At 42.7% G+C, this 72089-nt stretch overlaps 1 protein-coding gene across 1 annotated transcript; it reads right to left on the reverse strand.

Annotated features, from left to right (window-relative positions):
* Positions 1–8922: 8922 nt before the first annotated feature.
* LOC142492290 (uncharacterized) lies at positions 8923–36789 on the reverse strand. Its single transcript, XM_075594961.1, has 3 exons — positions 36661–36789; positions 35590–36297; positions 8923–9002 (listed from the first exon to the last, which is right to left on the reverse strand). Exons 1-3 carry the CDS (start codon positions 36755–36757, stop codon positions 8923–8925), a joined length of 885 nt encoding a protein of 294 aa, XP_075451076.1. The 5' UTR covers positions 36758–36789.
* Positions 36790–72089: the final 35300 nt, after the last annotated feature.

Raw genomic sequence — 72089 nt, forward strand, 5'->3', positions numbered from 1 at the left:
CTTTATTGCAATTCCATGCGAAGCTTTGTATGCTAAAATTTATTTGTATACCAGTGAGTTAATTTTCTACCTATCTAATTGGATAGGCTATAATCATTGGTTAGTCAATCATTACATATGAGGCATGACATGATTTGGTAATATTTTATTGGGACATAACATCAGGAATCATCTTTGTCCAAGATGTATCTCATTCATTCATTTGTTTATTTTCACTTATTCATCATTACTCTTCTTTTTTCATTTGTATATAGTATATATATTTATTCTGTTTTCCCTTATTCTGTTTTTTCTCATTCTGCTTCTCTTCTGTTCTGTCTTGTTTCTTTACTATCTGCAAAACAAAATCAAGTGTTTATTTACATCAGCTGTTTTGCATGACGGGGAGTATGTTAAATACCCAGGACCTCCCCTTACCCAGTACTCCTTGAGAAAGCGCCATAGTGGGCGTGAAACGCGTGGGAGTGTTTGTCACTGTCTATTTTTTGTTTTTATGTAGCCCAATAAATTAGTTTTTAACCCCTTTTGCTGGTGAGTTCTTACCTTATTTTCTCTGGAGCGGATGGACCACGAATCCTTTACCTTCTCAGGGGAGGCAAAGGGTAGGGAGAGAGGGAGTCAGGGATGCATGAAAGAACCCATTCCCTGCTTTTCCTCACCTTGCACCGGGCCGCACTCCTCCTCTTCCTCCGCATACCGGCCGCCCTCCTCCTCCACCTCGGGCTCCTCAGCAGTGTCCGTGACCCCCGGCGAGGCAGAGATGCTCCAGTGGGGAGGTGCTGTGCCCCACCGTTGAACATGCCCTTCACGGGAGAGGCGGAGGGAGCCGGAGGAGCGCTCTTGGGGATGGGGAGCTGGGGGAGCAGCCTGTGTGAAGTGAGAGCCGCAGAGAGAGTGCTCTGTGTGTGTGGGGGGGGGGGGATTTGGAGTGGGAGCAGTGTGTGGGAGTTAGAGAACCGGGGGAGGGTGAGAGCCGGGGAAGGGTGAGAGCCGGGGAAGGGCGCGGCCTGTGGGAGGTGAGAGCCAGGGAAGGGAGCGGCCTGTGGGAGGTGAGAGCCGGGGAAGGGAGTGGCTTGTGGGGGGTGAGAACTGGGGAAGTGTGAGTATCCACCCCTTTGATTGACATACCTCATGTTGCAAAGCCCGCCCTTGAATATGGCTACATATTCAAAGCTGAATACACAAACAGGCTTTTTGAAGGAATTAACCTTTCCACTGCCTGTTCTGACAGGACTGACAGAGGAAAAGCCCAGAACAATAAGTAACTGCCAGGAGGCTATGTTACATTCTCCCTCTGGTAAAACACCAACCGTCCCGGCTTGGGACTACAGCTGGTATAACCTTACCTCACTGTGCAACCCTTGTAATTTCAACATAAGCTGAAATGCATCCCTGTACATTTCAGCTAACAGGACCGACATAACACTGCATATCACAGATACATGATACAACATGACACACAGTGAATGAACAGAACATTTACTACCTCTGTAGTAAGAGAAACATATTAATAATAATGAGCTGGGTCAGGCTTCCTGACCATTCTGCCCTGACTGCCAGGCACTTTTATTGAGTAACATCTCTAATGCCCAAAAGAAGGAATATATTCTACCCTGTCCATGTAGATGCTACGCTCCACTTTCCATTCCCTTAGCATCCTCTGTATTGCAGCTTGTTCTGCAGCCTTGCACTGACCCTCCTCCCCTTGTGGTAATACCCTTAACATAGGTGTGACATGCATAACAGGTATATTACCACCACTACTCATGGGGGCATCAGGCATTACAGTTGACACAGGCATAGTGATCACCGAGTTAACACTAGGGCTGACAGCATCATGGAGAACTGGAACAGGGCAGGGTGGACCGGGCACATTATAGTCACTTGAGCGGGACTCTAAGGAGACCTCCCGAAGCAGAGTCATAACAGTGTCCAAAGTCCCGGTAAAGCTCTGTAGGCCAGAGCTTCTGGCAGCACTCAATGCAGCTGCAACTGTGACTGCAGCATCATGGGAGCTCCGTTCTTCTTTTATCCCCCGGCAGGGCAGGGAAAAATAGTCCACAGACTCAGTACTCACCGGGGAGGTAGCAGCAGATGTCACACCAATCTGGCCGGACGGTTTTGCAGCCTTCCATTGTCCCGGTGATGGAGCAGCAACAAATACACTGTGGCTGGCATCCAGAGTAGTGCCGGCACTCCCGAACGAGATTCTCCCAGCAGCCCCAGCGCGTCGTAGTGGCGTTCCGCCTATCTCACATACGCGACAGCCCTTGCACGGGCCTCGCGCATCTCTTTGTGGCAGAGGGCAAGTGATGTCACCTCGCGGACATCAGGATTGGTGCCAGCCTTAGGAACAGGCACCGGTAGAACAAGCGGCAATTCGGGAGCGTTGGAGCCCCCAACCGGTACTGCATGGGTTGTAGCACCCGAGCTGGCAGCGTGGATCTGTCGGAAGGCACCATCAACGGTCACTGGAGCCTGCAGCTCCGCAGCATACTCGGGTACAGGAGAGGTAATGGCAGGAACCTCAGTGATGTCATCAGCCTCTGACTCGCAGATGTCTCCATCCTGGAGCAGCTTACCATAGTGCAGTAGGAGGCACCTTGCAGTGTGAAGGTGGTGCATCTCCGCGGGCTCAGATGGTTGGCTACTCGGTAAGTGACACACTGAACACAGTTCTGGGGCGGGGTGATATCGCCAGGGTTTGGGAAAGCACTCACCCAAACTCTTCTGTAGATGCTGACAGACTTCTCAGCACACTGGCCCAAAGTTCATACTAGGCCACATTCTCTCATAGTGGAGCAAGTAAGGCAGCAGTTCAGAGGCACAACTGCTGTCTCTGTAGTACACGTGCGTCTGGCTCCTCACTTCCTGTGGGTTCCTTCATTCACACTCTGCTCCTCCCCCTGGTAGATAGGATAGTCCAATCCAGAACAAGCAAAGGGGGAGGGGTTCAATAGTTCCCGCAATTTTCTTGCAAGCTGTAGGTCAGCAAAAGCTTGCAAGTGAAGATAGCTTTTGCAAACGAGCACATGGCTTCCCTGGTAAGACGGGAAGCGCCATTTTGAGCACATTCAGAGTCCATGTGGCCCCCAGTTATCTGGAGCCGCCATTTTGAGAGTAGGAGAGCACATGGCGTTCCTGTTAGGAGCAGGAACCGCCATCTTGAGGTAGTAACACAGTCCAGCACAAGTGTGTCTCCTTCTTCCAATAAGAAGTCACACAAATCACAATTCTCTCTGTGTTCAGCCATGGCCCCCGTAGCGCCGTACAGAGCCACACCAAACACAATTCTGTTCTGTCCCTGTTCTCGGAGACTCATGCGCTCCTGGTGTTGCCTCAGGGAACGTCTTGCAACAGGGACTTCCGCAATAACTCTTATTGCAGGCTGCACAGGAACTGAGAGAGCCGTGGTCATCATGGTCACGTTCCCTCTCCGCCTCGTCGTTGTGGGGGCAGAAGGGTACCCACGCTTCCCTGGTGTTGCCTCAGGGAGTTGCCCCAACTGGATTGCCAATAAGGGGCCTTCCAGCTCCCTGGTGCAGCCTCAGGAACCGGTTCCCCTTTGCTTCATAGATGGGTGCACAGGAACCTCCTTTCCGCAGAGCCCCTGTCCCCTTGGAGTGCAAGTGGTTTCCCATACCTCCTCTGGTCAACGGTCCATAGCCACACGCCACCAGGGGGTAGCCCAACCTTGCAAATGGTCTTCTTGGATAGGGTAACCCCCTCCCTGGGGAAGCTTCAAGGAGAGGTTCCCTCACTGAAAGTCATTTTGCTGCTCTGTACTGCATTCAAGAGTCCCAACACTGCTGCATGGTCCACTGTCAATGAAAACATGTCCCGTTGGTAAAACCTGTCCTGTCCTGGGATGCAGTCCTCCTCTCAGCAGCGCCTCCAACTGTAACCCCCTTCCCCCCCCCCCCACGTGAGATTGGGGGGTACCCTCCTTCTCAGGTTACGCTCAGGGTCTTGGTGCTGTGACCTGCTGGCTAACAGGAGGGCTGAGGCTCCACGGTGTTGGGCGAAGGGCCCAAGACAGGGACAGGGGTTGAGACAGGTTACCTGGATTGGATCTTCTCTGGGTGGTAGCAGTGCCTCCAGCCAGTAGGGATCCTCTGGGTCTGCAGAGGAGGGACCCCCACTGACACATCTCATTCACCAAAGACAGGGAGTCCACACAGCAGCATCTCTTTTCTGTTGGTCTTTATTCAGCAGAGCAGCATACAGCATGATACATATCATTGTCTCTCTCTGCATGCCTAGGCCCTGCTCAGCATTCTCTGTCATCCAGGTCTTAGCAGCATAATTCCCCCCCCCCCCCCAATCCTTACCCAGGTGGGGGTAGGAGGGAGAGAAACTCAATAACTTATTTTCTAACAGATCTCACTAACTGATAACTTAATTTAGGTGTGTGCCAATTTGGACATCTCAGGGGAGTGTCTCTAACTTTGAATCATTACAAGACAAAGCTGGATACAGATTGTCCCACACACAGCAGGAGGTGTTCCAACCAATATCCACCCCTCTGATTGACATACCTCATGTTGCAAAGCCCACCCTTGAATATGGCTACATATTCAAAGCTGAATACACAAACAGGCTTTTTGAAGGAATTAACCTTTCCACTGCCTATTCTAACAGGACTGACAGAGGAAAAGCCCAGAACAAGAAGTAACTGCCAGAAGGCCATGTTACATTAGTTAATACTGTTCTTATCCAAACGTGTGTATTTACTGAGTATGTTGGTTCCAGTGAGGGAATACTCCCACCACGCTGGGATCCCTTATCGGTGGAGGCACTGCACCGTGCATAAGGGTATCCCTGGCTCCCAGTGGTGGAGGCTCGGGCCTACTGTTAGCCACACAGGTAAAGCAGCATGTGTAGTTTCAGTACCCAAGGGGTACAAAGGCTATATCTATATTGGCCTCCTCAAATTTGTTGGCAGTGCTCTGCCCCATTTCTATTTTTGTGTATCCATTTCATGGGCAGAATCAGTACGCTGTTGGAAACCTGCATCATGGACCTCATAGAGAAAACCATGGACCTTACTGAGTGAGTTATTTCAATATATATGCTGCATGTCAGCTTTGAATGGGTTACAGTGTGTTCTATAAATATGTGCTAGCTAGCACAAGGTAGTTCCTTAACCTTTGCTATGGGATGCTGATTTACTACTTAACACTCGCTGAAGTTGCTGCATGGGATGCTTTAATTGATTACAAGGATACAATTAACCTCTGAAGCACCGGTTCCTATCGACTTCTATTTTTTAATCAATGTAATTAACTAATTGGAGTAAACAACGTTTGTTTGTGCTATGCGTATAATACAATGGTTACCAGAAAGATGTGTTTCAGTTCTCACTAATCTAACTTACCTATGATAGGTACATTTTATGAAACTAATTACTTTTTTTTTTTTTTCATTTTAAAATTATATTGCTAACATTAGTCTTATTGCTAATGTTTCTTCTGTTCCCTTTTATTCTAGTTTCATGGCAATAAACAAAACGTGTGCGGTGTGTCACCCTTGCCATTTACATAGAATCATGCATTTTCTTGTGTACTTTATTTATTAAAATGGTGTGTTCTTTGGATTTCTATGTATATTAATCTTGTCAGTGCCAAAGACACAAGGAAAATTGCTTTGAAATGGCAAGTCCATTCCTAAAGGGCAGGGGGGGCAAAGGGCAGAGAGGGGAGGGGGCAAAGGGCAGGGAGGGGAGGGGGTGCAAAGGGCAGGGAGGGGAGGGGGGGCAAAGGGCAGGGGGGGAGGCAAAGGGCAGGGAGGGGAGGCAAAGGGTAGGGAGAGAGGGAGTCAGGGATGCATGAAAGAACCCATTCCCTGCTTTTCCTCACCTTGCACCCGGCCGCACTCCTCCTCTTCCTCCGCATACCGGCCGCCCTCCTCCTCCACCTCGGGCTCCTCAGCAGTGTCCGTGACCCCCGGCGAGGCAGAGATGCTCCAGTGGGGAGGTGCTGTGCCCCACCGTTGAACATGCCCTTCACGGGAGAGGCGGAGGGAGCCGGAGGAGCGCTCTTGGGGATGGGGAGCTGGGGGAGCAGCCTGTGTGAAGTGAGAGCCGCAGAGAGAGTGCTCTGTGTGTGTGGGGGGGGGGGATTTGGAGTGGGAGCAGTGTGTGGGAGTTAGAGAACCGGGGGAGGGTGAGAGCCGGGGAAGGGCGCGGCCTGTGGGAGGTGAGAGCCAGGGAAGGGAGCGGCCTGTGGGAGGTGAGAGCCGGGGAAGGGAGTGGCTTGTGGGGGGTGAGAACTGGGGAAGTGTGAGTATCCACCCCTTTGATTGACATACCTCATGTTGCAAAGCCCGCCCTTGAATATGGCTACATATTCAAAGCTGAATACACAAACAGGCTTTTTGAAGGAATTAACCTTTCCACTGCCTGTTCTGACAGGACTGACAGAGGAAAAGCCCAGAACAATAAGTAACTGCCAGGAGGCTATGTTACATTCTCCCTCTGGTAAAACACCAACCGTCCCGGCTTGGGACTACAGCTGGTATAACCTTACCTCACTGTGCAACCCTTGTAATTTCAACATAAGCTGAAATGCATCCCTGTACATTTCAGCTAACAGGACCGACATAACACTGCATATCACAGATACATGATACAACATGACACACAGTGAATGAACAGAACATTTACTACCTCTGTAGTAAGAGAAACATATTAATAATAATGAGCTGGGTCAGGCTTCCTGACCATTCTGCCCTGACTGCCAGGCACTTTTATTGAGTAACATCTCTAATGCCCAAAAGAAGGAATATATTCTACCCTGTCCATGTAGATGCTACGCTCCACTTTCCATTCCCTTAGCATCCTCTGTATTGCAGCTTGTTCTGCAGCCTTGCACTGACCCTCCTCCCCTTGTGGTAATACCCTTAACATAGGTGTGACATGCATAACAGGTATATTACCACCACTACTCATGGGGGCATCAGGCATTACAGTTGACACAGGCATAGTGATCACCGAGTTAACACTAGGGCTGACAGCATCATGGAGAACTGGAACAGGGCAGGGTGGACCGGGCACATTATAGTCACTTGAGCGGGACTCTAAGGAGACCTCCCGAAGCAGAGTCATAACAGTGTCCAAAGTCCCGGTAAAGCTCTGTAGGCCAGAGCTTCTGGCAGCACTCAATGCAGCTGCAACTGTGACTGCAGCATCATGGGAGCTCCGTTCTTCTTTTATCCCCCGGCAGGGCAGGGAAAAATAGTCCACAGACTCAGTACTCACCGGGGAGGTAGCAGCAGATGTCACACCAATCCGGCCGGACGGTTTTGCAGCCTTCCATTGTCCCGGTGATGGAGCAGCAACAAATACACTGTGGCTGGCATCCCGAGTAGTGCCGGCACTCCCGAACGAGATTCTCCCAGCAGCCCCAGCGCGTCGTAGTGGCGTTCCGCCTATCTCACATACGCGACAGCCCTTGCACGGGCCTCGCGCATCTCTTTGTGGCAGAGGGCAAGTGATGTCACCTCGCGGACATCAGGATTGGTGCCAGCCTTAGGAACAGGCACCGGTAGAACAAGCGGCAATTCGGGAGCGTTGGAGCCCCCAACCGGTACTGCATGGGTTGTAGCACCCGCGCTGGCAGCGTGGATCTGTCGGAAGGCACCATCAACGGTCACTGGAGCCTGCAGCTCCGCAGCATACTCGGGTACAGGAGAGGTAATGGCAGGAACCTCAGTGATGTCATCAGCCTCTGACTCGCAGATGTCTCCATCCTGGAGCAGCTTACCATAGTGCAGTAGGAGGCACCTTGCAGTGTGAAGGTGGTGCATCTCCGTGGGCTCAGATGGTTGGCTACTCGGTAAGTGACACACTGAACACAGTTCTGGGGCGGGGTGATATCGCCAGGGTTTGGGAAAGCACTCACCCAAACTCTTCTGTAGATGCTGACAGACTTCTCAGCACACTGGCCCAAAGTTCATACTAGGCCACATTCTCTCATAGTGGAGCAAGTAAGGCAGCAGTTCAGAGGCACAACTGCTGTCTCTGTAGTACACGTGCGTCTGGCTCCTCACTTCCTGTGGGTTCCTTCATTCACACTCTGCTCCTCCCCCTGGTAGATAGGATAGTCCAATCCAGAACAAGCAAAGGGGGAGGGGTTCAATAGTTCCCGCAATTTTCTTGCAAGCTGTAGGTCAGCAAAAGCTTGCAAGTGAAGATAGCTTTTGCAAACGAGCACATGGCTTCCCTGGTAAGACGGGAAGCGCCATTTTGAGCACATTCAGAGTCCATGCGGCCCCCAGTTATCTGGAGCCGCCATTTTGAGAGTAGGAGAGCACATGGCGTTCCTGTTAGGAGCAGGAACCGCCATCTTGAGGTAGTAACACAGTCCAGCACAAGTGTGTCTCCTTCTTCCAATAAGAAGTCACACAAATCACAATTCTCTCTGTGTTCAGCCATGGCCCCCGTAGCGCCGTACAGAGCCACACCAAACACAATTCTGTTCTGTCCCTGTTCTCGGAGACTCACGCGCTCCTGGTGTTGCCTCAGGGAACGTCTTGCAACAGGGACTTCCGCAATAACTCTTATTGCAGGCTGCACAGGAACTGAGAGAGCCGTGGTCATCATGGTCACGTTCCCTCTCCGCCTCGTCGTTGTGGGGGCAGAAGGGTACCCACGCTTCCCTGGTGTTGCCTCAGGGAGTTGCCCCAACTGGATTGCCAATAAGGGGCCTTCCAGCTCCCTGGTGCAGCCTCAGGAACCGGTTCCCCTTTGCTTCATAGATGGGTGCACAGGAACCTCCTTTCCGCAGAGCCCCTGTCCCCTTGGAGTGCAAGTGGTTTCCCATACCTCCTCTGGTCAACGGTCCATAGCCACACCCCACCAGGGGGTAGCCCAACCTTGCAAATGGTCTTCTTGGATAGGGTAACCCCCTCCCTGGGGAAGCTTCAAGGAGAGGTTCCCTCACTGAAAGTCATTTTGCTGCTCTGTACTGCATTCAAGAGTCCCAACACTGCTGCATGGTCCACTGTCAATGAAAACATGTCCCGTTGGTAAAACCTGTCCTGTCCTGGGATGCAGTCCTCCTCTCAGCAGCGCCTCCAACTGTAACCCCCTTCCCCCCCCCCCCACGTGAGATTGGGGGGTACCCTCCTTCTCAGGTTACGCTCAGGGTCTTGGTGCTGTGACCTGCTGGCTAACAGGAGGGCTGAGGCTCCACGGTGTTGGGCGAAGGGCCCAAGACAGGGACAGGGGTTGAGACAGGTTACCTGGATTGGATCTTCTCTGGGTGGTAGCAGTGCCTCCAGCCAGTAGGGATCCTCTGGGTCTGCAGAGGAGGGACCCCCACTGACACATCTCATTCACCAAAGACAGGGAGTCCACACAGCAGCATCTCTTTTCTGTTGGTCTTTATTCAGCAGAGCAGCATACAGCATGATACATATCATTGTCTCTCTCTGCATGCCTAGGCCCTGCTCAGCATTCTCTGTCATCCTGGTCTTAGCAGCATAATTCCCCCCCCCCCCCATCCTTACCCAGGTGGGGGTAGGAGGGAGAGAAACTCAATAACTTATTTTCTAACAGATCTCACTAACTGATAACTTAATTTAGGTGTGTGCCAATTTGGACATCTCAGGGGAGTGTCTCTAACTTTGAATCATTACAAGACAAAGCTGGATACAGATTGTCCCACACACAGCAGGAGGTGTTCCAACCAATATCCACCCCTCTGATTGACATACCTCATGTTGCAAAGCCCACCCTTGAATATGGCTACATATTCAAAGCTGAATACACAAACAGGCTTTTTGAAGGAATTAACCTTTCCACTGCCTATTCTAACAGGACTGACAGAGGAAAAGCCCAGAACAAGAAGTAACTGCCAGAAGGCCATGTTACATTAGTTAATACTGTTCTTATCCAAACGTGTGTATTTACTGAGTATGTTGGTTCCAGTGAGGGAATACTCCCACCACGCTGGGATCCCTTATCGGTGGAGGCACTGCACCGTGCATAAGGGTATCCCTGGCTCCCAGTGGTGGAGGCTCGGGCCTACTGTTAGCCACACAGGTAAAGCAGCATGTGTAGTTTCAGTACCCAAGGGGTACAAAGGCTATATCTATATTGGCCTCCTCAAATTTGTTGGCAGTGCTCTGCCCCATTTCTATTTTTGTGTATCCATTTCATGGGCAGAATCAGTACGCTGTTGGAAACCTGCATCATGGACCTCATAGAGAAAACCATGGACCTTACTGAGTGAGTTATTTCAATATATATGCTGCATGTCAGCTTTGAATGGGTTACAGTGTGTTCTATAAATATGTGCTAGCTAGCACAAGGTAGTTCCTTAACCTTTGCTATGGGATGCTGATTTACTACTTAACACTCGCTGAAGTTGCTGCATGGGATGCTTTAATTGATTACAAGGATACAATTAACCTCTGAAGCACCGGTTCCTATCGACTTCTATTTTTTAATCAATGTAATTAACTAATTGGAGTAAACAACGTTTGTTTGTGCTATGCGTATAATACAATGGTTACCAGAAAGATGTGTTTCAGTTCTCACTAATCTAACTTACCTATGATAGGTACATTTTATGAAACTAATTACTTTTTTTTTTTTTTTCATTTTAAAATTATATTGCTAACATTAGTCTTATTGCTAATGTTTCTTCTGTTCCCTTTTATTCTAGTTTCATGGCAATAAACAAAACGTGTGCGGTGTGTCACCCTTGCCATTTACATAGAATCATGCATTTTCTTGTGTACTTTATTTATTAAAATGGTGTGTTCTTTGGATTTCTATGTATATTAATCTTGTCAGTGCCAAAGACACAAGGAAAATTGCTTTGAAATGGCAAGTCCATTCCTAAAGTACAAGCAAATACATTCGTTGTATGCAATAAATGTTTACAGTACTATAAATTTGCACTTACTTTTTCTAATAGCTATGAGGTTTATGTATCAAGGAAATTCTAAAGCATAACCAGAGCATTTCACCCTGCGCTTATGTACTGCACCGACACACTTTATTCGAGCAAATACCCAGTATGTACCTGGCAGATACCTGGAATGCGCCGCTCCTCACCTCTGACAAGCCCCGTTGCGTTTGCCTTCCCAGCCTGGGTTCATGCCTGGCTGACAGGCGGCTGATCTGTTAAATGATAATGATTAGGATTTAATAGGCTGCAATGCTTCGCGTGTCTACCAGATGGCATAAATTCATGAATTGTAATGCAGTATATATATATATACTGTGCAGTATTGCAGCCAGCGGGAATAAAATGCTTCAATCCCTGCCTGGAAAATAACCCAATGCACTCGGGCAGAAAACAGTCACAAACCTCAATACACCCGGGTATACCCGAATTCGTGGGACTAGCCGAGCTCGAATAAAGTGTGTCGCCAGTGTATCAAAGCATTTTGCTTCAATTATATCACGTATGCCATAGCATGCCCCATGGGGTGTCAGTAGAAGGATTTGGGGGGAGTTACATGGTGCACAGATTATAATAAGATGTACTACAGTCTACGTCTCTCTTGTGTACTGTCGCGGCCGAGTTTATTCTTACCTTTACCCGGTCTCGGCCGCGACAGTAACCGGGCGTGCGCCGGGGTGTCCCGTGCGCGCGCCGAAGCCTCGGAGGAGCGGTCCTCCGATTGGGGCTTCCCCCTCCCCTCTCCAGGTCCGCCGGGTCCCCCGGAACCCCCCCCCGCCGTCCCCCACATCGCGGGACACCAGGGCTCCCTCTGGGAGCCCTGGGCACGCGCGCATGGGGCGCAGGCACCCAATGAAGCGTGACCGCGCATCGGTGACGTGCGGCACGCCGAGGGGATTTGGCTAGCAAGCCGGGAAATCTCCCGGCTTGCGGAACTAGCCAACTAAGAATTAAACGTGTCGCCACTGTACTACTCTTTTTGCATTTTATGTGCCCCAAAAAAATCGACCATATCTGAAGTGGCATAATTCTAATATTCTGCATCAAATGTAAGAAACTGCTCTTAAATATGCTGCAGCTCTGCCCCAAAAATGGAGCAGTGCATCCCAAAAAACTTTTCTCATTGAAACAGATGTACTGCTGCGGCCAACTTCAATCTCACAAATGCCCGTAATGTTCCGGGGCTTTTTTTGGCTGGCGCCGAACTTGGCTGCGCTCAGCCGCATCTTCCCCTCCCCTCGCGACCCCCTGGCTGCTTGGCTGCTCCACCTCTGCTCGGCAGCTTTGCGCGTCTTCCCCTCCCCAAGCAACCCCCTGGCTGCCTCTGCTCCCCCTCTTCCTGCATCTCCCCTCCATTCCCCTGTCCCATGTCCCCTTACCCGGGGATGCCGCCGGAACGTGTGACCGGCGCCACAGTGACGCGCGTCACGCATCACCAGCTGCGTGTCACCAGCCACATCTGCCCGGAGTCTGCCCGCACATTGCGGTGGCGGCCGCTGAAGACTCAGCTCGGCCGCCACTGTAGTAAAACTTACTGCAGGCGTACAAGCAAAATCAACGGCGCTAGGGACTGTGACTGTCACGATCGCACTGCGGTGGTCCATGCTTCTGAATGGGATTCCCCGCAGCATCAATATGTCGGTGCTGCGACCACCACGGTCTCATGATCTTGAGCGGTCATGGCACTGTAGACATTAAGTCTTGCTACGTCTGTATGTATACCCCTAAGATTTTTGTAAGATTCCTGGAATACCCCATTTGTAATGTTCCGACAGGTATGCACTGGCAAAATAATAAGTATAATAAATAAAGAAGAAATAGAAGGATATAATGAAAGCAGTTAGTATGCAATTTGAATGCACATCTGAATATAATATACAATAATTTTGTATCTGACAGCCAATTGAGATCCAGGTTTGAGCTTAGCTATGGGGCAGTGCAGTAACATACTGTAGTAGAATATAGTAGTTGAAAAAAACATGTCCATCGAGTTTAATAATAGTTCTTTTGATCCAGCACTAGAATTAATTGTTGTTCTGCTCACAATAAAAAATGTCTTCTACTTATTTTACATCATGTAGCATGACTTTGAAATTATATTATGTGTTAGGTTATGTCTGGGTGGTGTATAGTCTAAAATGCACAGATACTGCTGCGGCCACTTTAATTCTAACATTTGCCCGTAATTTCCAGGGGCTTAGTTCGGCTGGCGCCGAACTTGGCCGCGCGCCAGCTGCATCTCTTCCCTGCACTCCCCTCCCCTCGCCCGCATCTTCCTCTCCCCTCCCAACCCCCTGACTGCTCCTGCTCTGCCCCTTCTGCCCCTGCATCTTCCCCGTAAGCCCGCTTACCCCGCTTCAACCTTCAGGGGATGTCGGGGAAGCCGGGGAAGCGGGCGCGCCACGTGACACCGGCGCCACAGTGACGCGCGGCACAAGCCGCGTCACCCCGCGCATTGCACGCGCATTGCCGCCACTGTACGCTTAGCAGGAAGATTTCCACTATTTTGTGTGACTCAGATCTGCTTTGGTTAATGTTTTTGGTTTGTTTTGCTTGCTCTGCTCCTCAAACATTTATTCTTCATCTCTTATTGTGGGAAGAGGATAGCCAGAAGCTGCTTTTGTTAACATTGATAAGAAATAGTAGAATCAATTTAATGCTATTACTGGCCTTTTTTAGTCTGCTAAATGATTCTCGAGCTCCTTCTGTGCCATGTAATAATTTCCAGTTCCAAAGTGCGGGGGAACAGTTCCAGGCGAGGAGAATCCAGCTTGTGCAGCCAATACAACATAGACAAACAAATTCCTCAAAATGCAGGTCTCCTCTAGGACAGAGGTACAAAGAACATCTCTACTCACAAGTTCACAATGCAATTCTTCATGTATTGTAACAGCCAAGAACAGAGGAGAAACAATGTTTCAGGTCAATATGGAGAATTGCATTGTGAACATGTGAGTAGAGCTCTACTTTGTACCTGTGTCTTAGACAAACAAATTCCTCTAAAAGCAGTTCTTTTCTATGTAATAATTTCCACCGTGGGAGATAAGTAGGGAATAAAGTAATGGGTTATATAATGTAAGTGTAGCATATAGTTATATACGATAGTAACTGTAAGCTTTTCTTATTCTTGGCCTACTGAACTTCCACTATGTTTATTTTTAACATTTACTAACAGTCTCCTGTTGAACTTTGACCTGTTGGGAATTTTTGACAGTCTCTTATTAAGGAAAAACTGATATAATTCTGAAGGGGGAGGGGGAGTGGGAGAGGGAGAGGGGGAAAGGAGAGGGAGAGGAGGAAGGGGAGGATGGGGAAGGGGAGAAGGGGGAGTGGGAAAGGGGCAGGGAGAGAGGGGGAAGGGGAGAAGAGAGGGGGGGAAAAGGGGCAGGGGGAGAGGGAGACGAAGGACTAGGGGAAGGGACAGGGGGAGGGAGACTCAAGCTATATAAGCAATCAAATCTCCAACCAAATAACATATGCTTCTAGCCATCTAGAAACTGACAGACGTAATGAACGGGGAAAATAAACACATGAAGGTGCAGAACTTGATACATACTAACATGTGAACCATAGAATTAAATCCTAATTTCTTCTATTATAAGTCCTAGAGAACAATTCTGCATATTTCTGCATGTTCAGAATCAAAATAATGCATTTCAAAATAAGATCCCTACTAAGGAAACGGACATGCAGAAATCTTGGAATACCTTCCGAAAAGAATAACATCCCACAATTCATTCTGCTTTGAAAAATGTCCATTTAAATATTAAACAAAGAATATTTCATAATCTTTATGCATGCGCTTACGGCATTTAAAAAAAAAATATGCACTGCGAGAATTACAGTTCGAAAAAAAACAAACCCCTGGTTTTCTTTGTCTCTTTAAAAGGAAGAAGTTTTCAGTATCCATTGTGATTTTGTAGTTTGTTTTTTTAAAAACAATATCTCAGGAAAACAACAGGCTTCCTGAGAGGAGATAAGGTTTTTATTACGCAGTGTGCAAGTGCACTGCTGTACAGACTACTGTATGTTCTTATCAGTCTGAATTCACTTGCTTTCATTAGCCTTCATTCCTTCAAAAGATTACATGAGGGGACTCCTTCATTTCCCCCTGCCCAAATGAAACAGGCTTCTAGATTGTTATGGGAAAAAGCTAATTTGTGTAGCCTTGCTAACATCTGCTGCTGGCACATTAGCAGTTTGTTTCTTTTGCTGATGAAAAATTAAGGTACAATCATGTTTAAACAGTGTTTTCAAACTATAAATTGATTCAGTAATTAGCATACACACCAAGAGTTCATTCACATGCAGGTACTGTACAGTATTTACATATAGGGAGGAGGTTTGTTACAGGGTGGAGACTGGAAGGATGATAATATACATGGCTGTGAATGGGGCACCCTCTTGTGGCCCAAGCTGTTAAAACAGAAGCATGGGTACAGTATAATAAGTGGTTCCCATCCTTATTAACATTGTGCACCCCCTGCTACAAAATATTTGTTCCCTAAACCCATAATTAATACATCTTATTGCCTATTCATCAGACTGTTGATAACAAAACTGTTTAACTGATTCGAGGCAGAATAGTGTCCTGCGCTCCTGGGGTGAACACACACTTAACAAGACCCCAAACTGCACCTCAGTGTGTGCAGATTACTGCAGGAGCTGCCAAAGTCATGCCCCACAATGCCCATGCTGTGGATGCAAATCATTGTGGGAAGATCGTGCTGTAATTGGTAGCTATACCACCTATGCTAAGGTCCTTTGGGGCCTTACTAAGTGTGCAGTCCCCACACAGACTCAGGAACCCACTATACTGCCTGGAATCCACCATAACATATATTTGGGTGGCGAACCCCTTGGAAACACCTCACGAAACCCGTTGAGGTTCCAGTACCCCTTCTTGTGAATCACTGGTATAAAGCATATAGGAAACTAACAGACAGTATGTGCTCTGGAGGTAATTCATTAAGGTGCACAAAATCTACCATTGACTTGAATTGGCAATATTGCACCGTAATTAATTACTTAGTGTGGAAAATTAGATGTTGTAGTATGGCTTCTAGAGAGACCTACAGTATATGTTAAGGTGTTTCCCCCACCCTCTGGGAGATCTACCTATTACAGGGTGTGTAGTGCTGGGTACCTGCTGGTTCACAGGATGCTGAGCTTTCCACCAGTGGTATGGGGAAGACAGGATAGGCTTTTGGGGTGATGTTTAGTCCTTCTCTCGTTGGCTCAGCGCCTCAAACCTCTGCAGGCTCCCGGAGTGCCGGAGGCAATCCCTTCAGGTGAACCCTCTGATACTCCCCCTGATAGATTGCACTCAGAGGCAGGAGTATATTTTATAAACTGGAACTTTCTTTATTGTCTAACAGCAACAATCAGCATACATTGCATACTCTGCATACACATGGTTCCCAGCCTTGTGATGGTCCCAGGACTCAAACTCTAGGGATTGAGGCCTCCAGAGCTGGTCCTATGCTCTTCCCTCACCTCATTGCCTTAAAGTTAAGCAACTGTTGCATTTATTAAAATAAAACAAAAAGGGCAAGAGCCCATGCCCCTTTATGGCCATAAGAGGAAACTTTCAGTAATGCAGAATAGAATGGCAAGATAGCATAGTAATCCTATGTCAGCACAGTAAGGAAAGAAGAGACTAAGGGCCTCATGCAGTAAGCGGTGGAAAAAAGCATTAGCCAGTTTAGCAATTAGCCATGTTTTGGCGTGTTAAACTGGCTGTATGCTGTAAGGGGCGAATCCCTGGCGAATGAATTAGCCACCACCATTTGATGAAATGGCGTGTAACCGGTGGCGGGACGGCTGCCTGGTGAGAAACTGCCGAGAAGCCGTCCCCTGCCGAGTTGTGTTTGCAGCCGAGAGACATCCGCTGCTCTCTCGGCGCAAACATCAGCAAAATAAAAATAATTTTTAAAACAACTTTTATTCATAGTGTACATGTGCAGGGGGTCTCCGGAGCTGAACCGCTTTGGTTTCAGGTCGGGGGACCCCCTGCTTCCCGAGATACAGGCCCCTTTATGAGGTGCCGGTATCCCTCTTCATTTAAAGGTCCCGATCACGTGACCGCGGCATGTAAACAAAGTAGAGGGATACCGGCACCCCCTAAAGGGGCCTGTATCTAGGGGAGCAGGGGGTCCCCGGACCTAAAACAAAAGCGCTTCAGTGCCGGAGACCCTCTGCACATCTACACTATGAGTAAAACACACATATCAATAAAGACTCATTCCTTACCTTACAGGGTATCTGCTACGGTAGCGAAGCAGCATGAATATTTATTTAATAATACTGTACAGTGAGCAGGGGGTCCCCCGAGCTGAACCGCAGCACTTTGTGGACCAGGGACCCCCTGCTTCCCGAGTTGCAGGCCCCGGTATGTGTGATCGGATGGGCAGTGTCGCCGCCATGTTTATAGCGTCCCATACGCTAAGTGCCCGCAACAAACATGGCGGCCACACTGTAACCGATGCCCCAAACCGGGGCCTGTAACTCGGGAAGCAGAGGGTCTCTGAGCCACAAATAAATGCGGTTCAGCTCAGGGGGCCCCCTGCTCCCGCACAATATTATTAAAATACATTAATGCTGCTTCATTACCGGTTAACCGCTAAGGTAATGAAGTGGGCATTAAATGCATTTTTCCTGCCTCGGATGCATGCCGGGGGGGTCCGGTGCTGATATTAATGGTATCAGCTCCGGAGACCCCCGGCATCAATCCCAGCCAGGAAAAAGGCCTGAATTTTTTCTAAGTGCCGATCCGCCACTCATCCGCTGCCTCTGAGCAGCAACTTGCCATCTTTTTCTTGCGTGGCTGATCCGCCAGCAAAACGGTATTCTAGAGAGGCGAATAGCTCCGCTTAGCTACTCGCCTCTACTAGAATACAGCGTGGCGGAAAAAGTTGGATTTTTAGGCGGAAAGTGCCTTCTCGCCCCGCCACCGGCGGAAACAAAAAAACCTCCAGCCAAACTGGCGTTTTTTTTTAACCTCGCCACTTTCTGGCCCCTTTCTGAATACGGATAGGCTTTTTAGGCGGGAAAGTGGCGAGAATTGCCTTTCCGCCGCTTACTGCATGAGGCCCTAAGACTACAGAGTGTGCTGATTATTGCTAGCATTTATATAATCTTGCTGGGGAGATTGGTAGACATATATGGAAAGGATGATGGTGGTGTGGTGTATCCGTTTCCTTACTCTTACTTATTCCTGCATCCTTTACTCTTCACATTATTATTAACACGAGTTTGAGGAGAAAAATAATGGGTGCGTTAAGTAGAAATTGAACGTTACTATTGTTTTCAATGGCGATGCGATGACATGTGCATTATATAGCATGATTGCATCGGTATAACAGGTACAATAACATCTGCTACATCTGTAGGTGGATTATAAATACAATTGTACTTGAATATTATTTCCACTTTCTGTATTTATCTAACTCTCTTGCATTAGCAAAGGGTATTATTAAAATGTTCCTTACGGCCTTACATAATGGTACATATTCCCCCTAAGGGCTGTAGCGGCAAACTCTCTAATATCTAATCATTTCCAAACTATCCTTTTAAATCTTTTTGTCCAACTGAGGATGAAGGTTGTTTCATCTGGCCAGGACTTAGCAGGTCTAACACTGTGTTTTTGGTTGTTAGCAGGTGTGCAGCCTTTTAAGCATCCACTAACGTAAATGTGAGTTTGCTGAAATTAAGTAGTATTTGTTGATGATGTTGACTGCAGCTCAATTTACCTCTGATTGGATTGGATTGAGTCCAGCAATGTTTTTATTATGAAGCTCCTTGATGCCTGAATGCATGGGTGTCGGCTGGAAGCAGATGGATCTCCTGGTGTGGCCATGCAATTGCAGAATCCTCCTCGATTGAACGCCACCACGCAGCAGTTGGAAAGCAGCAAGTCTCTGATCCTTTCAGCTTTGCTGTCTCTATTTCTGTCTTTATTTATCTAATCAATAAAGTTCCTTTTTGAATAACTGGGGTCAGTATGTCTCTGTCTCTTCTTTATGTGTGGCTTTTCCAGTTAGTGCTGTATGTACTTTAAATGTAATTTTACAGTACTATCCTCTTTCACTCCATCTCTGTCACCTAGTCGCTACCCATTTTTCTATACATTTACTTGCTTCCCTATACTTATCTAACTTAAGTGTCTACAAAAGAGACGATAACCTATATAACCTTGCTGCCCCAGCAGCATGGCTCTCCCCATGCAGCACAATTCTGGAGACTCCCCTCCAGGATACCATGGGAGCCCACTAAAGTAATACCCAGAGAAGGGGAGGAGTGTGACTTTTGAGGTGCAACGAAGATGCCAATTAGAAAGTTACAAAAGTCATGAAGGCACATTGTTAGAATTTGTATGAATGGACGTATATCTTTATATAGCAACAATTGAGTACAGAGATATATGCATAGATGATGACACGATACCGGGAAATATAATACTATACTGGGACAAGTGCATCAAGCATAAAAATAAATGTTTGCAGAAAGCAGCAAGTGATACATTGAAAGACAGACATGTACATCTCTACATGTAGTCAACATTATTGCAACCATTAGTGCAACATTCTACGTCGAAGCTGGCACGTCATTTACTGCGACATGCGATGTGGTGTCAGTGAATCTAAAGTTAATGCTTATAAAATGACGTGCTGCTGGGCATCTTCTTTTTTTTTTTTTTTGCTTTTATTTATTTTATTTTTTTAAACAAAAATGAAATCAAACAAAAACATTAAACGGGGGTACAAAAACATTAAACGGGGGTACAAAAACATTAAACGGGGGTACAAAAAAATTAAACGGGGGTACAAAAAAATTAAAGGGGAAAGGATAACAGTCACCGTATAATACCATTTTGAACATATTGGAATATATTACAAACATACCTTCCTGCCTATAATATTCTATTTTTGTTCAATTGTTACACATATAAACAATATCTGACTGCATGTCTGAAAGAATTTAAAAAACAATTTGGGAGTTGGAAGGGGAAGCGGAGTGTGGGGTACAGAGCATATATAAGGAAAAGACCTGGAATTTAAATAACCTAGGAGGGGTAGATACCATGTGCCTCTCAGCCGAGAACATACCAGTTCCTATAAGGCTCGTATCTAACCAGGCAGCAAATATTCTAGAAAGAAGCTTGTGGGGAGCGCAAAAGTCACCATATGTGGGGGAAAAATTAAAAAATATAGTGTATTATGTTCTATAGTAAAAACAGCTCAATGAATCACAATTGGGGACTCACAATTTTTCAATAGAATACCAGCAATGAATATGTTGTGTGGAAGGCATGCTCAATATGAAATATCAGGCTTCAGCAGGATAGGCCCTCAATGAAAGAGATGACACACTTAGTGCAACATTGCATGTTCAGTGTATATATATATTTCAAGGCAATAAGTATTGAACTTACATTCTGCACTATGTGCATATTGTAGACACATAAAAAATATGATGCGCAGCTCTCGTGTTCACCGCCAACCCCGCTCCCGAGATCGCGTCGCGTCACTTCCGGTTAGCACGTCACGACACTTCCGGTTGCGATCGATCGCAGAATTAGAACCAACGGGTCAGGGGGTGCTGGATACACTCATAGACTGCTGGAGTTCAACTCCTGACGAAGCTTGGAAGCAAGCGAAACGCGTAGAGTTGAACTGCAGCAGTCTACGAGTGTATCCAGCACCCCCCTGAACCGTTGGTTCTAATTCTGCGATCGATCGCAACCGGAAGTGACGTGACAGGCTAACCGGAAGTGACGCGACACGATCTCGGGAGCGGGGTTGGGGGTGAACACGAGAGCTGCGCATCATATTTCTTATGTGTCTATGCACATAGTGCAGAATGTAAGTGCAATACTTATTGCCTTGAAATATAAATATACACTGAACATGCAATGTTGCACTAAGTGTGTCATCTCTTTCATTGAGGGCCTATCCTGCTAAAGCCTGATATTTCATATTGAGCATGCCTTCCACACAACATATTCATTGCTGGTATTCTATTGAAAAATTGTGAGTCCCCAATTGTGATTCATTGAGCTGTTTTTTCTGTAGAACATACTACACTATATTTTTTCATTTTTTTCTCACATATGGTGACACCTGCGCTCCCCACAAGCTTCTTTCTACAATCAACGACAGGAGTAATTGGATCTTCTCCTTAAGGGTTGAGCTGCGAAGTTCACTTATTTGAGCTGCGAAGTTCACTTATTTATTTATTTATTTATTCACTATTCACAATATTTACACATTTATATAAAAGCACTTTTTTTAAAAAGGTTTAATTATAATATTGCACCTCTATTAGAAGCGCCTCACAAATCTTATTTTGCATTTTTTAGCAAATATTCTAGTCTAATCTGCTTCAGGGCAATCCTGGTTAGAGTATTAAAGTTCTGTCGAACTGTGTATGCCTGTTTTTTTCTATCCATGGAGACCACATTTTATCAAATTTATCAGTTGTGTTTTTGATCTACGCAGTAAGTTTCTCTGTGTTTAGAACTTTCCAGATTGTATCTATACTTGTGGAAATTTTAGATATAGGACCTTACCAGGCTAGTGCAATAACACACTGGGCATCATTTAATAAAAATTTTTTTTGCAACTATGAGGTGTTATCTGGCTATATCTGTAACTCAATTGGTTCATAGAGACTGGCTAAGGAAATGAGTAAATGCATCTGGATAGAGCAGTGTAAAATATAGTTGTGTTATATCAGTGAGTTCTTGAAGATGGAGAGAGAAGGAAATGAGGATAATAATAATAATAGCATGTTTTTGTATAGCGCTGCTAGTTATACGTAGTGCTTTACAAAGACATTTTGCAGGCACAGGACCCAGCCCCGTGGAGCTTACAATCTATGTTTTTGGTGCATGAGGCACAGGGAGATAAAGTGACTTGCCCAAGGTCACAAGGAGCCAACACCGGGAATTGAACCAGGCTCCCCCGCTTCAAACTCTCAGTGCCAGTCAGAGTCTTTTACTCACTGAGCCACTCCTTCTCCCTAGAGGAAGAAACTTTCAAAGGTCGGGAAGGAGTTAGTATGAAAGCAGTCCAAATGGTTTTCAGGAGTGACACAGAAATTCATAGGAAGCCAGCAAAAGAATGCAAGGAAAGTCAAATTAGGAATATTTAGGCAGTTAAATTAGTTTAGCAGCAAATTATTGAAAATATTGTAGGGTACAGGAGTATGAGGCAAACAATGCCAGTTTAGTTTAGATATTGGTGTGTTTGTGTCACTGTAAAACATTGGGGGTCATTGTGAGATAATTGACGGAATAGTGTAAGAGAGGTACATCTGTAGGTGCTCAGTGTGAGACATAGAAAAGACAGGCATGGGAGACAGTTCCTTAAGGTGCCTCTACTGTCACTTCTGCTCTCTCTGCCTGTCCAGTCTTAATGAAGAATGAGTAGGGGACAGATAGGCTGGCGTGGCAATTAATTTGTGAATCAAAGTGTCTCCCTGCCAGTGAATTGCTTAATATTGTTCTGCTTTTTTCTTTTGGCTTGTAACTAATTTGGAGTAAAGAAAATATTTTCAGTAATAAGTATCGCAGCCACAGAAAACTCTTTGAAGGTGGGGATGTCAGACGCTCCATCTCATTGCTTAACCCTGGGTTTTTACCCCTTTTACTGAATGAGTTTTTACCCACGTGTTTAACAAATCATCATTAGGTAGCATTATCAAATGGCATTTCATTCCTGATATACCTTCTGTAGCAGTTGTGTTGGTACTAAAGAGCTTTACTTGCCTTCCCTGCCCTAGATTATTTCCCTGTTAGAGGAGTTAGAACGGAAGATATATAAATAACAGGTTCCCTAGTATTGAACTAGGAATAACTTGGGTGTACATACAAGATAGAGAAACCAATTACAGTACTTTACATGTCCTGAAGTCAAATCCAGGTTATGCAGTCGAGTACTAACAAAAGGAGTGTATTGTGTCTTGGACAGAGCAAACGTCAGGAGAAGACAGCCCTGACCTACGAGTCCCTGAAGGGTTTACTTTGTGCAGTCCCCGGTAAAGACTCTCTTGGACTCTCTTGGATCACAACCATAGCAATGTAAGATTGTGCCCCCTGTTAGGCAGGATCATGGTATCTTCCTGTCAGGAGAAGTTGTTTGTTTGGACTTTTCCATAATGAAGGTTATTGTTTTTAAAAGGTTCCTTACTCCCACTGGTTTTTATCCCTTTTGTCAACCCAGCTCGAACCCCCTTCTGACACTATTAACTCAGGAAAGTCCAGTATATCCACGATCAGTTTCTGCAGCTCTAGTGTCATCAGTCCCCTGTAACTGGTTTTTAAAACTAGCACTATGAGGATGGTACTCTATATTCTTTGAAAAAGAATATACTTGAACTCAAATATTACTCTGACAATACTTGCAGGTACTGAAACTCTTGGAAGGACTCCAAGATTAAGTGCTAAAAAAAACATCACTCAAAAGTTGTATAAGGCGATTAACGCTCCCCCCTCTCCCCCCCCCCCCAAACCCCAACGTTTCTGTACCACGGAATAGACATTCATCCTTGAGAAAGGTCTTTTCCATTGGACCGAAACGTGGGAAAAAATAAAGTGTTAGTCGATTTAATACAACTTTGGAGTTGCTAGTCTTTTTTGTAACATTCTTTATCATAAAAAGCCTCGTAACAATAAGTGGAATAGCTCAGTAAAAACAAGCTTTTAGAAATTATTTATTTATTTATTTGATAAACAGTAAGAACAGGATCCTTTTCTGCAAGTATGAAGAGAGAAATTGGAAGCTGTCTTGGAAACAGTGTGTTCCATCTGTCAACCTCGAGTTAAAAAAAAATGAGTCGCAGTTTTTCCTATCCTGTCTGTTAATGTCATTTATGACATGTAGAACTAATTATGTCCCTGTGTATTAAATGCTTGCCCAAATGCATTCAAGAGAAGTAGCAGGATTTAGTCATTGAGACAGCTTTGCTCAGACCTCATTTTGCTGATATGTGCCCTACCAATAGGTGTTGTTTGCCTTTCTATTTTTAAACAATATCAGGTAGAAGAAGATTGTCAGTACAGTTGGATATATAGACAGCCAGGTCAATTTATTCAGAATACTGTGTCTTTATTAATGGCTGTTCTTAATTTAAGAACACTTTTTTTATTTTGTCAACTGGGACCAGGTGTAAACATAGCTACTGTATACTACAAGATCTCACAATTCCTAGACTTTTTTTTGGCAACCTTTGCTGCAATTGTTGCTTTTTTTTCCAGGCGCTATCAAGGCAATCTTCTCAGAAAAATAGACCAAGACCATGCCAGATGAAGAGGTAATAAAGAGGTGCTGCTTAACACCTCACAACAGCATGAACACGTTGGAGTTCAATAGCAGATAGAAGAAGCATAAGAAAGGCAGCTACGTCAATTTAATCAGTTTTTGAGACATAATCTATTTCCACATCACATATATAAAGTAATATGCCTACATGAAAAGAAGCCAATTAAAAAAAAAATTATGATTGTTGCATAGTTACATACCACAGTAGATGAGCTTGAAAAAAGCCATACCTGTATGTCCATCAACTTCAACATATGCTAAATTTAGACGACAGATACATATTATATATTTGCATTTAGAGTAGTTTGATCCAGAGGAAGGCAAACAAAAAACCCCAGTGAAACATTGTGACAGGCAAGGGTAACCAGGCTTCATAATAAAGGTTAAGACGTCTGGTTGCCCTTGGGTCCTATGGGTACCTGGCAGCTATCTAGCACCTCTAAGCCAGGGGCCAGGTATCTTCACATGAAAAGTTAAGGTGTCCCTGATTTTTCCACTTTCCATGTTCCTGTTGTCCCAGACTCATGGAACTTGCTGTGTGTAAGTTTTAGGTGGGTTATTGGGGTAAGAATACAATTATTTTGTTTGCAGGAATTCTGGGGCCGGAGCTATTGGTAGTACCTTAATTCTACCCGGCGAGCAGGCATGATTTGCAGTGGCTTTCCAGCATTCCCCAAACTCGTGGTTTTCGAGCCCCGATATCTAGGTCCTAAGTCCCTTACAGTCATGAGTCTCCTCAAGGTCCCCCATGTATTAAAATATGTTTTCCAATGTTTGACACATTTATTATAAGGCTCTATGCAGTCTGCCAGGGCATCTAGTTAACGTGCTAGCAAGTCTGCATAGAGTCCGTAGTTCAAAGGGGAGAAGATGTCCAGAGGTGTGAAAACGTTTGGTGGGCGAGGAAAGGCAAATTTTCAGGTACGGACTAAAAAGGGCACCCCGTGGGGACACCTTTTGTAGTTGCCAGACTTTGTGGAGCCGGCCCCACAGGTGACAATGAGTTAGCCAGAGAGAATGCAGCCATAGAGTCTTCTCACCTTGACCAAAATATTTTTTCCCGCTCACCCGGCTTTTCGAGCCAGCTTGGCACGCCTACTCCTCTGACCTCAGCCGAGGGACGAGCCCCTCTTCCTATTGGCTGGCCAGGAGGAATTCCCATGTTCCGATTGGCTGCTCCTTCCCCCTCCGTTCTGGGGATAGCCCGGCGGAGTGTATGTAAGGTGCTGACCAAGAGAGCAAGAGTGCGCAACCAATGACTTGAGTCGATGAAACTAGGGCGGGCTTTTCAAAGTTGCTCTGTTCAAAATAGCAGAGCAACTGGCTTCGTTTTGAAGCCTGATAAGTTTGCCTCGCAAAAGACTAAGTCAGACGCGAGGACCAAGTTCTCATTTTAGAACATAGTGGTCACGGATGGGAACTGAAGCCGAAAAGAGGACCAGGAGAACCGGGTGTATATCCCGGTCAGGGTGAGCTCACCCAAGTGGGCGCCCTGCACCTAGGAAAGCCTAGATTTTTTTCCCCCAGACCCCCAGTAAGTGTATTTTGAACTGTTTCTTGTGTATCTCTTCTTGTTGTACGTGGGTTTCCCAAAATAAACACAATTTATTTTACTATCTTGTTTTGCCTAATGAATGATTCCAGTATTATATAAATGGTGTAAAAAGTACCTGGTCTCCCGTGACAAACATTATCCAATGATGTCTCATAAGGGGGGGGGGGATACATTCCTTCATGACTCTAATAATTGCACCCCAATGTCTGCGTGGATCTTTCCCATGTTTACTTATTTGGTATATCCATGTACACCTTTCCTTTGTAAAAAAAAAAATGTCCATCCCTTGACTTTTCCTACCTATCAAAGAAAGTGAAGGGCAGAGCATGTGCAGGTCAATACTATGTGTCTTTATTCTATATATTTTCAAAGCAGTCACCTGGGTAATTTTTGGGTAAAAAAAATCTAGAAATAGAATTACCCCATCAGGAGAAGAGAGTACTGTATAAAATATGGTGGATTCTGATTTCTCCAGCTAGCAAAGGATGCTGGGAAGTCTTTAACATTTAAAGGCAGAGAGCAGCTGTGATTAATTAATTAGCCTGGGACTTGGATTGCTACTCCCCCACATGATAAATGCAGGCTATAGAATTTTTATTGTCAAAGAAAAGTCATATTGATAGCAGAAAAGAACCACTTGGTCCATCTAGTCTGCCTATTTTCATGCTAGTTTCAAAATCTCATACCCTGTGCAGGAGATGTGTGCAGAGATGACAAAAGAAGACTGCTTTTGAAAAACAAATTTAACTTTTATTTCTTTCAAAGCTTTAACAACAGCATATAAGGATAAAACGAAATAAACATAACTATCTCCGAAAGGAGCTCCGACTAACATCAGACCTTTAGTCCCTATCTGTGAGTCTGAGGGCTAAGCCCCTTACTTACAATAAATCAGAGTTCAGTGTGGGTAAAGTTTACTGTACATTCTGGGCCCCGGCTTCCTCCTGCCGGTAAAGGATTGGAAAGTCCAAGGCACAGGTATCCTCCAGAGCAGCCCAGGGGGTCTGACTGTTGTGCAGCGTGGTCCCTCGTGCGGTCCTGGTGCAATCAGCTTCCTTGGTCAGAGAGAGCTGTTCAGTCACTATTGCAGGGCCTTTAAAGTCTGCTAATCAAGCAGCCGAAAAGATTAATTAAGGCACACTGCTTTAGAATGAACCTTTTCAGTGCTATATCAGGCTATGTAAACAGGTTTCCTGTCTCATTATCTGACAGGGGATCCACCCTGTTACACTCTGTTTGATCCTTTGTCTTTCTTTCTTCTTTCTTTTCTTATGGCTATCCCAAACATTTTTTAAATTCCCTTACTGTATTAGCTTCTATTTCAACTGTTCCATGAATCCACCACCTTTTTGGTGCAGAAGTACTTCCACACCGTTACCCTTAATCTGCCATCCTCCAGCTGCAGAGCATGACCTCTTGATAGAAAACATGGGCTCTTGATTCAAAACAAGGGGACCCACTTAGAGTTGGCTAATGACAGTGGAGTCGTAGCATAAACTCATTGCACAGGCAACATATGGTGGTTTGCACCTGGTAAAAATAAGATCCTGATTTATAAAAATAAGCGCAAAACACTATACCGTGTATGCAGTGAAGCAAAACGGGTCACTGACGAATAATTGTAAATTAGCTCACCATGGGCACCCACATGTTAAATTACACCTGACTTATATTGGCGGCCAATTAAGAGTTGTACTAATGGCTGTTTTTAATTTAAGAACACTTTTTAGTTATGTGCCAACAGGAATCATGTGCCAACTGAGCTACACTATAAGAACGCACCATTGACAGCACTTAGGGCCTCATGCAGTAAGCGTTGATAAGGGAAATATGGCCATGTTATAGCCAAAATTGGGTTTGAGATTCAGTAAGCGCCGATAAGTGCTTCATATCGCCAGGTTTCGGAGCCGATAATTTGGTTATGGCCAGTCGCCTGCCGATAAGCCTGTTTTCGACACTGATCGCCACTTTTTTAAATCGGCTGGATTCAACAACAAAAAAACAGCTTATCGGGGCTGATCGGCACTACGAAATTGAGATGTTATGGCCGATTTCTCCCGCCAACTAAAGTTGGCAGTTTGGACGGGAGAACGATCGCTAAGGCTGCCGGAACGGCACTTAGAAAAAAAACATCTTCTGTACATCAATGGAAGTCAATGGAGCGGGGACGTATAACAGTATAGTACTGTTTACGTTTCATTGCTCACAATACAAGGGGGATTTGCATTACAGTGTGGGGGCATTCCCTGCATTGTGTCACAGCTGATGTGTCTTATTTGCATAACATTCTACTTTTACATGTTTTCAGCATTTGCGGGTCACATTACTCATCATGTGATGATGTGCCAAGGGAAAATACTATACTACACTCTTAAAGGAGAACCTCACATCATATCACACATTTTACTCAACTCAGCGACAATTATTTACATGATGTCACACATGTCACACATGTCACACATACACAGTATATTCATCTTCCTTTACATTACACAATGCTTGTAATGTGACACGCATCTTTAAACGTTCATGTACATCTGTATTCTCATGTTTACATATACTTTTGGGTCCTCCCTATTTTCATGACGTCACTTATTGGACGCTCAATCACATTGCATGTTTACATTGTAACCGTTGCATTACAAGCACTTCAACCTAACTTATACACACATGTACAGTAATTCATCATTGGGACACCTTGTAAACTCATTCTATACCAACTATCCTCCTTACACAAATGCATGCATATGCACACGACTATTCATTGTTGCCAACATGTCACAATAACATGGATAATTACACATGTTACACAAAACTTTTCCCACGTCAATCTCAGCCTTTTTGTCTCATTACATGACTGACTCTTGCGTTCACAAGTGTTACATGCATTGCACATGCAACTATTTATTTGCAAGCAATCTTTGTACAAAGCTTCACGTCACATCATTGCCAAATATCATCATTCCCTGCAGAATACACACAACAAATACTTAGAACAACAAGTGCACACAGCTTGCCACAGAAGTACTTTATTATGTTAATGTAACACCTTGCATTTTACTATGTCACCTGACATCATCACATACCTATTTAAAGGACGCACATTACCTGCTCATTCACAGCTACTCATTTCAAAATGTTGCGAATGTTTAGGAGACGCAGGAACATTCTTTTCTATGACATGCTTGATGATCAAGAGAATCATATAGGGCAAGGTAGGGACACACCGAGGGACAGTGACAGTGACGCGGATACGACAGGGACAGGGAGAGGGACAGGCCGAGGGACAGGTAGAGGGACAGGAGATCAGAGGAGAAGACAGAGGAGACAACTTGTGCCTCGTCCGCGTCTGTACAGGGAGAGAACCCTGTTAGATGGGATGAGTGAGGAGGAGATTGTAAGTCGCTATCGTTTGAGTTCAGCAGCAATCTTAGCTCTTTATGAGGAGATAAGGGGGGATTTAGATTTTTTCACAGCCAGAGGTCGTGCAGTCCCTGGGCTTGTTAAAATGCTGTGCTCATTACATTATCTTGCTTCCGCGTCATACCAGACAACTGTGGGCATAGTGGGCGGGGTCTCGCAATCTACATTCTCGCGGGCCTTGACCCAGTTTCTCTATGCACTCAATAGACGCGCTAGGAATTATATTCATTTTCCTACAGAGGCAACAGAGTGGCTGGAAGTCAGGACTGGCTTTTATAATATAGCAGGGATACCATCTGTGCTGGGTGCAATCGATTGCACACATGTTGCTTTGATTGCACCTAGTCAGAGTGAGCATGTGTACCGCAATCGGAAGCACTACCATTCACTCAATGTACAGGTGGTATGTGATGCCACGATGAGGATAATGCATGTGGTACCCAAGTTCCCTGGTTCCAGTCACGATTCCTCTATCCTGAGGAACTCTTCAGTCTTCCATGCGTTCGAAGAGGGACATTTTGAACCTGGTTGGCTGCTGGGTGAGTACATATTTACATGTTCTAACACAAAACACATGTTGATTTAGGAATGTTGGCATTGTACAATTTGATCACTAATGTCAGCTTATGTGTGCTCCATTCATTATAGGTGACTCAGGATACGGAATTAGGCCGTGGCTCTTGACTCCGGTGCTAAACCCTCAAACTGAAGCAGAGGACAGGTACAATGCAGCCCATATATCTACAAGATCTGTTATAGAGAGGACATTTGGCCTACTCAAGACCAGGTTTAGGTGTCTGGACAGAACTGGTGGGGCTCTTCTATACAAGCCTCAAAAAGTGTCTGATATTATCCTTGCCTGTTGCATTTTGCACAATGTTGCACTCAGGCACAATGTACAGTCAGACCTAGCTGAGGCTTTGGTAGACGAGCATCCCACCCATGTAGCTGCTGAAAATGAACAAACAGCCAGTGGTGGCCAGACACGACAGAATCTCATCAATTCATTTTTTTCTTGTAAGTACAAACTCATATGTTCCTAGTACTACTTTTATAGTTTAATTATGTTATATTAACAATAATGTTTCTTTATATAACCTTCTGTTAGGACACAGATGAATATGGGTTGCACACCTTTCTTTTCTCTGCTGTGTGCACAAAGGGATGTGGCACCGGTATGTTATTGTTGCACAGGTTATATAATCCCTCTTCAATTGTACTTTAGTTGTGTGTATGTGAATACAACTTGGGTAACAAAGCAATAATATTTTAGCATTGTGTTATTCCTTATGCTAAGACAAAACACATATTATGCCCATAATCATTCATGCTTCTAGTATGCTTACATACAATGTTATTGGTGCAGTGTAACATGTACATCCATATGATGTGTACACCAGGCTGATTTACATTTTGAATGTCATGAAATATACATGGTGTTGTACATTTAACACCAAATACACACTTTGCTGTGTTGTTTACGGTACTGAAGATGGCATGTCAATGTTTGCAATTTATATATTGTTCCTTTGCATTATAGGTATATCTCCAGTATGACTGATCATGGTATGTATATTTGCTGACATCTCTCATAAGATGTGGCTACCTCAATCTTCCTATAATTATTGGAACTAAAAACCCAACATATTGGTTTAAACACAAATGTTACATATATGTACTTTCTGTATCATGTATATGCATTTAGCTACTCTTGAGCTTTCATGTGCATTGTATTACAAAATGATTACTCACATTTCATCACATTTTATGTATGTTTCCTTATAATTTCCATTAATGTAATATAGAGGTGGTTGGAGAAAAGGGGATAACTGTACTTATTTGTTTACTTACGGGAGCACATTCATCACTAGCATAGACACACGTTTTAAGACAACTGTTTGTGTCTCTATCAATTGGTGTAGGATCCATGTATAACACCGACAAATGATAACACCAGCTTTATTATGGTAGCTTATATCATCATATTGACTATACTATGTATTTCTAAACGATTAATAAACACAGTAAACTATAGTTAGTTAGGTTAATGAAATATACACAGAAACGTACTTCATAACATGATGGTGATGTCATATTCAGAACATCATGCATTGGAGGGGACCATAACATCTGGCCAGTAACATTATTTGCTACAGTCCCAAACCATTTTATCTACATACCCATGTAACAAGAGATTTTAAAAATAAATGGCTACTTGGTTGTAAGTGTCCTTTACATTGGGAGAAGGAGTGGCTCAGTGAGTAAAGACACACACTGGCACTGATAGTTTGAAGCAGGGGAGTCTGGTTCAATTCCCGGTGTGGGCTCCTTGTGACCTTGGCCAAGTCACTTTATCTCCCTGTGCCTCATGCGGCAAAAAAACATTTGTACGTTCCACGGGCCAGGGACCTCAGGCTGAAACATGTGTCTGTAAATCGCTGCGTACAACTAGCAGCCCTATACATGAACATGCTCATATTATTATTATTATTGTTACATAGTTTCGACAGTCATACGTTCCATTACATATTATAATACACAAATGTGTTAGCAGAGTGGGAATGGTTGTTATATATAAAACACACCATGTCATAAAATGTTAGTAGTCATTAAAGAACACTCAATAAAAATTCATGAGGCACTCTTTTGCAACATCATTATGTTAATTAAGTGTTTATGCAATATAGGCATAAGGGTATCACATTTTTAATTGTTTGTTAATAAGCGCTGCAAGCAATATAAAATTAGTTCCATATGTAGTATAGTAGTCGGTGGCTCCTCCTCACAATCATCTCATATAAAGGTAGACTCTTCTGAAATCATACATTGATCCGATTGTATCTTCCCCGACATCTCTGAAATACAGCAAACACATGATGGTCAAAGATGGCACCTTACTAGATATGCATCCGTGACAACGCGTTACGCAGCTCTATATGATTGTGTAGATACACACGTCAGTCACTTATATGTTAGAAGTAAAACTGTTCATCAGTATGTAATGTTTCTTTAAATTTGTAGCAGGCATAACTATGTATAAGAAGTGAACGTTGCCTGTATACTGAAAGATGTGCGCGCACATCTTTGTGTGCGCACGCACTTCACGCTTGGCTCCACTAACTGTTAGCGCATGCGCAAAACAAAGCGTACGTTGTGCGTTCAATACATGTTGAAAATACCAGTAAACATAACATCTTTATTTCAAATACAATGAAGACGAAACTACATTCGTTCTAAACGAGTACATCTGTATTCTTTTTAAACAGACGTGTTTGAACAGAAAGCACGGCCGATAACACAATGCACAAATGCAATACGTGTGACGTCATGTTAAGCCAGCGTGAAACGCACGCTAACACTCCTCCCACTCAATTAACATTCGGCTAACGCCCAGGGTACGCCTACAAACACTGAGCCGCACGCATCACACACTGCAGTTACCGTTACTATAACAAAACATGACAGCCAATAGGCTTTGAGGCGCGCACGTCGCTTGGGGGCGGGACTTACATCACTAATCCTTTTTAAGGACGCCTTGGCCCATGACAAGGGTCCCACGTCATACGTGGTGGACCCGGTTTTCAATGTTGTAGATGTTGCATGATAACAAAACAGGTATGTGTTAGAGTAATGGTAAAATGTTGCTAATATGTTTAAAGGGATAGGAAAGTACGTATATTTATTCCGTCAGCAATGTGTACTACTCTTTCAGGTCCTACTATATTGTATTAGGAAACAATTTGTTTGTGATCGCTACATGTTATGCAGTCTGCAATGTTACGCTGTATCCACGCATTGAAAGTGAAAATGGTGGTTACAAAAAAAAAAAAAATTTAAACGCAGAGTCAACGCATAACGATTGTTATATTTACCATTCTTCTAGAATTAACTCTTCGCCTGGCTGCAACTGGTCGCTCCAGAAATGCAAGCCATTTTCATCCACGCTTAACCCAACCGCTGAATCCAGTATGGCACATATCTCCTCCAGGATGCGCTCATAGGAATCGCCACTGCTTTCTTCAAATAATTGGTCGGGAGGTAGGTTCATTTCTTCCGGTTCCCATTCCAATGCAATTTCAGCTGAAAGGCTTGGTACATAATCATAGTACTTTTGTTCTTGTACAATGTGGGTTTCAGGAATGGAGGCTGCAGATATTGCAGCACGTATCGATTCAAACGGATCAGTAGTAGCGGATACATTGCTATTGCCATTAGGAATAAATATGCCTTTCACGACAATATAAGTGCCGTCTTTCAGGAGAAATTGTTTTTCCGGGGCAATCTTCCAGAAACCATAGGTGTGTTGTAGCTTATCCTGGTCACGTTCAAAAAAGTCATTACTTGATAAAGTGAATCTTATTGAGGAATTAAAATTCCGTGCATGCTTACGGTCTTGGTAATAAGGATATTTTGCTCGAATGAAATCATCGATTTGGCGTGTGCTTGCTTTCTGTCCGCGACTGCTCAAGATGGCTTCACAGATCATGTACTTATACCCTAAAAGGGGATTAATATTGTTAACGAATTCATCAGCCATGTCTGAGTAGCACAAAAGCTGTGTGCAGGTCTGTGTTATTTGCTCATCAAAATGAATGTGCTGAATGGCTAACAAACTCCTGTTTTTCCTTGTCAAGGTCAACAAAAGTAACTACTTTGACTCCTTATTTCAAACGCCAATTGGATTTGTTTGTCTAATTGAGTTAACAGTTGTGGTTCGTGATATGGGACTGTGGGAGAAACATTTCTCCTTCTTTTATCTCGTTTGTGAAAAACATCCCTAGACTGTGAATGCGTTCACATAGTGTTTTGTTGAAAACTAACAAAGACCAGTGTGTGAAAATATTTCTTAGCCAGGCATATCAGTAAAAACACACCTGCAAAAAGAAATGTTTTTTCCCCGCTTACATTTCTGTGTGTATGTGAAAGTCTGGTTAACTCCCTGTCTGCATGAGTTTAAATACGTGTGTATATATATATATATATATATATATATATATATATATATATATATATATATAAATATATCTCTTATAAAAATATATATATATTTATATATAATATTTTTTTTTTTTTTATATTGCAGGAGTACACACAACATTGATGGCATTAAGTATACCTTGTATGAAACCTATTTAAATGGTGAGAAACATGATTGAATGAAGTAATAAACATTTGTTTAAGCACAATACTGTTAGAGTCTCATACTTAGGATATTTCTCAAACATTAGGCCTGTATTATTAAAATAGTGTGCTTTCACAAGGAAGCATGAAGTGTATTAGTTTGTGTATACCAGTTTATATAGTACTATATATATATATATATATATATATATATATATATATATATATATATATATATATATATATATATACACATATATACATATATATACACACATATATATACACACATATATATACACACATATATATACACACATATATATACACACATATATATACACACATATATATACACACATATATATACACACATATATATATACATATATATATACATATATATATACATATATATATATATACACACTCACACACTCACACTCACACTCACACTCACTCAGTGTGTGTGTGTGTGTGTGTATATATATTATTATACATTCTGAGATGTTATAGAAACGAACACACAACTGATTAAAGGACAAAATTACAATGGCCAAGCAAGGCAAAGGTAAGTAATAATTTACACATAATCCTGCTGTACACGTACAAGAAAGATGTTTGCACTTACTTAGGTGTTTTAATAATTGCATGTGACTAATATGCATATGCAATTCTTACATCAATTAACACACCCAAATGCAATGTTTTGCTGCAAAGTCAATGGCAGCTTCTCTAAACTTAGCAACTGGCTCCTGGTGGACCATTACTGAACAGACGATTACAACATAAATATTTATAACACAATTAATTATGAGTGTTAACATTTCCAAAACTTCACGTGTACAAGAACATAGTTGAAAGTTTGGAAACAACACAGTCTTCAGCATACATACAATAGTAATTAGATAATCTGAAGTCAACAAAACAAGGCCAAACACATATTTTCTGAATTATAACATTTATTTTTTTTGTTCCTTTTGCGAGCGAGTAACAGGCCTGCTTGTTGTCTCTTGAATTTTCCTTTTTCTTTTGCCACCAACTTTAGGCACAACAGAGCCACTTTGAGTGGCCTCTGGCACTTCACGGGCAGGGCTTGTGGCCAGTGACTGTTCACCTACGGGGCTTGTGGCCAGTGACTCACCTACAGGGCTTGTGGCCAGTGACTCACCTACAGGGCTTTTGGGCAGTGATTCACCTACAGGGCTTTTGGGCAGCGATTCACCTACAGGGCTTTTGGGCAGCGACTCACCTACAGGGCTTTTGGGCAGCGATTCACCTACAGGGCTTTTGGGTAGTGACTGTTCACGGACAGGGCTTGTGCCCAGTGACACATGTGAGCAAGTTGGTAGACACTGCACAAGTGATGGTTGGTCTGTTTCATGTATGTCTTGTTTTGTTTTTGTCGCCTCCTTTGTCGGTGTCTGCTGCTGAATTTGTACAGATGGCAGCGGTAGGATGTCATCAGGAACCTGCACAGCAATGTCTGCTACTTGACCGGTAACATTTGGGCCTGGTGAATGAATATCAGATGAATGTGGTGAAAACTGACCTGCATGAACAGATCCTGGCTGGGAGGTGTTGAATTGTGGTACATTAGTCATTCTCCAGTAATTAGCTTGTGTTTGCTGAACAACTAATGCTTCGAATGAGGTGTTGATTTTTTGCAACTGTTTAGGCACTTCAATGAAGACTCTGTGGAGATGTGCCAATTGTGATACTGTTTCTTCCTGCAGTCCAATCATCCTTTCCAGCACTGTCATCATGTCTGAATGGCGACGATTTTCTGCGTCCACTATTTTTCCCTCTGAAGCTACAATTGCATCGTATGTGGAAGTTGATGGACGATTTGGCGGTACAACAGTTTCTATTGGCACCTCTTCATGGTCACATGATTGTATTTCAGTCTCTTCTGTGGCGTCATCCTCATCATACTCATCATCCTCATCACCATGATGTTCTAAAAAGAAATGTACACATTATTAAATGGCATGTTAATGTATGCTGTGTTACTATGTAATTGTACTGTGTCCTAAGTAACACCTAACATGTTAGCATACGTTTTATAACCTCATTAAAAACTACCTTGACTTACGAATAATGTTTGGACTCAGTATGAAATATGAATGAATGAAAAGTTGCTCTAAACTCAGAAGTCCTACATGATAATTAACATCACTAACACAATACATGTTGCCTTACACTTAATTTTCACTGACACTAAGTAATCCTATTTAAAGAAGATGTGCAAAACAAATAATGCACATGACAACATAACATATAGAAGAGCACATATTATATGGCCAGCAAATGATACACTCACCTTCTAGTAGTGTTGAGCTGGCTGACCCAGGTGAAGACACTTGTTCCATCTCAGGTGACACATGTCCTCCAGGGGCAACTATATATAACAATAACATAAGTTTTACATTTACATGTGTAAATATTGAACAAACAGTTATTGTATGTTCTGTATTTATGAGTATCTAACAGCATCATTTCCTTAACCCAAAATGTGTGTGTGAAAGTGAACATAAATAGTTGTAATAACAATGTACATGCCTGTGTACTTAGAACTTTTGAGTTCCCTAACATACAACATACTATGGTTCTGCAGTAATGCGTGAGGAAAAATACATTAAATTTGTACCTAAAAATCATATGTTGTGTAGTGATATCAGTATCATAATGTACATAACTATCATGAGATGACCATTCACAATGGTTATCATGAAGGTGGTCATATTGCAAAAAGTGTTGTTTTTGGTAGAGGATATGTGTGGTACATTAATCGAAGATGTGGCACACCTGAATGTGGCTGTGACTCAACAAGACAACACATGCAGTGTGTGATAATGTGTCTTTCATAGTAGTTCAACTATAGATATGAGTGAACTAATGTGTGACGTACGCTTTGATAAGTAATGAGTTGTTGGGGCATTTAGTAGCTAGAGTTAAGCTTTCAAATGAGTGTGATTAACTTCAGTTGTGCTATTCATGTTGTAAGAAAGGTATTCCCTTCCCCAAAAAGCCTAATCAGCCACACCTTTCAATGACTTGAAACAGGTGCAAATGGTGTGAACTAAGTTGACCGTGAAATGAGGCTGTAATTAGTGTGTGTGCTGAACCCCACCCCCTCTGTTGAAGTGTATGCTGTGATGAGATATTAATTGCAGCTGCTTTAACACAATGGTAGATGAGCTAAGTAGTCATCTGCAGTGTTTAAGTTATGAAAACAATGACATAACATATGATACGTGTGCCTCATTATGCTGTCTGTATATGACATAAAGCAAAAATGGACCTTTTCATAAGCAACTATAGATGTGTTAGTGCCAGTGATGTTTGTAGGCCGTTACATGCAATTTCTTTGATGCATGCTTAAAATAGGCAGTAATGTCATGTTTGTCGGAGTAAAATCAATAAAATACACAATAATATGATACATATTTCTGTTCTGTACCTGTAGCTACTAATAATTTCTCATGAACATGTGTTACACATGTGTACTACCCTGTTGTTCCCCATCTTCGCCCACCATCAATTGCTTCCACTGCAGCTATGCATTTTGGGAATTCACATGTAAATGAGCACGCAATGGCACGTGCTATATTAGTTACTGCTTTTAGTAGGACTACTACATATATGTCTATTTTGAGATATATATATACAGAATCAGACATATACATATATAGATGCAGGTATGCTTATATTGTGAAGACAGTATAAAAAGCAGTGTAAATATGCAAAATAACTGTAAGCAACGACACGCCTAGTACAGTAATATTTATCACCTGCTGGAAATTGTGACGGATAAATTCCAATGTCACGGTCACCAGCCAAGCCTTCCACGACGACGGTAAGTAATTTTGGCCGAAGCAGCTCCTCCAATGGAGTCAATATGAGACGTTGTGGTGTGGGCCCACCTCCAGTGCCAGTAGCATGCACGCGTTGGTCTTGTATTTTCTTTTTCAATTTGGACCTAATATCATCAAATCTTTTCCGACAATGATACTTGTCCCTGACACTATTCCCACAGGCATTGACACCAATGACTATTGTGTCCCACATTTCTTTTTTGCTTGCTGCACTTGTCCGCCCTTGAAAAACATATAAAAGATATGAGGTAAATGAATAATAATATAAGCACCAGTTTCCTACACTGCTAGCTGTTCCTAGAGATAGCAAACATGCTGTTTTATGTGTAATATGTGCAGCACATGAGCATTCACTACTAAACCTATACATGTAAGCAAGGTTGCATTCATATTGTATGCAGTTCTGGCAAATTGACCGCCTGTGTTTATTTGTCCTTGTAAGGCATGATAAAAAGCTGTGTTTCCACACTAATGAACATAGAAAGATATTGTGTACCCATATTTGCATATGAACAAAACTCAGATGACCTAGGATCACATGTATTTGAATAATAAATGTAAAGTTACACTTACCTACTAAATGTCCATAGAGACTGTCATAGTGCTCCAGAATGCCAGTGACAAGAGCCCTATTTTCCTGGTCATTGAAGCGAGGATTACGTGGCTTCTCCACACGTTTTTTCCGAGCAGGTTTAGGGTCAGAGCTTGGCTGGTGCTGACTGGACTCTCCTTCTTCCAATGGAAGAGCCTCCAAAAGCTGGCCACCAGCAAGCACGCCACCACCAGACACCCCATCAGCAACTGCGCCACCAGCAGCACTCCCAGCACCAGCACTCCCACTCCTAGCACCAGCACTCACACTCCTAGCACCAGCACTCCCACTCCTAGCACCAGCACTCCCACTCCTAGCACCAGCACTCACACTCCTAGCACCAGCACTCCCACTCCCAGCAACAGCACTCCCACTCCCAGCAACAGCACTCCCACTCCCAGCAACAGCACTCCCACTCCCAGCAACAGCACTCCCACTCCCAGCAACAGCACTCCCACTCCCAGCAACAGCACTCCCACTCCCAACAACAGCACTCCCACTCCCAACAACAGCACTCCCACTCCCAGCAACACCACTCGCAGCACCAGCACTCCCACTCCCAACAACAGCACTCCCACTCCCAGCAACACCACTCGGTGCACCAGCAACATCACTCCCCTGAACAGAACGTTCACTCCGACGCGTACTCCCACGAGTAGCACTCCCACTCCCACCAGCATCACTCTTCCCACGCTTTGCGGGCATACTTCCAGCACTCACAAAAAACAGACAAGAAATGTACAGGCAATCACACGACCCACTTCCACATATAAAACAAGACAAAGATGTAAACAAAACAACAAAGGACAAAGCTCACCCAATACACAACAAGTCTCTCAGTCAATATGCAAATCTTCAATCGTCCAGCTCTGTGCGTCTCTCTCTCTCTCTCACTCCCAACAACACAGAGAATGATTAGCAGTACACGTTGCCTTTAAATATGGCGCGCAATCAAAAACATGCTTGTTTCGCCTGATTCAGCAAGATTTGTGATTGTGCAACCTAACAGCACCCCGCCACGCACGCCGATACACCTGTGTGTGATCGGCTCATCATCGTGAGAGTGGGCGGATTTGTTTTCTGGTTGATTTTGAATGTATTCGGCACTTACTGCATACGGAGAGGGAAAAACGCCAATAACATGACTAATCGATAAGCTTGCCGATTTCACATAATCGTCGCTTACTGCATGAGGCCCTTAGTTTTTTAAGCCAGGGCTGCAATTGTTGAAATTTTGTGTACGCAGGCGTTACCTTCAGGCAAATAGACCAAGACCTTACAGAAGAAGAAAAAGAACTTATAGAGTTAGAGTTAATACAGTTGTGTGAAAAAGAAAGTACACCCTCTTTGAATTCTATGGTTTTACATATCAGAACATAATAACAATCATCTGTTCCTTAGCAGGTCTTAAAATTAGGTAAATACAACCTCAGATGAACAACAACACATGACATATTACACCGTGTCATGATTTATTTAACAAAAATAAAGCCAAAATGGAGAAGCCACGTGTGAAAAACTAAGTACACCTTATGATTCAATAGCTTGTAGAACCACCTTTAGCAGCAATAACTTGAAATAATCGTTTTCTGTATGACTTTATGACTTTATCAGTCTCTCACATCAAATACTGATCTAAAAGAGATATAGGGTGGTAGGGGATTCACAATCTCTTCCCTTCTTTTGGATAACTTTGTTAAACAGGATTACCTTCTAAAATATCACTATGTAGCCTATTTAGTGAATGCACTATTTCTCTACAAAATTGTTTGTAAAATGTGTGTGGATATCCACCTGGCGCCGGTGCCTTACCCAACTTTAATGATGTTACAGCAGATATCAGTTCCTCAGGGAATATGGGTTCATTAAGAACCAAAAGGTCTTATTTGACAACCTTCAGCATATTCAAATTTCCCCAAAACAATTTTTTACTATCTTCAATTGTAACCTTAGATTCATACTGTATAGCTTTTTATAGCATTTCTCAAAAACGTTTAAGAATTGTGAAGTTTTAATACTGTATGTCAATTACCCTCTGCATCTTTTATTGCAGATATAATTGTAGAAAGAAAAGACGGCTTGATAATCTTAGTTCAAAGTTTATTAGATTTATTTCCGAATTTAGAATATTTCAATTTGGTCAAAGATTTAATTGTCTCAATTTTTATAAATTATCCAGGAATTTAAATGGGAGAAGGATGTCCTACGGGTTTCCTGTTGTCATGTGGGGCCGAAGTCCCCTCCAGGGGACAGGCTAGGAGGCGAGTAGCAATAGTCAGGACACATGCAGAGGTCAGGGCTGGCAGCAAGTATAGTAGGTAGCAATGGTTATTAAATAGTCAGAGATGGTCAATAAACAGGCAGTTATCACGGCTGGAGAGAGGCAAGCAAAGTGAGAACCGAAAGGGTCTGGTACACCGCAACAGCAAAGGCATGAAGAGGCAGCGAGTTTGTCTACAGGGAAGAACCACAATAAACAGCCACAGGAAGCAGGAATGGGAGGTCTGAAAAAGGCCTGGCTGAGGCTAAGAAACAGGTGAGGCTGATAATGCAATTAGCCTCTTAGGCTTAGTCCATAGACACTTTGCCCGTGCGGAGGCACGCTGAAGCTGAGGGAAAGCGGTGCTTTCCCTGGCCTTAGAGCGTGCGCCGTCTGTGGGCGTGTCTGGGGGGCGGGCCAGTGACGTCACGGAGCTGGTTCGCCCTCATTGGGTGAACCGCTCACGTAACCGGCCCTACGCTCCCGTGAGCGCTGAAACTAAAGATTTCTTAAGACACACGCTTCCTCAAGCGTGCGGAAGCGTGCGCGAGCCCAGCTAAAGCCGCTCTCATTGCGACTGCAGGGGCTCACTGGTAAGCATGCGCGCGCCTCAGCACGGATCAGTGCCGCTCCCTGCACCATGTCCGAGGCCTTAGAAAGTTTTCTGCTGGGAATAGCAGCAGTACAATAGCACAACAGCAGTCCCGGTGGCAGACTGGGAGAACTCCAGCCTGGGAAGGAAAGACTCACCAAGGACACTCCTGACACGTGATGTTAATTCTCTATATACAGTACTTGTATTATTCATGACGAAGGGATTGAGGCCAATAACATATATTTTTTAATTGTGATGGAAACCTTACTTGCAAACTGAATGATTTTGTAATTGAAGGTATTTGTTTTATATTTACAATTATTTTTACTTTAAATATTTTTTTTTTCCATACAAATGTGGCACAGCCATGGGCACAAAGTTTGCTCAAACTTATGCCAATTTCACTGTGAGCACCTTTTGATTTGGAACAATAATCTTTTTAAAATATTTTATTATATTATGTAGATTTACTGTTTTAATTCCATGTAGGGATGGTGACACCCCGATTTTTCTTAAATCTAGAATGTAACAGATACTTGGAAGCCTCAAGCAGTCACCACATTAAATAGATTCAAAATATTCCTATTGGCCAATTTCAGAGGGTACGAAGGAACTGCTCCAGAAAAAGTGATTTAATCTGTGATTCACACATTTTAAAATAACTTTTTATTAAAAGGAACTTTAAGACTGTCCTAATTGATTCTACTTTTAATAGAGCAGATGGTTTAAAAAGAGAGATTCTTCTCAGCAACCAAAAGTTTAAGGGGCTTATTCTATATCCACAAACAAACACAGATGTCTCTTGCCCAAATTGAATGCACTCAGTCACTCACACTAGGTAATGGAATATATATACAGGATATGAATAATCATATAGGTAGGAGCATATAATATAGATACTCTATTGCAGGCCCTCGAGGACTGGAGTTGTGCAGGTCTGCTCTATTGCAAGAGTTACCCCAGAGTAACAAAGCAACAGGAATTAAGGCTTAAAAAAATAGTTTTTTTATTAATATAAAACATATATAAAATATATGGGGTAATATAAATGAAACCTAAAAGCAGCAACAACGCTGGTGAGCAGTTCAACAAGGAATTAACCAAAAGTCGGTATAGTAACAAATTTGTGAGAGGCGAGACAGAACTTATGCAGAGGTAACCAGACTAATAATACTAGAGCCCCATGGTAGGTAATATATTGGTCTGTGTAAAGAGCTTCAAAACATTGAACAAAACTCCACTGATTATTTATACAAGAAATATTGAGACAATGCATGTTAAAATATTTGCTGGATGGGCCACATATATTATTTACACAGTTCTACCCATTTAAATGATTAATGAATGAGCCTGAACTACTCTATTTGTAGTCATTTCAACAATCGACTTTAATATCAGTTCTGACAGAAATCCAAAGGTAGTTTTGTTCATGGTTACGTTTCAATATAGACCTCTTCAGTGTTACACTGAAAAGATTAATGACAATGTGCATGACAATCACACCATAGCACTGATGAAATGCAGTTTTATGATTATTACTTTTCATTTTTACTTTCTGGTAACTGCTGTTTCACCGGACTTGAAATATTAATGCACTTTAAGCAATGACAAAATGCCAGTACTTTTCATTTGTGGAAATTTCCTTAAATACTCAGTTGACAAATTGATCTAATTTTCTGCACTATAGATTTCCCATAGTTGTGTAGAATTTTGTGGTAAGCCAGCTTTCAAATTTAATTATGAATGATTATTTCTAATAAATAATTAAATTGATCAGTGCAATAGGAAGGTGTGAGATCATCTACTTGTAAAAAGGGAACGGCAGGTAAGACAAAAAACCTATAACTGAGAATGATCACTGACAGCATGTCTCAGTATTATGGACATTCAAGTTGTAGTAGCTACTAACTTGACCAATACCACAGTAATAAAAAATGTTGGTAGGGCGATTTGTGTAGCATTGTATTACCGCACTATTAGTATCAGCCCTGCCAATGCAGTGATACTGAGTCACAAGACATTTCCTTTCTCCTCCATCACTGTATCCCTGCTTTAGAATAGGAAAATGCTTGTCTTTCACTCTGTTTATGTCAGTTTGTATGCCACTGTCAAAGTGTGTGTGGCATCATCAACATAGTACAGTAGCTCCGAAGTGTGACAAACTGCTTCCATAGAGCACTTTAGAAGTGGATTGGCATACTTTGCTATTCTGCAAGCCCATATCACGCCCACACCACGTCTAAACTCCTTTTTTAGAAGTGGTTTCATTCTTGCTCTGACAATGCGATCGGTTTGTCAAGAAAGCCTCAAACTCGCATTCTTTGCCTAAAACTGCTATTCTAGTAGCTCAGTTAACCGCTTCTTAAAACACCATCTAAAGGGTGGCGAGATTGGTATTGCAAGTTAAATCCAGAGCCTCAAATATGGGTTTGGTTGAGAGAGTAAAACCCATAAATCAGACTGGGTATGCAGGCAGCACCACCTCTGGTTATTCTGCTTCTAGAGCAAGTACAAACCGGGCAGATTGGCTGTTAGACCAGGCGGTTTGACAATTTTTTAGAAGCGTTTAGAAGAAGTGATTTCAATAAATAATACCGTTTTTTTCTCACATTTCATTCTGCTTCTTGTGAACATGCCAAATTGTGTAGATTGGCAATAATAACTTTAGACCTGTCAGAATACGCCCGAATGTCAGCAGCAGTCACCTCTGGAGTGGAATCCCAACAGCCCATATATGAAACTAATCATGATCATTATGAGATAAGCCAAAGATAAAAACAATGTGGTTTATATATAAAACCTGTTTTTATAGGGATTTTATTTAACTTAATTTGCTCAGAAATTAAGATGGTGCATCCGTAATTGAATGATATCAATAGGGGTGAAACAAAATACTAAGAAATACAATTTATCAAAACACCACTAGGCATATTCAGTAAAAAAAACAATCTAGATGAAAACAGAAGGATTTATTGCTTTGATAAATATATAAAACTACATTTATTTAAAGAGGAATTAATTAATAATGCGATTGTAAAAGCTAAAAGTATAAATAGACATACCTTAGTTAACCAGAATTCACGAACGCAAATAAAGTAGTTGTAGAAAGATACAGAGCACAGCAGAAAAATTGGCCACAAAATAGCCAGAAATTAATCAGCATAGGATAAGTAATCCAGGGCAACTCCAATAATACAAAGATAAATTTATTGCAAGCTCAATAGGGTGGATGGACCAGATGAAATGCACCTACGCATTTCGTGCCTGAGCACTTTATCAAGGTGTAAGGTACAGCAGGTAGCATACAAACTTATACATACCAGTTCACGCCAAACAGTTCTAGGAGTGACATCATCGGCATGCGTGACTCAATCCTGAGTCGTGCTGACGTGAAGTCCAACCCCATTGGCTGAATGGATCATGTGATCGTATTATTCAATACAAAAAACTTTAATGAGGTGTGACATAGTCCAAAGATGTTAGGCAGCTTTCTGCCCCATTTTAGAGCAGAAAGTGCAGGAATAGTTACAAATGATCCGTTCCACAGCTTCCCATTACCTCAGGCAGCTGGATGGAAAATCCAGACCACAGATTACAATGGCTCTAGTTCTCCCTCACCTGCTCTTCTAATCACATGCACAGGTATTTAGAGCAGAGAGGTTTTGCATTTCACTCTCTCTCCTTGGAGCCTGGGGGCTGGGGGTGTCGCTACTCTCCTGCATCCAGTATCGAGGTTGACGGCCTCTCCACGTATGACAGTACCAGAGGATTTGCCTGGACTCCACGAACAGATAAGACAAAACAAATGGTTACTGCTGTTGCTAAAAGACTGTGCTGTATCTTGTGTCCCTAAATGAGAGAGCATTGTTTTAAGCTGGGGAACCAGTTTAGTTGGCCAGCAGCTGTTAGAGAGACTGATTCTGATGTGTAGTTAGATCCCTGAAAGGGATAGGATTTGCTTATATGATTTTGGTTTTATTTCTTGAAATAACAGTGTGGGAAATATTGTAACACTGAAATGTGTGAACTGCTGAATGAAAGTATCTGAGTACCTCTAACCTACACATGTTAAAGCTGCAGTACCTTACTTGGATGAAAATAAAGCAGGCAGAAGCCTGAGTTAAGCAGCATAATACTTTGCATGATCCTGTTTGTTGTATAATTAACCCTAGAAGACTGTGTCGGGAAGAACCCAGACAGACGTCAGCACTACAAAAGAGGGGCGTTTGTCACATATGGTGGAGAATGCGGGTCGACACTAAAAAGTCTGTGGGTTTGCAAATAAATGCGGGGGTTTAAAATGGCCGCCGAGCTGAACTAAAGTACAGATGCTATGAGTGAAGTCTGTCCCAATGTGTATATCAGTTGTGCTTCTAGCATACACAGAGAATGTGCGAAGTGTGGATGCAATAGCACCCTGAACCCAAACAGAAAACCAAAATGTTTTGCTGAAGAAGAAAAAAAAAAAAAAAAAATTGCATCTAGCAAGTGCTGTTTGTAAAGCTAATGCATTTTGCTGAAGTGAGTGAATTTGCAGCTAGCAAGTGCTGTATGCAAGTTGCTGAAGTGAGTGAAATTGCAGCTAGCAAATTGTTCCTCCCGGGTTTCTAAAATGGCCGACGTGAAATGTTTGTTTTGTAATGTACATAATCATGAAAAACAGTGTCCCTTCAGGCCATACGATGATGATGATGATGATGATGACGACTCGTATGTGGCCCCTGGAGGAGAGCCGTACCCACAGATGAATTTAGTATGCTGGGCCTGTCATAAAGTAGGTCACATGGAAGATGTGTGCCCCAAAATTTTCAAAGACAAACAGCTGCAAAAGCAAGCAACGCCCTATGTGTGCAAGCAAGATGTGGAAGCTGATACCAGTGAGCGTGTGCCCAGTACCACTGATATCTCTGGAGCTAATAAAGCAAAAAGAAAGAAGAAAAAGAAAACTGTCCCTCAAGTCACAGGGGAAGTGACCGAGCCACTTGAACCTGCGCTGTCAGGACATGCGTCAGAAAGGCGCCGAGATGTGCTGCAGACCGGAGTGATCGGCAGAATTGTTACGGGAACAGTGGCAAAGGAAAAGGAGGAGCAAAGGGAAGCTGAATCCTTGAACCAGGATAAAGAGGCTTTGGTTTCTGCACTCCAAGCTGCCCGCCATAATTATGAAGTCCTGTGGCAGGATTTGGTGAAGGAGCGAGAATGTTGGAAGAAGGAGCAAGAATCTAACAATAAGGTGCGAGAAGCGAACGCCGAGTTACAGAGGTGTATACTTCCAGCTTTACAAGAGCACGAGGCTTTGAAGAAAACAGAGTCTCTCTTACGGAGTGAGCTGGAAGAGGTGACGACTAGTCTGGAAAAGGCCAACACCGTAATTGTCACCATGGATGAAAAACAGATTAAGTCTGACAAATTGATTGCTATCCTAAAACAGAAATACGGGAAGGCTCTACAAGAGGTTCATGCGCTCAGCACAGAGGTGCAACACTTGCGCCTGGAGGGCCACGGTCTGAACACAGAGCTGGGAATGTTGAAGCAAACCCATGAGATTGCCCTAAGTGAGTTAGAGACTATAAAGCAAGAAAATGAGAGTCTGAAATTGGAAAATTCAGATTTGACTGACCAAGCAGAAAAAATAAAGAAACAGTTGACTCAGGAAAAATTAGAAGTGCAGGAAGTACTGATGCACACTCAGAGCCAGCACCAGGAAAAAATGGACGCTCTGAGAACAGAATTGCGAGATGTATGCACAAAACAGAATTCTCTCGTGGAGGAACTTAACATTTTGAAAAAGGAGAAAAGCATTAGAATAATTCAGAAGCACTGCAAAGCTCTTATCCAAGGAAGAAGGGAAAGAGAAAATTATCAGCGTAAACGCGCCGCAACTATCATCCTACAGGCTGCCTACAGAGGGATGAAAATTCGTGTGTTCAATCACCGGAATAAAGCAGCCTGTGTTCTTCAATCATTCTACCGTGCCCGCATGGTACGAAACAGGTTCCTCATTATGAAAGGAGCAACTATAAAAATCCAGTCTCTGACTAGGATGACACAGAACAGGATTCGCTATCAAACCCTGAGAAATGCGTCACTGGTTATCCAGCGGTACTTCCGCCTGAATAAATGTAGACCTCAGGAAAGAGAGGTCCAAGACTACATGCCTGCCGGCTGCAAAGGTAAAATGCCACAGGGTACAGCCAGAGTTAGTGAGAGCCCCATCAAGGTGAAGGTGCTCCAGGTAATCAGTGCTTCATCTTCTAAATACCATATAATTGCCCCAAAGGAAAAATCCCAAATCTCTGTGAGTGATGGTCATGAGAAAATACATGGCAGTAAGAAGTACCATAAAGGTTCAAAGGTCGCAAATCAAAAGCGACGAAGGTCAACGCTGGCCTTGAATTTTTCCGGATCTCGCCACTCTGGGCCACAATATAAAGACAAAGACTATCCGGGCCCAGAGTTCCGTCAGAAGCTAAAGAAACAGTCCAGTCATTTGCAGTTTGCAGCGGCCTATGAAATAAAGTCAGGAAATGTAATGGACTGGAAGTCAAAGAAAAAGAAAAATGTGTTTGGGGAATTGACCGATATTTTTTTTGTTATTACACGTGTGGACTATGTCACGGACACTTAACTATGCAAATAAGCTATTGTAGTTAAGGTATATTAGGCCTCTAGAATAAGCATTTTGTCAAGGGTACAGTGTTATATTGGTTCTCTGTGTTGAAAATGTAGCTAAACTACAAATTAATATACAGGGTTGATGGACCTTTCAGTTGGTAAATTATATAATGAAGTTCATATTCGTGTCATGTGAATACTTAATGTTGTACTGAGGAGTTAGCTCAAGTATTTCAGGTAGGACGCTCACCCCAGTGAGGTCCATGGCCGCTCACCCCAGTAGGTGTGAGCTGGGGAGGGGGATATGTGACATAGTCCAAAGATGTTAGGCAGCTTTCTGCCCCATTTTAGAGCAGAAAGTGCAGGAATAGTTACAAATGATCCGTTCCACAGCTTCCCATTACCTCAGGCAGCTGGATGGAAAATCCAGACCACAGATTACAATGGCTCTAGTTCTCCCTCACCTGCTCTTCTAATCACATGCACAGGTATTTAGAGCAGAGAGGTTTTGCATTTCACTCTCTCTCCTTGGAGCCTGGGGGCTGGGGGTGTCGCTACTCTCCTGCATCCAGTATCGAGGTTGACGGCCTCTCCACGTATGACAGTACCAGAGGATTTGCCTGGACTCCACGAACAGATAAGACAAAACAAATGGTTACTGCTGTTGCTAAAAGACTGTGCTGTATCTTGTGTCCCTAAATGAGAGAGCATTGTTTTAAGCTGGGGAACCAGTTTAGTTGGCCAGCAGCTGTTAGAGAGACTGATTCTGATGTGTAGTTAGATCCCTGAAAGGGATAGGATTTGCTTATATGATTTTGGTTTTATTTCTTGAAATAACAGTGTGGGAAATATTGTAACACTGAAATGTGTGAACTGCTGAATGAAAGTATCTGAGTACCTCTAACCTACACATGTTAAAGCTGCAGTACCTTACTTGGATGAAAATAAAGCAGGCAGAAGCCTGAGTTAAGCAGCATAATACTTTGCATGATCCTGTTTGTTGTATAATTAACCCTAGAAGACTGTGTCGGGAAGAACCCAGACAGACGTCAGCACTACAAAAGAGGGGCGTTTGTCACAGAGGATTAAAAATGAACAACAATAACATTTGTCAAGAAACTTAAAAAACAATAAAAACAAGTAATTATGTATAATTAATGCGATTATCTGTCAAATTTACCATATATAAAAATAGGCTAATGTTGATATAAAAAAAATTCCTTTGAGGAATTTTCATATACAGTAGTTAAGTTCTAAGTTAGAATATACTGTATGTATTAGTTATTATTTATATGATATGTTAAAGAAATAGAGTCTGTATAAATCATCTACTAAGAACCATATATTGATAATGCAGGAATACATCATAGAATCTATGGTATAGGCAGAGAATAGCTATAAACCTTAATTTAATCTCTCTTTAAAATCAGTGTGATCAATAGATATTATCTGTTTCACTTACTAAATGTAGAATATAGATGTATTGCACTATTATTATATAGCTCACACTGGTTTATATTCATAGGGGACAAAAGATAACACATTTGTTGTTGTGAGTAAAAAAGACAAACACCAATTGGATTAGTCTTTTCCAGTCACAGCAAAAGAATCAATCAAATTATTATAAATTATTATTATAAAGATAATTTCTGTTGGTGTAATAGTGTAATGCAAAAGTATTCCCAGCCTCTGTGTACATTACATACTTGAAGGAATACAATAGAAGCATTACTCATGTATATATCAAGAAGGCAAGGAGCAAAATTACAAATATACAGATGCATGATGGTCCTGCAAAAGAAATCAATTTAGAGAAAGTGACCCAAGTCCCAGTCAATATTTAGCCCCAGAGGGGATCTAGTTCTCAGGGTAAAGATCCGAAAAGCTTCTCGCATGTCTATTCATGCTTCTCGCATGTTCTATCACCTCCTCTACATAGGGGAGGGATATGTTCGATACCCGAAATTTAAAGTGGTCATCGCTACCCCTAGGGTAATGGGAAAAATGGTTAGGCACAGGATGATTTTGATCTTTTTTCATAATGAGTCGAAGATGCTCCATGACTCTAATTTTTAAACATCTTGTGGTCCTGCCCACATACTGCTGCCCGCATCCACACGTTAATAAATAAGTAACGAAGGTAGAGTTGCAATTTCTAAACGTGGATGTGATGGCTTTCCCGTGTTACAGTGGATGTGAAAGAAGACAGAGATTGCATTTTCGGACAAATTTTGCAGCCATTACATTTAAATGAGCCCTTAGGTAGATTAGTCCAATCCCCTATTTTAGATTTAAAGAGGCTAGTCGATAGGGAATTAGCTATAGTTTTTGCCCTTCTAAAGATGATATTAGGACCTGATGAAATGTAGGGTTGATAATTGGATCCAGGGTTAAAACTCCCCAAGGTTTTTCAAGATAGTTTTAATCTGCTCTGTTTATGAGCTATAAGAAGTGATAAAGGATGGGCTTTCATTGATTAAGGGTTTCTTCGGTGAATGCTTCAAAAGAGTGGTTCTTTTCATTGCTGAAACTTCACAGAGACATCTATCTAGATCTCTCTGAGTATACCCACTCTCAAGGAAACGTTTCTAGAGATTCCTAGACTGTAGCTTAAAGTCCTCCTCGCTAGAACAATTGTGTCGCGCCCGCATGAACTGTCCTTTCGGTATCCCCCTGAACAGGGCCTTGGGGTGACAGCTGCTCGCCCTAAGAAACGTGTTGCGTGAATTGGGTTTACGAAAAATATCTGATTGAATGGTGAGTGCAGTGTCAATGTATAAACAAATATCCAAATAATGTATGTGGTGATAGTGAAAGTGGTGAGTGAATTTAAGGTTGTAATTATTGTGATTAAGTGTGTGAATATATTCTAAAAGAGTAGAAACATCACCCTCCCAGATGAAAAGAAGATCATCTATAAAACAAAATGTGCTCCCTATATTTATTCATATCTCCAAACACGTGGTACGACTCCCGCCAACCCATGAAAAGATTAGCATAGGATGGGGCAAAGCTGGTACCCATCGCTGTTCTATAGTACGTGTTTGGAGATAATGAATCCCGTCAAACAAAAAGAAATTATGAGTGAGAAGAAAGTGAATAGAGTAAAGAATGAAAGTGATGAGTGCAGGTGGAAGATCAGAACATGTAAGAAAATGGCGAGCAGCTGCCGAATCCTGCTCATAGGAGATAGCTATGTACAGAGAGGTAACGTTGAACGTAACCCATATGAGGTTACGCTTCCAGATGAAGCCTTCAATATGGATGAGCAGGTATCCGCTATCCAAAATAAATGAAGGCAATTGCCTAACGAGTGGATGGAGGAAAAAATCCATGTACTGTGAAACACCATCTCCCAAAGATTCAATGCTGGAGATGATAGGTCTCCCTGGAGGGGAGATCAACATTTTATGAATCTTTGGGAGATGGTGAAACACGGCTATGGTAGGGGTAGAATTGAACAAATAGTTGGTATCATTTTCATCGAGAACTCCCAGCATGGAGCCCTCATCAAGCAGCTCCTTAAGTTCTTTCTGGAACCTCAAAGTTGTGTCAGATGGCAGTGTAGCAAAGGAATTTACATCATAGAGCTGTCACATGGCTTCCCTGTAATAATCATCCCTATGCTGCACAACCGCTGCACCCCCTTATCCACTTTTTTATAATTAGCGATATATTAATTTTAAGATCCCTGAGGGCCACAATATCTCCCTTAGTGAGATTCCCAGTATGTGATTTATTGGGTAAAGTATCAAAACTAAAGCCTTTACAAAAATTGGAAGAAAATGGGATTTTCTTTTTGACTCGTACTACGTCTACCCAAAAAGTTGTCAAGATCATAGTCAAGATCATAGTCAAGATCTTGATAGCCCCCTAGTTCTTCCATATCTTGGATTGCACAGAAGTCTCAGAAATAAAAGTTAGCACAGGGAGGATTAATTACTGCTTCCATAGATATATTATTTGAAAGAAATCCAGGATTAGTGTGAGGAGTATCTGACATAATTTAATTTTTGTTATTATAGAATTTTTTCAAAGTACATTTCCTAATCAACTTATGTAAGTCCACTACTTTATGGAAAATCGGAATTTTTTTTGTCTGGGGCAAATTTAAGGCCCTTACTAAGTAATGACAATTCTTGATTAGTCAGAACTACATTCGAGATATTAATCAGTCCGCAATCCTCTCTTACAAATTCTTCTTTCTTTTGGTTGGTGCCCCCCTGCTGCTTCGATCTTTTTGTTTTTGACCCACGTCTGGTCCTTTTGAGTTTTTTGATGACTAACCATGTCCAGTGTATTCAGAATGTTGTCCTCATATGGGCTTATATTCCTTTTCCCTCTGTTTTCTATCCCAAAAAGGATTTTGATCCCTTGGAGTATCAAATTCAGAATGGGGATTATTGTCCTCTCGTGTAGTCAGGAAAGATACAGAGTGACCAAAAGTGTTATTGTCCGAAATAACTGAATCTAAATTCTGTTGGTTATTGGGTGATTTCTTATTTAATATAGATTTATGGGACCATAAATTATTGCCCGACGTATTAACCAGGGTTGAATACTCGGACTTATCTCTGCTTTCTCTCCTTGGTTGCATCATTTTTTCCCAAGCATAAACTTGGTTTCATTCGTAATCAAGCTCATCTCTTGTGAATTTTGCTTGTTTTTTTTAGACATACAGTAATAGCTTTTCTTAAGTCTTTTATGGACTGAGCACGGGACTGGTCACATTCTTTATAACCATCCATTTTATTGAATTTGGAAAGTTGTGCTTGTAGAATTGTAATATCCTTTTCAAGTGTCAATTTTTCTTTTGCTTATGTTTCAACAATTAATGCAATGAATCTGAAAGAACAGTTATCTAAAATAGATTTCCAATTGGATTCAAAATCGGAATCCACAAACCCAAATGTGGGGGATTTTTTAACTCTTAATCCTCTAGGGATTCTTTTTACTTTTGCGTAGTTTTCGAGTTTTACAATATCCAACCATAATCTTGTGTCATTAATGAGTACTTTACCCAGCCTTGAAAAATGATCATGACCCAGCTGTAGAAAATTTCTTAAAATCCAAAAATATTTTTATACATTATTATTGACTAACTATTTAGCACTCTTTGCTTCTCAGGGATAGCAATCTACAAATGGCGCTCTATGTAGATTGCAAAAGCCTCCATGTGTATAATGGATGTGTAGAGGCTGTTAACTATAATTGCCAGAAGAGTACCAGGGAATACATCGCAAATTGTCTCAATTTTAAGTAGGAATTGGGTTGTGTCAAGGACATATGATTGTCCTAACACAACCAATGGTCTTAATAGAAAAAAAGAGAACACCTACTGTAGGTGTGCTAAGGTGCCCTAAGTGTGAGCTGGGCTGTATAGGGTGAAAGTATGGTTCTAAAATAGGATGCTTAGTCACAGTGACTTAAATGTGTGTGCATACAGTGTGTTAAAACAGATGTGGGGCGCAGACATAGGAAATTAAAATAAAAGTATAAATTTAATAACATAATAATAATAAAATCACTCACAGAAGGTATTGTGATTGAAGCTTGGTTGGCAGTACAATGAGACCACTGTCCCTTATTGACATTGATGCCAGTGAGCTGCTGCCTCCATTTTTCCGTTACCTTCTGTGCGCCTGACACCTTTCAGATGCTTGAGCCCTTTGATGTCCTGAGGGTAGTGGGAGCTTCGTGGTGCATTTGGCAGCCCCCGATGTCACTTCCGGTCTGTTGTCGTTATGATCACGGTGCCGGTGGAGGACGTGGTGAGCAGTTACAGAGCAATGGTCTTAATATCTGTTCAAGAAAAACAGCATCATTGCCTGCCACAATTTCTCTCCCTGGTGGATTGTGGAGGCATTTGTGTATTTTAGGCAAGGTATAGAAAACTGGAATTATAGTATTGTCCACCGTGAGATGTGCTTGTAATTGTTTAGGAAGCAAATCTTGTATAGCGGCTGTCCCTAAAATATCATCAATTTAAGCTTTCATTCGTAGCATAGGATCCTTCATTAAGAGTTAATAGTTATTTCCATCATTCAACGGGCATAAGATCCATCACAATGATGGCACCCCTCTTATCCGCTGGTTTAATAGTTAAAGATGTGTTAAACTTCTTTAGTGCGAATTGTTTTATATAGTTTGTTTTGATCCAAGTTTGATACCCTTCCCTTTGCTCATTTTTAATCCTAGCAAATCCATTCTGTGTCAGTTCTATATACTGTATGTCTACACCTGATGGTTGGTGCAGGGAGGATTAAAGTGACTCTTTACCTAAAGTCCCGTAGCATGGGTATTAAAGGTAAATCCCTTCTACCACTAGTGTCAGATTGTGTATTAGGGATGTCAGCCGGTGTAAACCTACACATATTTGAAAGAAGGCCTTAAGTATCAAAAAAACCTTTGTCCATCAATATGTAGCTCGAAGGAAAGCACCGAGTTAGTGAACACATATGAGAATCCCTTGGAGAGTAGATCAGTCTCTGTAATACTTACTGTAGTGTCTGTCCAGATATATTTATGATTAGTTGTTCAGATGAAAGCTGGATCTGGTCGTGATCTGGGATCTGGTTTGCAGACTGCCTTCTGCGATGTCGATGTCCCACGTGTCTGGTCTCCCTCTTCCAAATGGTGGTTGCCGGGAGTCTCTTACTAAAAAAGAGGTATTGCTGGAATGCTCTGAATCAGATGAATGTGCAATGTCTCTGATGGGTAAGTCTACCTCTGGTATAGCCTCTGTCCACGAATGGAATTAGAGTATACTTGTTTCCATACTGTATATACACCCTCCCGGATTCATTATCCTGGATGTCCTTCAATAATTTGCCTTGCTACTCTATGCACCTCTAACTCCTGAATTCCTTTATACTTTTATCGAGTTTTGTCTGAAAAAAGTTTCCATCAGGACGAAATTTCCGCTTTATTTTACTCTCCGTTTCCACAATCTTGTCAAGTACAGTCTGTAACTTCCATTGTATATTTTCAATAGTTCGAATAATAATGTCAAAGGAACATTTATTCAATATTTTCTTTAATAGTTGGACGTAGATTGACCCCAAGTCTCCTAGGGATACGTTTGCCCCTATAGTACTTTGCTAAAGTCACCCCATGAAATTCTATTCTATTCTTTACATTTTTCTCCAAACTTCTCAGTAGGTTATCTGTTTCTTGGACTATGAGAAAACCCCTTTGCCCATTGTCAGGGCAGTAGACAGATTTCCTGGGCGCAGGACTACATTCTGACCGGGGCACCCCCCCCGTCGGCAGTGCTGCAAGCACCCTCTATTTCCCTCCTTCTTCCCATGTATTTTTCTCCCCTCCGTCTCACCTCTCACTCTCCCCCCCTCCATCAATTACCCCACTCTCACTCAATCCCTACCCCCTCAATCCCACATGTATTTCTCTCCCCTGCGTCACTCTTACTCCCTCTTTACCTCACTCATCCCCCCTCTCCTCTCACTATCCCCTCCTCTGTCAATTACCCCACTGTAAGAGACGTGTGCAGAGGTACGCAATGGAGACCGTTTTTATGGTGAAATTAAAATAAGGCTTTATTGCCTGTTCCTTTATATAGCACAGCATACAGAAATATACAAAAACAACATACATCTATCCCTGTATAAGGGCTAATTTACTTCCCCAGTCCCTTTCTGCAGGGCTGGAGGGATAATCCCATTACCACCCTATTCCCCAAAGTCTCAAGAGATACCTTAATGCAGGTGGCCCTTCATGTCAGTCTCTGGTAGGTTCCTGGGTCCCCTGTGTCCAGGAATATAGGTCTCTGGATGTCTTGATATCAGCAGAGCCTTTCTGCTCAAGACCTCTTTCCTTTTGTCAGCACCCTTGTGTACCAAGGAAAATCTCCTTCCTGTTTCTGGGACCAGGCTATTTCTAACAGAGTCTTAATCAGCCAGGTGGAGTCTGACTAATTGCTGGTGTGCAATTAACCAGCACACTGCTGAATTAGAGGCACGTTTCTTTAACAGGGTAAGTCTCTGTTACACCCATTCTCACGCAATCCCCCCCTCACACAATTCCCCCACAAAATATATACCAAAACCTCCCACCCCCCATTGCAAAAAAATTCCCGCCCCCAAATACATATGTGGCCCTCTTTCCCCCATCCTATGGGAGATGATGTAGCTACAGGTGTGTAGGTGTGTAGTGGTGCTAAATGACAGAGAGAAAAACTGCAGCGCTTCCCAAACGAAAATATTATTATGTGTAATAGGTATAATAGAGTGAAAAAGTGATCTGCGCTCGGGAAAAGTGATATGATGCTACAGTGATAATTTAACCAAATCTGTGCAGAGTGGTTAAAGTGTGCAAACTCAAAATTGAGTGCTGTGTTATTAAAAAAAAGTTATTTATATAAACCTGTGTTGAATGGAGGTAAGTGCTGCTGTGCTCATGGGATGGTTCCACAAACCGATAGCTAGTACAAAAACAAAAAGAGAGACACTCATAGTGTAGTATGTAAAAAAATATATTTATATATTAAACGGGTGAGTATTGCACGTACATCAATAAAAGTATATATTAGCATGACATGTTTAGGGACATGTTACCACTCAGCAAACTGCAACTGTGTCCGATCACGTTTATTCAGCCTGGACAAGCAGATCAAATCCCTTCTCTCTCTGGCAGCGGTCTCTGCAGTCCTTCCACTCGGTTAGGTGTATCTCTCAATGTGTTGTGAGGGTGCTGCGTGGATGTGAAGAGAGGTAGACTCCTTACTGGTTCCGGGTATCGGGTCTCCGCGGACACACTGATGACGTCATCAAAAGCTCCGTCACTTTCGTCGCGTCTTTTGCAATGTCCCAAATAAAGTCAATGATTGTGATATATAAATCCTCAATAAATATAAATATAATAAAGTAATAAGTTGGAACGCTCCCTCTTCCTTCCTTCCTTCCTACGCGTGATAAAGCCGGAATAAAAAGTACATAAATGTACGATACTGGCCAGAGAAGTGTGTCGCAGCTCAACCCGTTAGAATTTCACACGATCCTTAAGTTAACAATAGAAACAGAATGGGGGAGCGTGAAACATGGAAGAGAAATATACACATACAGTAGTAAGTAATGGTCCTATAATGGAAATTCCTGAACAAATATATGGTATGGTGTGTACAGCTGTGAACACAATGGTGAGGAATTTGGGGTGAGATAAATGCTACAAAATACTAGAGACTTACACAGCTGGGGCTGTGACTCACACACAGCCGTGTGAGTCATTATCCTATATTTATATTGTTATCACCCCCTTCTTTATACTATCAACAACGCTGCACCAGTTGTATTTGATGTGGAGCTCCTAAATCGCACAGCCTTTGGGAGAAAAATTTGGAGAAGATTGGTGAAGATACTTTTAGCGGCACGGACTTATACTTGGTCGTGTAAGTCTCTAGTATTTGGTAGCATTTATCTCACCCCTAATTCCTCACCATTGTGTTCACAGCTGTACACACCATACCATACAGTATATTTGTTCAGGAATTTCCAATATAGGACCATTACTGACTACTGTATATATGTATTTCTCTTCCATGTTTCGCGCTCCCCCATTCTGTTTCTAATGGTGCTAAATACTTGTTGTTTCACAAGAGGTCTGAGGTCTGAGGATCTGCCGATGTTGTTGGGGAAACAGGACAGGCTTTTGGAGGTCAATGTGTAACCCATGTCCCCCCACCAGACACAGATGCCATATCTAGGGTGTAGTGAGGGCTGGCTACATGTATGTTGGTGGTGCATATCTGCCAGTAACAGGAGGGCCTGAGTCTCCCGCGGTGATGTCGGGGATACAGGACCAGGCTTCTAGGGTATATGCCTCCATCTTCTCCTTAGCAACAGTGCAGCGCCTCCATCCTCTATAACTTCCCAGAATGTGGGGTAGGACCCTTATAGAGAAATAACCCTGGTCCCAGGGTGAATGCTCCAGAACACACACACAGTCTGATGTAAAACCGCAATGTCTCTTTATTGTCTCTTATCACAGCAGCAGCACACAGTAGCCGCAGTTCAGTTACAGCAGCAAGTCCTGTGCAGCAGGCTTTCAAATGTATTGGTATTCCTCCTCTCCTTCCCTCCAGTAATGTCTCCAGACAGGATGGTCTAGATGGGGCCTCAATACCCCTGCCTCCACCTCCACCAGGGTAGGCCCTGTGGGTGAGGCTAGATCTCCTTCCACTCACCCCCTGAGCAGGGTGACGGCATTAGTCCACCTCTATATAGGTCTGTCCTTATCTCCTCTCGGTCCTACAGCATTTCAGACCGCACACTCTCCTCAGCTCCCATCTGATGCTCCGAGACTGACCAGCTACCCGCGCAGCTGTCACATGGTCATCTCTCCTTTCTCTGGTTCAGCAGACACACTGCTCTCCAGAGACTCCAAACTCTCACAGGCCTGACAGACAAGACTCAACTCCATGCAGAACTGACTCTCCAACAGACTGAACTCACACACACAGGACAGCCTACTAAAATAGACTCAGCCCCGCCCCCCATTATGTCAGCAGGACCTCCCCTCTGTACAGCCTGCACAGAGCTCAGGGGCCTGCCTCCACCACAGAGGCGGGGCTTGGTGAGGGGGAAAACCCATGGTCACTACTGGCACCTGCCCTTACAGGGCTTACTCCCATAGTAGAAGATAAGTAGCCCGTTCTGTTTACAGGGGGCTACACTCTCCCTCTGGTGGAATCCAATGGTCCCCACTTGGACTTACTTTTAGCAGAACCATCCTGCGTAGACAAACCTGGGAACACAAACACAAAACCATGGCAGTTAGTAGGCATAAACATTTTACCATGTGAGGGAGTATATGAACACAGTTACTCCCAATGGGGAGAACCTCAATATTAATGCTTTGGGTCAGGCTTCCGTACCTTTCTTCCATTATGGTCAGTTATGGTCACGTAAAACTACAGTACCGACCCAGACTCTGGCCGATAGATCACACTGTGCATGTATATGCACCGTCCTATACTCCAGATCCTGACCAACTCACTGATCCTATCTTTATTGTGGTACCCTGCCTTACCAAACTTGGTCCTTAGGTACTCTTGTACGGCTTCTCGGAGCCAACTATCCCGGTTCTCCTCAATCTCTCTCATTATGGGTTCAGGCACATAAGGGTATTCGTACCTGTTGCAGGGTACATGCAACTACACACGTGGGTTTCTTGACAAGGCTGTTTTATTTTGCCTTGAAAAATATACAGCACACAAAACAAAAATAGCTCTTTTTCAGAAACAAACAAAAATGGCTTTCCTTCCGCAAACCGAACACAACAGTTTCTCTTTAGTAGACAGTTTATATATATATATATGCAGATACCCTTTTTCTATGCAGGGGACAGACAGTTCACAGTATCACTACTTTGCTACTCAGACCTTGTTTTCAGGAATCACTTTAGCAGCTTACTCCTCTCTCATCAACAGCCAAGATCCATGTGTCTATAGCCTGGGTTTTAACACACCTTGATTAGGCAGCTGGGATCCAACTAATTGTCCTGAGGTTCCCAGCTGAAGTTAACCTAGTCAGTGCTGCACTGCAGACTAGACATAGGTTTTCCAGGCATATAACTGGTGGCTTTTATTTACCCTGTCACATTCCTCCCCTGTTAGTGTTTGGCTGGGGCTATGCACGGCTGAAGCCCGACCATCCACCCCTTCTCTAGAAAAGAAGTCAGCATTTGCGTTCTCTTTTCCCGGCCTATGCTGAATCTCAAATGAGAAGGGTTGGAGGGCCATATACCAAAAGTCAGAAGGGGGAAGGGAAGAAAGAGGAAAGCTCCCGCATCAGCTAAAGTATAAAGTACAAATAGTATACAAGTCAATAAAACCGAACACTGGTGCAAAAGGGGGCTAGAGTATGGACAAAAAACAAAACACAAGATTCCCCCTTGAATGCACTCGGGTCGGTAAGTGAAAATGATATGGTTGATATATTAAAAAACCTTTAATCACAAATAAAATCATAAAATAATTTGTAAAGAAGGGCATGGTTCAAGAAGTCCATGGCCAGCCCTTGATGACACACCAAAGGATCTTCCTAAACAATTACGTAGGGAAGATGATGCAAAGTTGGATACATCAACTAACAATGCGCCTTATAGCAAGATAGTTCACATATAGAAACCTTCAGAGTAGGGAACCCAATCATGAGTCAATAGCCCTTATTACTAAGAAATCAACAGTCTACATGCATAGGAGGCTGCTGATACTGGATCTGAAGGAGTGACAAACTTGAAATGATATGGTCAAAAAGTACACAGACCTACGTATAATCAATGGCCCAAGCCAGGATGTAAATCTAAACGAAAGGACATGAAAAACACACAACTAATAAAAACTGAACAGTGTAAAAAGTGAATATACTAACACACGCGTGACAAAATAGCTAAGTAAGTAGATGTACTAAACAGTAGGAACAGATAGCCCAATATGTATGTATGGATTACTGTAAAGGGCAGGCACAAAATGTGCAATATAAATGCCCTGAGGCACGGTTCAGTCACCGTATCAGATTATGGCCTCTGAGACACAATAATATGTGTACCGAAATCAAAGTCATATACATGGTAGGCTACCTGCAACATACACTGGCGACACACTTTATTCGAGCTCGGCTAGTCCCACGAATTCGGGTATACCCGGGTGTATTGAGGTTTGTGACTGTTTTCTGCCCGAGTGCATTGGGTTATTTTCCAGGCAGGGATTGAAGCATTTTATTCCCGCTGGCTGCAATACTGCACAGTATATATATATATATACTGCAGTACAATTCATGAATTTATGCCATCTGGCAGACACGCGAAGCATTGCAGCCTATTAAATCCTAATCATTATCATTTAACAGATCAGCCGCCCGTCAGCCAGGCATGAACCCAGGCTGGGAAGGCAAACGCAACGGGGCTTGTCAGAGGTGAGGAGCGGCGCATTCCAGGTATCTGCCAGGTACATACTGGGTATTTGCTCGAATAAAGTGTGTCGGTGCAGTAACAGACATAAGTTATAGATAGACGTACTTATAAGTAAGGGAGAGATGGCTGGTGTGTATTGTTGAATTGTGAAAGAGGGCAAGCACAAAATGTGCAGTCTTGAATGCCCTGAGGCACGGTTCAGTGACCGTATCCAATTAGGCCTCTAAAACACAGTGATTTAATGCACAAAACAAAGTTATTTCACACACATATTCTCCCTACCCATGACCGTTGGACAAAAAGTCTCGTAGCAGATGAAACAAATAATGCTACCTACTATGGTGACAGATAATATTAGTTATAATGTGTGCCCAACGATCTAAGCAGTCTAATAGACACAGTAAGTTGTAAAACACGTGTATAGATCATGTCTGCCTGTAACACTAGTAGTGATCATTAGCAGTAAGGCACAGCATAATAGGTCAAAACCCTTGAAACAAATAATACCCCCAGCTGGATATGGATTACATAGTGGTGCCCCATAAAAGTATGGGCTAGTACGTTGGAACAGTGACTAATATGTCAATAAAGGAGCAAAGTGCCCCTATCAAGCATAGTAACACATAGAGCCAATGGGGTGGTCTCGCGGGATGACAAATAAAGAGTATACTTAGCAGTATGCGGTGCCCATCCCAAGCCGCTCGACTCGGTAAAGCAGTCAGGTTGAGTGAGGGCAGGACAGTGCAGAACAGCTGCTGATCCGCTGAGACAGTCTCTGGTGCAGTTGCGGCAGCTGTCCCCACTGTAGCATTAACCCGCGTGTGAATGGCGTCCATTCAGCATAGTGACATCATGCCATAGGTGACCGGAACGGAACGTCCATTCAGCATAGTGACGTCATGCCGTTCCGGTCACCTATGGCATGATGTCACTATGCTGAATGGACGCCATTCACACGCGGGTTAATGCTACAGTGGGGACAGCTGCCGCAACTGCACCAGAGACTGTCTCAGCGGATCAGCAGCTGTTCTGCACTGTCCTGCCCTCACTCAACCTGACTGCTTTACCGAGTCGAGCGGCTTGGGATGGGCACCGCATACTGCTAAGTATACTCTTTATTTGTCATCCCGCGAGACCACCCCATTGGCTCTATGTGTTACTATGCTTGATAGGGGCACTTTGCTCCTTTATTGACATATTAGTCACTGTTCCAACGTACTAGCCCATACTTTTATGGGGCACCACTATGTAATCCATATCCAGCTGGGGGTATTATTTGTTTCAAGGGTTTTGACCTATTATGCTGTGCCTTACTGCTAATGATCACTACTAGTGTTACAGGCAGACATGATCTATACACGTGTTTTACAACTTACTGTGTCTATTAGACTGCTTAGATCGTTGGGCACACATTATAACTAATATTATCTGTCACCATAGTAGGTAGCATTATTTGTTTCATCTGCTACGAGACTTTTTGTCCAACGGTCATGGGTAGGGAGAATATGTGTGTGAAATAACTTTGTTTTGTGCATTAAATCACTGTGTTTTAGAGGCCTAATTGGATACGGTCACTGAACCGTGCCTCAGGGCATTCAAGACTGCACATTTTGTGCTTGCCCTCTTTCACAATTCAACAATACACACCAGCCATCTCTCCCTTACTCATAAGTACGTCTATCTATAACTTATGTCTGTTATGTTGCAGGTAGCCTACCATGTATATGACTTTGATTTCGGTACATACAGTATATTATTGTGTCTCAGAGGCCATAATCTGATACGTTCACTGAACCGTGCCTCAGGGCATTTATATTGCACATTTTGTGCATGCCCTTTACAGTAAGCCATACATACATATTTGGGCTATCTGTTCCTACTGTTTAGTACATCTACTTACTTAGCTATTTTGTCACGCGTGTGTTAGTATATTCACTTTTTACACTGTTCAGTTTTTATTAGTTGTGTGTTTTTCATGTCCTTTCGTTTAGATTTACATCCTGGCTTGGGCCATTGATTATACGTAGGTCTGTGTACTTTTTGACCTTATCATTTCAAGTTTGTCACTCCTTCAGATCCAGTATCAGCAGTCTCCTATGCATGTAGACTGTTGATTTCTTAGTAATAAGGGCTATTGACTCATGATTGGGTTCCCTACTCTGAAGGTTTCTATATGTGAACTATCTTGCTATAAGGCCCATTGTTAGTTGATGTATCCAACTTTGCATCATCTTCCCTACGTAATTGTTTAGGAAGATCCTTTGGTGTGTCATCAAGGGCTGGCCATGGACTTCTTGAACCATGCCCTTCTTTACAAATTATTTTATGACTTTATTTGTGATTAAAGGTTTTTTAATATATCAACCATATCATTTTCACTTACCGACCCGAGTGCATTCAAGGGGAAATTTTAGGGCCATATACCACCTAGTCAATCTAGCATTGGAATCCTTCATGCTATTCAACCACTTCAGTGGAGCATGATCCACCACCAAAGTAAAATGGACTCCTGCCAGGTAATGCCTCAAAGCCTCGATTGCCCACTTTACTGCGAGGCACTCTTTCTCAATCACTGAGTAGTTTTTTTCCCTTGGGAACAATTTCCTACTCAGGAAAAGGATAGGATGTTCAACTCCCTCAAACTGTTGTGACAACACTGCCCCTAGCCCTATCTCTGATGCATCTGTTTGCACTATAAAAGGGCTGTTGAAGTCTGGGCTTCTAAGGATGGGACCCTCTGATAGACACCTTTTTATGTCCTCAAAGGCTCTCTGACAATCCCTTGACCACACCACTTGTGTAGGGGCACACTTTTTTGTGAGGTCCGTTAAAGGGGCTGCCACTTCCGAATAGTTGGGGATGAACCGCCGGTAGTACCCTGCTAAACCCAGTAGAGAGTGTACCTGCATTTTTGTTTGGGGGGTCGGAACTTCTTTCAGGGCAGCTACCTTGTCGGCTAGTGGCCTTACTTTTCCACCTTCCACTGCATACCCTAAATATTTGGTTTCTGCTTTACCCAAGGCACATTTCTTAGGGTTGGCTGTGAGCCCTGCCTCTCTTAGAGATTTGAGGACCGCTTTCAGCCTATTTAGATGGGCCCACCAGTGTTTACTATAAATGACAATGTCATCTAGGTAGGCTGCAAAGTGAGGGTGAAGGAAAACGGCGCTAACTCTATTAGTGTGCACTGGTGTTTATACAGTGGGTTAATAATAAAATCAAATACTTATACAACTTTGTGACGTGATTCAATAACGTGTGAAACAATAAATAAGTTCAAACCCCCTGCTCAAAACCCAGCTGGTGGGGACTGGTTTCACTAGTCCCACAATTCTTCACTCTCCAACTGCAATCCAGGGGGAGCATAAAGGGAAATAGAACAAAAAAACAAAAAAACAATCTAAGTGCAGACAGTTTTTTGAAGGGGTGTATACATTAGTGTTGTCTCGGCTCTTATGTGTTGCCTACTTACAAGATGTAAGTCAAAAACGAGCGGTTTTGACACACAATGGTCTCTGCTAGGAAGATTTCTTAACCAGGTGTAGGGATCTCCAACTCTCAGCTCAGCAACAGTGTATATGTAAAAGAAATAGTACCATAGTGCAGACCAGTAACAATAAAAAACTCGACTTTATAGGGTAAAAATAAACACTTACAATAAAAACAATTGGTTAAGGCATGTATCACATTGATAGTGATTGAGGAGAGAAAATGGTTAGCTCCAGGCTCACCCGCCTCCTCCGGTGTGACTGTGTATGGACCACCGCTCTTTGTGACCTTTCACCTCCGCTGGTGTTCGCTGTCTCGCTGGTCTCGTCCCATCAGAAATGCCCTCCTAAGTGGGCTAATCGGCTACCTTAGCTGGGTGCATGCAGGTGCTGTAGAGGACTCAGACTCCAGCTCTTTCACCGATCGATGGTCCCGCCTTGCTTCCTCCGATACGTCACTTCCGCTTGGTCTATTGCGTCACTTCCGGTCGCGGCTGTAAGGGTGTCAGCTCCCAGATCTCTCCTCTCTTCTCACAGGGTGGCTAGCACTCTACGCGTTTCGCCAGGTGTGTGGCTTCCTCAGGAGTGTACCGCCCCCTCCTCTCAACTCTCTATATATACCTTCCATGATTGGTTTTTAATTAATCAATAAAACACTTGTAAAATCAATTGGTCTGCACTGTTTATGTATCCATTTGTATGAAGGAGCTCATTTTTTAACAGGAGTGGAATCCTATACATCTTAATGTAGTTTGGCATGGTTATGTGGGATAAAAGAACCATATATTCCTTAATATTTAGAGGGAATGGGTAAAATAAATTAGTAGTTCTCTACGTTTAAGGGGAATGGGTGGTCTAATTTAATAATTGATGCTCAATTGATGTTTTATTTATTTTCACTGAGAATTTAGACTCTTAATAGTATAATTATAATAGTTCCCATATGGGACAGGTTTAGAGCAGGCTTAATTATTATAAAATGAATTTTTCTAATATTGTAGCCCGCCAGGGAAGAGTTTAAAAGGGCTTAAGTAAGTTTTTTTATGTCTATATTCTATAGGGGGAGATAGAATTTCTCATGGCAGGACTATGGGGGCATGACAGTCACGTTATTCACAATTGTCACACAGATATATATTGTGGTACTTCAAAATTATATAAGAGTGGGGGAGCTCCGTCATAGATATAGATCTTCTATAATATGGGAATGCATTATAATTTTATGAGGGGTTCCACGATATAAGATGGACATAAAACATTTCAGGACATTAACTCAAATATATAACACAGATACCATGATGGAATGTGAACAATAAGTCCATATCACAGACCACCTTACAGATATTCCATATATATGTATACGAGGGTGTCTACATACACAGATACTAGTTTATACAAATGGCATAAAATCCTAAACAATACACCTAACCTAGGGGTGACAGGCAGTGTGTTACATCTTAGTTCTATTGTAGTTTATGTTAAAAGATAGCGGATGGCAGTTGCGCGCTGTGTGAGAGAACAACAGAAGGAGGAAAAGACAGAAGAACCGGTTAGTGCAACACATCGACAATTATACATCTTACAACAGGTTACAGGAACGGTGTAATCTCTATTTCCATATTGAGACCCCTGGGGGAGAGTGTCCGCAGCCTGTGAATCCAGAAGGTCTCCCTTCTCATGAGTTCCAGATTGCGGTCACCTCCCCGCCAGTGGCCCGAGACCTGTTCTATAGGTGTGTAAGTCAGACCTGTCGAGTCCCCCTGGTGCTTCTCCATGAAGTGTTTGGAGAGACTGTGAGTTAAAAGAGATCTCTTAATACTGCTCAAATGTTCGATGATCCTTGTTCTTATTGGTCTCTCAGTCTTCCCTACGTATTGCAGTTTGCAGGGGCACTCCAGGAGGTACACAACATGGTCTGACCTACAAGTTAAACTGGATTCTATATTGAATCTTTCCCCTGTGATGTTAGATGTAAATTCCAATTTGTTGTTCGATTTAAATTGACATGCTCTGCATGTCTTGCACCCATGAAAACCTTTATTGGATTGTAGCCAGTTCTGGGGCTTGGCTTTCTGTTTCAGGACACTGGGAGCTAATGTGTTTTTTAAATTGCGTGCCTTCCTGAAGATGATGTTTGGATGATCTGGCAGTTCGCTTCCCAAAATTGGATCATTTTTCAGTATTGGCCAGTGTTTGTTTATGATCTTCCTGATTGCCCTGGCTTCCCCATTATAATCAGTGAGGAACGCAAAGTCTGATTTGTTCTTTATCATTTTTTCCTTAGATTTAGGTTTTAGAAGATCTTCCCTCTCCAGTTTGTCTACCTTTAATAAGGCCTCATCTATCTTTCCCTCCTTGTATTTTTTCTCTATGAATCTTTCCTTTAGTTCATTAGATTGTTGTAAAAATGTTTCCCTCTCACTACAGTTCCTCTTAATTCGGGTAAACTGACTTGATGGAACTCCATCCATCCACCTCGGGAGATGGCAGCTCGTCCGTAAGATGTAGTTATTTTTATCAGTTTTCTTAAAGAATGTTTTTGTTTTTATTTGATCTTTTTCTATATATATTTCTAGATCTAAGAAATTTACTTTTCTGTCACTATATTCGCTTGTAAATTTAAGATTAAGTTCAGTGTTGTCTATGCCTGTTAGAAAATCTTGTAACTCACTTTCTCCCTTTCCCCAGATTAGATACACGTCATCGATGAAACGACGCCAGAGGACCAGGCCCTCCCCAAGCTCTCCATTAGGCCAGATGTTGTCTTCCTCCCATGATGCCATGAAGAGGTTGGCGTAGCTAGGGGCGAACCTGGTCCCCATCGCCGTTCCTCGTTTTTGTAGATAATGACTCCCCTCGTACCAAAAAAAGTTATGCTGTAAAATGAACATAATTCCATCAATAATAAAGTTAGCTTGTATGTCTGTTAGGTCAGCATCTTTCAATAAAAATCTTTTTATTGCTCTACATCCTTTTGTGTGGTCTATTGATGTATATAGCGACACAACGTCGCATGTTGCCATTATGAAATGCTTCTCCCATCTGACTTTGCTCAGTGTATTTAATAGATCTGTGGTGTCCTTTAAGTATGCCTTTTGTTGAGTGACATATTTCTGGAGGAATATGTCTATGTACAGTGACAAGTTGGAAGTTAGTGAGTCAATCCCCGAGACTATAGGCCTGCCTGGGGGATTGACTTCACTTTTGTGAATTTTTGGCAGTTGGTAAAATACCGGTACCTTAGACTTGTCACTGTATAGAAACTTATATTCCCCCTCGTCTAACACCTCCAAGAGCCTTCCTCTCTCCAACAGAACCCTCAGCTCCTCTGTAAATTCATGTATAGGATTTTTCTTTAATTTGATGTATGTTTCTTCATCCCCCAGTAGTCTTAAAGATTCCTTGTTGTAGTTATCCCTGTCCATCAGAACAGTTCCTCCCCCTTTATCCGCCTGTTTTATCACTAATTCCTCGTTCTCTGTGATTTCTTTTAAGGCTAATTTCTCTTGTTTTGTGAGATTCTCTGTTATTTTCTGTTTGTTAATAGTCAGGTTCTCAAAATCAGTGTTTATCATCTGGAAAAATGTTTCCAGATGATTGCCCTTTGCAAAGTGAGGATAAAAGGAGGACTTGGGTTTCAAACCCGTGTGGATCATATTAACCTCTTGTGTTACTACTGGTGGAATGGTAGGTCCTAATCTAGGGGCTTGGTCTTTATTCATGAAGAACCTTTTGAGGGTAAGTTTGCGGAGGAATCTATTTGCATCCATGAAGAGATCAAAGCTGCTGTGATTCTTCACTGGCGCAAAAGATAATCCCTTTGAGATGACACTCTTTTGTGGATCTGTCAGTGTTACTTTGCTAAGATTAAATATGCTACTTTTCTGTTCTATCGGGCACTTCTCTTTCGTTCGTGCTCTTTGTCTCCCCCCCCTCTTTCCTCGGACTGTCGGCTTCTTTTTAATTTCCCTTTGGAGTCTTTGACTTGTGCTCTTTGATGTTGTTTCTGTTTGTCCTCTGAATTTGAAGACGTCCCTACCTCTAAAAAAGAATCGGAGCCCTTCTTATCTCTATTACATGATCGACTTCTCTCCCTACTTCTCTCTCTTCTGTCTTGGTTATGGTCTGGAGTTTTTTGAGTTTTACGTTGCCTCTCCATATCTCTTTGGGCTCTTTTATCTGTATTGATTGGTGTATAATTTGCCATGCTTCTCTCTAGAGAACTGGAGCTGTTTGAGGGTTTAGTGCCTGCTGTGCTTGGTTCACCCCTCTCTCCACCAGCCTCAGTTCTTGATCTATCCCTTGAGATACTGCTATCTCTATTGGGTGCCCAACTTCTATAGTTGTTTCCCCAATATCCCTGACTTTTCTTCCCCCTATAGTTACCTCTTCCCTGGTCCCATTCCCTTCTACCTCTTCTTTTCTTATTCCAAGTTCTTTGTTCTCCCTTGGTATAATCCTCCTCATCCCTCTTGAATTTGCCTAGCTTTGATGTCTCTACTTCTTTTTCTAATGTATCAATTTTCTTTTGTAGGGTTTTATCTTTATCTTTAAACTCTTGTGTATCCTCTAGGGGAATTAGTCTCTCTTGGATCTCTAGTATATCCTCATCCAATTTTTTAAGGTGGATGTTTTGTTGTTGAATGATTAAATCTATTAAGGTGAAGGAACATTTATCTAATATATCGTTCCATTTCAATAGGAAATCACTATCCTCCAAGTCAAAAGAGGGACTAATGGAAATCCTCAACCCCCTGGGTATACGGTTGCATTTTTTATATTCTTCTAGAAATGTGACATCCAGCCACTTTCTAGTATCCCTAATAAAAAGTTTTTCAAGTTTGGCAAATTCAGTTTCTACTATATTACCTGTATTTTTATCTACTTCAATTGGTTCTTCCTCAGTGTTATTAAATTTAACATTTCTAGACAGTCTCTTTGAAAACACATTGCTGCCTCTCGTGGCCATTTTTTCTAATAGTAAGCTGCCCCAATCACCAGAAACCAAGATTTGTGCAAAGTGAGGGTGAAGGAAAACGGCGCTAACTCTATTAGTGTGCACTGGTGTTTATACAGTGGGTTAATAATAAAATCAAATACTTATACAACTTTGTGACGTGATTCAATAACGTGTGAAACAATAAATAAGTTCAAACCCCCTGCTCAAAACCCAGCTGGTGGGGACTGGTTTCACTAGTCCCACAATTCTTCACTCTCCAACTGCAATCCAGGGGGAGCATAAAGGGAAATAGGAGGGAAATAAAGGGAAATAGGAGGGCAATTCTGATGGGACGAGACCAGCGAGACAGCGAACACCAGCGGAGGTGAAAGGTCACAAAGAGCGGTGGTCCATACACAGTCACACCGGAGGAGGCGGGTGAGCCTGGAGCTAACCATTTTCTCTCCTCAATCACTATCAATGTGATACATGCCTTAACCAATTGTTTTTATTGTAAGTGTTTATTTTTACCCTATAAAGTCGAGTTTTTTATTGTTACTGGTCTGCACTATGGTACTATTTCTTTTACATATACACTGTTGCTGAGCTGAGAGTTGGAGATCCCTACACCTGGTTAAGAAATCTTCCTAGCAGAGACCATTGTGTGTCAAAACCGCTCGTTTTTGACTTACATCTTGTAAGTAGGCAACACATAAGAGCCGAGACAACACTAATGTATACACCCCTTCAAAAAACTGTCTGCACTTAGATTGTTTTTTTGTTTTTTTGTTCTATTTCCCTTTATGCTCCCCCTGGATTGCAGTTGGAGAGTGAAGAATTGTGGGACTAGTGAAACCAGTCCCCACCAGCTGGGTTTTGAGCAGGGGGTTTGAACTTATTTATTGTTTCACACGTTATTGAATCACGTCACAAAGTTGTATAAGTATTTGATTTTATTATTAACCCACTGTATAAACACCAGTGCACACTAATAGAGTTAGCGCCGTTTTCCTTCACCCTCACTTTGCACAAATCTTGGTTTCTGGTGATTGGGGCAGCTTACTATTAGAAAAAATGGCCACGAGAGGCAGCAATGTGTTTTCAAAGAGACTGTCTAGAAATGTTAAATTTAATAACACTGAGGAAGAACCAATTGAAGTAGATAAAAATACAGGTAATATAGTAGAAACTGAATTTGCCAAACTTGAAAAACTTTTTATTAGGGATACTAGAAAGTGGCTGGATGTCACATTTCTAGAAGAATATAAAAAATGCAACCGTATACCCAGGGGGTTGAGGATTTCCATTAGTCCCTCTTTTGACTTGGAGGATAGTGATTTCCTATTGAAATGGAACGATATATTAGATAAATGTTCCTTCACCTTAATAGATTTAATCATTCAACAACAAAACATCCACCTTAAAAAATTGGATGAGGATATACTAGAGATCCAAGAGAGACTAATTCCCCTAGAGGATACACAAGAGTTTAAAGATAAAGATAAAACCCTACAAAAGAAAATTGATACATTAGAAAAAGAAGTAGAGACATCAAAGCTAGGCAAATTCAAGAGGGATGAGGAGGATTATACCAAGGGAGAACAAAGAACTTGGAATAAGAAAAGAAGAGGTAGAAGGGAATGGGACCAGGGAAGAGGTAACTATAGGGGGAAGAAAAGTCAGGGATATTGGGGAAACAACTATAGAAGTTGGGCACCCAATAGAGATAGCAGTATCTCAAGGGATAGATCAAGAACTGAGGCTGGTGGAGAGAGGGGTGAACCAAGCACAGCGGGCACTAAACCCTCAAACAGCTCCAGTTCTCTAGAGAGAAGCATGGCAAATTATACACCAATCAATACAGATAAAAGAGCCCAAAGAGATATGGAGAGGCAACGTAAAACTCAAAAAACTCCAGACCATAACCAAGACAGAAGAGAGAGAAGTAGGGAGAGAAGTCGATCATGTAATAGAGATAAGAAGGGCTCCGATTCTTTTTTAGAGGTAGGGACGTCTTCAAATTCAGAGGACAAACAGAAACAACATCAAAGAGCACAAGTCAAAGACTCCAAAGGGAAATTAAAAAGAAGCCGACAGTCCGAGGAAAGAGGGGGGGGAGACAAAGAGCACGAACGAAAGAGAAGTGCCCGATAGAACAGAAAAGTAGCATATTTAATCTTAGCAAAGTAACACTGACAGATCCACAAAAGAGTGTCATCTCAAAGGGATTATCTTTTGCGCCAGTGAAGAATCACAGCAGCTTTGATCTCTTCATGGATGCAAATAGATTCCTCCGCAAACTTACCCTCAAAAGGTTCTTCATGAATAAAGACCAAGCCCCTAGATTAGGACCTACCATTCCACCAGTAGTAACACAAGAGGTTAATATGATCCACACGGGTTTGAAACCCAAGTCCTCCTTTTATCCTCACTTTGCAAAGGGCAATCATCTGGAAAC

This window comes from Ascaphus truei, chromosome 4 (assembly GCF_040206685.1).
Source record: "Ascaphus truei isolate aAscTru1 chromosome 4, aAscTru1.hap1, whole genome shotgun sequence".
In the NCBI taxonomy this organism is placed as follows: Eukaryota; Metazoa; Chordata; class Amphibia; order Anura; family Ascaphidae; genus Ascaphus; species Ascaphus truei.

What these genes read in the sequence shown, in the direction of transcription:
- LOC142492290 (XM_075594961.1), bottom strand. Translation starts at nt 36,757, where the DNA reads ATGTTATTGTTATATATAGTTGCCCCTGGAGGACATGTGTCACCTGAG. An exon ending in CAGCTCAACACTACTAGAAG is followed by an intron (nt 36,298 to 36,660) that starts GTGAGTGTATCA and finishes ATTTCTTTTTAG; the next exon opens with AACATCATGGTGATGAGGAT. An exon ending in GCTGCCCAAAAGCCCTGTAG is followed by an intron (nt 9,003 to 35,589) that starts GTGAGTCGCTGC and finishes TTTCATTGACAG; the next exon opens with TGGACCATGCAGCAGTGTTG.